Raw genomic sequence first — 63,346 nt, forward strand, 5'->3', positions numbered from 1 at the left:
TCACAGGTGAACATGCTCACAGGTGAACGTGCCTAGGGAAATGCTTTCGTGGTGTTCAGCCACCTGGGCACCGGGAGGAAGAGTGAAATGCCACATGAACAGTCAAGATGGCCTTACTTAAGGTGAACGTCGATTGGTTAAACAAATACAATCCTCAGGCACTGGAACTAGAGCTTTCTTCTGGATGTCGCTGACGTTAGCCAGTGCTCTCGTTTTAGCCCCAAACACAACTGGTTCTACTTACCTGGGGTATACATTATGTGAGTCTCAGGTGGCTGTTAAGCAACAGGAGAAATTAAGATATCTCATCACAGAGATGCCTGGCTTAGGCACGTTTCTTTAAAACTAACATATCAAAGTAAAATGATAGGTTAGAAGGACTCACCAATGGCTAACCAGCTCTGCGCACCTTCTACCCAAGGAGAAGCCAGCCCCACTTGGCTCCCCGAGCAGGAATAAACACAGGGAGGGACGCGGGGACAGAGGAGGAGGGAGGGCCGGTGGAGGGAGCAGCCCTGCCGCGTCCCGGGGGTGCAGGGACAGGATAGTTGGAGGCCCAGGGAGAGGGGCAGGGAGGCCCCATGTGCCACCACATCTGCTCCTCAGCTGAGGACCTGCCGTCCTGGACTCACGGCCTTGTCTGGGGTGGCCTGGCGAGCCCCTCCACAGGGCCAGTGTCCCCCGCTCCATCCCAGGGTGCCAGGCTGCTCAGGACACACTGACCCTGGGCTCTGTGACCACAGCGCAGGGGTGCTGGCTGCAGGAAGGACTGAGAATTCCTTGTCATCAGTGGCTGAGCCTCTCCTGTACCTTCACACTGTTAGCTATTCTTTGTGGGTGCCACAGAGGCAAAGAGCATGTGAGGCCCAAGCTGGCTCTTCTGGCTGCTGGAGGAGCAACAGCAGAGGGAGGGCGCAGGGCGCCTGCTGGCACATCTGCCTCATGAGCACAGGCACACTTGCTCCTGGCCTTCCAGGGGCACACCCGCCTTGCGGACACAGGCGCTCTTGCTTCTGGCCTTCCAGGGGGACGCTCCGCCTCATGAGCACAGGCACTCTCGCTCCCGGGTGCCCATGGGCATGTCCGCCTCACAAACACAGGTGGGCGCTTTCACTCCTGGTCTTCCAGGTGCACAGGCACATTGTTGGTTCCCAAACAAGCAAGGAGCAGAGCGAATGTCTGTTTAGGGAACTGAGTGCAGCATGCCATCTGCCAACGATTACACAGCAGAGATGCCACCTAATTTCCTAATTTCAGTTTTCAGGCGCGACGGGAAACTCCAGAAGACCGGGTTGTGCACTTCACATCGCAGCTTAGTGGCTCTGGGCAGCTTGCAGCAAACAGTTTAGCCATGAGGGGTCTGTGTCCCCTCTCTCAATCAGTGGAACTAGGATCACACATCTTTGCAGAGTAGCTGTGGATTCAACACAGAGTCGCTGTGCATCCCAGGTGATGCCGGGCTCCCATCTCCTCCACCCCTGCCTAGGGAGAGCTGAGCGGGCCACATGTGCCAGAGACCCAGGCCACACGGAGGAGCAGGAGCATGCTGTGAATGCCCACAACCACAGAACTGACAACAGCGCCATACCAATGACCTTTAACTTCTGAAAAACTCAAAAAGAAACAACAAACAAACTTAAGTGAGAGCAATTGCTAACCTAAACCCAAGTGGTTGAAAGAGGCTTTTTTATTTTAATGCCTCAGGAAGACAAATAAATACATTAGGAACAACTTAAGCTTCCTTATGATAACCTAATAACTTAGTTTGTTACCTTGAGCAATTTCACCTTGTACGGCATTTCACAAGTCTATTGAGTACACGATATTAGCAGAAATATTTATAGTGATATTTTTCCCAAATGACTGCAAAGAAAATAAAGGGAAAAAAATCTGTGCCTCATACTAACAACAGAGAGCATACTGGTCACGACACGTGAATCCATAGCTATATTTCTCAAACTTCTATTTCATGCTTTTTCTTTCTCCAGGAAAACACTATTGAGTTAGGAAAAGAAAACCATTAAAAGTAAAACACGGTGTGCAAAGTAGAGAACTCTGGGAACACAGGGTATTCATAAAAGAAAACCCAAGGCAAAGAGAAAGAAAGGTTTCCAGTCATAAATGATAATACAAGTGATAGAGAAAGAAGATACCAAGTCATAAATGATAAGTCATGTGATAGAGAAGCAGGTTGTAGTCATAAATGGACAGTAAAGTATCAATTCATAAATGTTAACTCATGTGATGGAGAAAGTTTTCCAGTCATAAAGGATAACTCAGATTATAGGGAAAGAAGATTTCCAATCACAAATGGTGACTCACATGGCAGAAAAAAGTAAGTTTCCAGTCAAAAACAATAACTCAGGTGTTAAAAACATAAGGTTTCCAATCTTAATGATAATTCTCGTGATTAAAGAACAAGGGTCCTAGTCCAAGTGACAATTTAGGTGAGAGAAAAAGAAAGGTTTCCAGTCACTAATGATAACTCAGCAGATAAGCAGAGAATGTCTCCAGTATTAACGATAACTCAGGTGATTGAGAAAGACAGTTCCCAGTAACAAAAGACAACACTAGTGTTAGAAAAAGAAGGTTATTTGGTCATAAACGATGGCTCAGATGAGAGAGAACCAAGGTTTCCAGTCATAAATGATCACTCAGCTGACAGAGAAAACAAGTCTCCAGTCATAAATAATTCATTTATGGAGGAAAAAAAGATTTCCAGGCATAAATGGTAACTCAGGAGATAGAGGAAAAAGGGTTCACACTGATAGACGATAATTCAGGTGATAGGGAAAGAAAGGTTGCCCTTGAGAAATGGAAACTGAAGTGATATAGAAAAAAGGTTTCCAGACAGAAATTAAAGGTCATAAATTCTCAAGTGTTCAAGAAAGAAGGTTTCAATCATAAATTATAACTCAGGTGGTGGAGAATGAAGGCCCCCAGCCAAAAATAAAAACTCATCAAATACAGAAAGAAGGTTTTCAGTTAAAATTCTAACAAAGCTGATAAAGAGAGTATCCAGTCATAAATGATAACGAAGACGACAGAGAATGAAAGCTTTCCAATCATAAGTGGTAACTTAGGATACAGAGAGCAAAGGTTTCCAGTCATAAGTGATAAATCACATGTTAGAGAAAAATGGTTTCCAGTCACAAAAAATAACTCAGTAGATAGAAAGATTCTTGTCACATGATAATCCAGGTAAAACCAAAAGGTTTCCAGTAATAAATGATAAATTGGGTGACACAAAAAGAAGCTGTTCAGTTAAATTATGTCAAGTGATAGAGGTTTCAGGTCATAAATAACAACTCAAGCTGTAAAAAAGGGAGGTTCTAGTCATAATTGATAAGTGAGGTGATAGAGAAGTTTTCCAACCATAAATAATAACTGAGATGATCAAGAAAGAAATACTTCCAGTCATAAATGTTAACTCAGGTGATAGAAATAGAAGATTTCTAGGCATAAATTAAAAATGTGATAGAGACCAAAAGTTTTCCAATGATAAATAACCCAGGAGCTAGATAAGAAAAGCTTTCAGTTGTAAGTGATAACCAAAGTGCCAGAGAAAGATTTCCTGTCATAAATGATAACTCAGGCAACAGATAAGGAAGGTTTCCTGTCATAAATCATGTAGGTAGGTGATAGAGAAGGTCAGTTCCAGTCATAAATGATAACTAAAGTTGTGCAATAAAATGGTTTCTAGTCATAAGTGGTATCTCAGGTTTTAAAGAAAGCTTCCAGCCATAAATGAAACCTCAGGTGATAGAGAAAAAAAACATTTCATGTCACTACAGATAACAGATAAGGAAAGAATGTTTCTAGTCATAATTGATAAGTCAGATGATAGAGAAAGACAGTTTCCAATCATAATTGATAACACAGGTGATAGAACAAGATAGTTTCCAGTCAGAAATCATAAACCAGGAGAAGAAAGATTTCCAGTCAGAAATAATAACTCTGGTGATGGTGAAGGAAGGTTTCCAGTCATAAGTGACAACACAGGTGATAGAGAAAGAAAGGTTTCCGGACACAAATGATAAGACAGGTGTAGAGAAAGGTTTCCAGTCATAAATAACTCAAGTGATAGAGAATAAAGGTGTTCAGTCAAAAGCAAGAACTGAGCAGACCAGGAAGTAGGGTTTGCAGTCATAAATTACAACTAAGGTGACAGTCAGAAATGATGACTCTGATGATAAATAAAAAAGATTTCCAGTCATAAATGTAATAGAGACCAAAAGCTTCCCAGTGATAAATAACAACTCAGATGGGAGACAAGAAAAGTTTCCAGTCAGAAACGATAACCCAAGTGCTAGGGAAAAAAGGTTTCTAGTCATAAATGATAACTAAATTGATAAAGAAAAAAAGTTTTCAGACACTAATGATAACTCTGTAGATAAGGAAAGAATGTTTCCAGTCATAAATAACTCAGATGATAGAGAAAGACAGTTTACAACCATAATTAATAACACTGGTGAAAGAAAAAGACTTTCCAGTCATAAGTGATAAGTCAGGAGGCAGAAAAAGGTTTCCAGTTGGAAACGATAACTCAGGTCATAAAAAAAGATTTCCAGTCAGAAATGGTAACTCACATAATAGAGAATGAAGATCTCCTGTAATAAATGATAACTCAGGTAACAGAGACTGAAGATTTACAGTCATAAATTATACCTCAGTGGGTAGAATAAAAAGGCTTTGTGTCATAAGTGAAAACTCAGGTGATGGAGAAAGGAGGTTTCCATCATAAATGATCACTCAGGTGGTATGGATAGAGCGTTTCCAGTGACAAATGTAACCCAGGTTACAGAGAATAAATGTTTGCAGTCAAAAATGAGAACTCAGTAGACAGAGAAATGTTTGCAGTCATAAATTATAACTAAGGCGATAGAGAAAGAAGGTCTCTAGTCATAAATAATTCAGGTATTAGAGAAAACTGGTTTCCAGTCATAGGTGATAATTAAGTTCACAGAGAGAGGCTTCCAGTCATGAATGGTAACTGAGGGATAGAGAAAGAAAGTTCCAGTCAGAAATGGTAACTCAGGTGATAGAGAAAGAAGGTTTCCAGTTAAATAAAAAGTGTGAGAGGAAGAAGGTTTCAGGTCATAATTGATACCTCAGGTGATAAAAAAGGAAGGTTGCTGGTCATAAACGATAACTTAGGTGATGGAGGAAGAAAGGTCATTAATGATACCACAGATGATAGAGAAAAAAGATTTCCAGTCATAAAGCATAACTCAGGTGATAGAAAAAGAAGGTTTCTGGTCACAATGGATAAGTAAGGTGATAGAGACTTCCTGTTACAAAAGATAACTCAGCTGATAGAATGAAAAGTCTCCAGTCACAAATGATAACTCAGTTGACAGAGAAAGAAGCTTGCTAATCATAAATGACAACTCAGTAGATAGAGAAAGATTTCCAATCATCAACGTTAACTCGGGTGAGAGATTGAAGACATTTCCAGGCATAAGTGATGTGATTATGATGAAGTAACATGATAGAGACAGAAAGGCTCAGGTTGTAGATAAGAAAAATTTCCAGCCACAAATGATAATGCAAATGCTACAGAAAGGTTTCTGTGTTTTTTAAATTAATTAACGGATTTATTTATTTATTTTGCTGAGGAAGACTGTCCCTGAGCTAACATCTGTGCCTGCCTTCCTCTACTTTATATGCAGGACATCGCCACAGATGGCCTGATGAGAAGTATGTAGGTCCACACCCGGGAACTGAACTTGTGAACCATGGTCCGCAGAAGTGGAGCATGTGAACTTAACCACTATGCCACTGGGCTGGCCCCTAAAGGTTTCTCTTTTAAATGATAACACAGGAAATAGAGAACAAATGATAACCAAACATAAATGATAATGCAGGTCACTGAAAAAGAAGCTTCCCACTCACAAATAATAACTCAAGTGATAAAGACAAGTTTCCAGCCATGAATGATAACTCATGTGATAAAGGTTTCCAGTCACAAAGGATATATCAGGTGACAAACAAGACTTCCTGCGTAATTGGTAACTTCGGTACAAAAAATGGTTTCTGATCATCCGTAACCGAGGTGATACAGACAGAAGGTAACCAGTCAAAGATGAAAACTTAGGGGATAGACAAAAAACGGTTCCAGTCGTAAAGGTAACTCAGGTGACAGAGATAGAAGGTTTCTAGTCATAAATGATAATTCAGGTGATGCAGAAGGAATATTTACTTTCATATATATGTCAGGTGATGGAGGAAGGTTTCCCGACATATATGAAAACTTAGGTGACAAAAAAGAGAACATTCCTAGTCATAAACGATAATTTAAGTGAGAGAGAAAGAAAGGCTTCTAGACACTAATGATAACTCAGTATATAAGGAAAGAATACTTTCAGTTATAAATAACTCAGGTGATAGAGAAGGAGGACTTACCATTATAAATGATAACAAAAGTGATAGAGAAAGGCTGTTTCCGGTCATAAATTAGGACACAGATGACAGAAAAAGAAAGTTTCCAGTTATAAATGATAACTCTGGTGATACAGAAAGGTTTCCCACTGATAAGTGGTAAATCAGTTGATAGAGAAAGAAGATTTCCAGTCATTAATGATAGTTCAGGTGATAGAGAAAGGAGGTTTCCAGTCACTAATGACAATTCAGGTGATAGAGAAAGGAGGTTTCCAGTTAAAAATGATAATTCAAGTGATAGAAAAAGACAGTTTCCATTCACAAATGATAACACACATGATAGAAGATTATTCCAGTCATAAATATTAACTCAGGTACTAGAGAGAGATTTCTGTTATGCATGATAGAAAAAGAAGATTTCCAGTCTTAAATGGTAACTCAGGTGATAGAGAAAGAAGATATCTGATCAAAAGTGATAATTCAGTTTTGACAGTGAAAGATGTCTTTAGTCATTAACTCAGGTGATACAGACAGAAGGTTTCCAGTTACACATAACCCAGGTGATAGAGCTAGAAGATTCCAAGCCATAAATGACAGGTAATAGAGAAAGGATTTCTGGTTATAAATATTAACTTAACTGATAGAGAAAGGAGGTTTCTAGTCATAAATGAAATCAGATGATAAGGAAAAAAGATTTCCACCATAAATGATAACTCAGGCAATTGAGAAAGAAGATGGTCAATCAGAAACAACAACTCAGCTGAGGGGGAATGAAAGGTTTCCAGTCATAAATGATAATTCACAAGATAGGAAAGGGTGATTTCCAGTCATGAATTATAACTCAGGTGAAGTAGAAGATTCTCGGTCACAAATGATAATCAGGTAGTAGAGAAAGGTTTTTGGTTATAAATAACCCAGATGGTGGAGAATAAAAGGTTTCAAATCACAAATGATAAATCAAGGCATAGAGAACAAAAGGTTTCCAATAACAAACGATAAGTAAGGTGACCAAGAAAGCTTCCCCGTCACAAGTGACAGTCGGGTGATAGAGAAAGGTTTCCAGCCAAGAACGATAACTGAAGTAACAAAGACAGGTACTCAGTCAGGAATGCTAACTCAGCTGACAGAAAAGCTATCCGTCAGAAACTGAAAGTCAGGTAGTCAAAACAGATGGTTACCAGTCATCAATCATGACTCAGGTGATGGAGAAAGAAAGGCTTTCAACCATTAGTGATAACTAAGGATTAAGGAAGGAAGGTTTCCAGTCACAAATGATAACTCAGGTGAGAGAAAGATGATTTCTAGGCACAAATACAAACTCAGGCCATGGAGAAAGGTTTCCAGCCATAAACGGTAATTCAGGTGATAAAGGTTTCCAGTTACCAGCAGTAACTCACATGGTAGACAAAGAAGCTTTCCGGTTATAAATGATAACTCAGGTGACTGACAAAGACCGCTTACAGTCATAAATAACACAGGCGATAGGAAATGTTTCCAGTGATCAATAGCTCATGTGATAAAAAGAGAGGATTTCCAGCCATAAATGATAACTCAGGTGATAGAGAATGGAGGTTTCCTATAATAAATGACTCAGACGGTAAACAAAAGTTTTCCAGCCATAAATGATAACTCTGGTAATAGAGAAAGAAGGTTTCCAGTCATAAGTGACAAGTCAGGTGCTGGAGAACGGTTTCCAGTCACAAATAAGGACCAGTTATAGAGAAGGAAGTTTTCGAGTTATTAATAACGCATGTGATAAAGAGGACTGTCAGTCAATAGCAACTCCCACAGAGCGGTGCCACCCTCAAGTGGCCCACGGGCAGATGCCTCAGGCGCACCCACAGCCTCTGCAGCCCTCTCGGGGAAACAGGCCTCCGTCTGGCGGCCCCTCCCCTCAAATCGCTCATCCTCTCTGCCCACGGGGCTGGGCTCCAAGGCCCCGCCCCCACCTGTCCCCTGTCCCTCTTTGGGCTTCTCTTCCCCTGCTTGTCTCCCTCACCTTGTCTGTCTCTCCACACCTCTGCGCCCGCCCCAGCCCCTAGCTTTCTCCCTCTCTTCTCCCCAGGCCCCTTCCTTCTATCTGGGTACCTGGGCACTAGGCATTTCAGAAGCAAACTTGAGAAAAGTCGTTTCAGGGTCCTCGCCCACTGCAGGCCCCAATCCTGGAGCGTGGAACGCTCCCTTCACCTTCCCCTGACCCAGCACCCACAGACACCACTTTCGCCTCCCCATGCAAGTCCTGAGGAAGCCACAGAGAAAGGCTCTGGTCTCTAAGGCAGTTGTTGCCCCAGGTTCTAGATCTGGCTGGAGCCAGGGATGGAAGACTGCGCAGGAATGAAGCTGCATGTGCCACAGCCTCTGTGGCCCTGCTCCCAGACGGCCTGAGGACATGTCCCCACAGTTTGTGCAGCTCCCATGAAACGGGCACAGCCTCTCTGGACGATGCAGCTATGCCTCAGAGCACAAAACAGGCTAAAAGTCAAGCAATCGTGTGAGCCATTTTTTTAACAAAATTCACAGCGTTTGGGAGTGACAAGAGAATCAAAATGAGAAAATTCTGGAAAAACAATTTTAATACTTAAGTTCTATAACAAATAATATTGTCTTTAAGAAATGTGTACAAAACACTAATGTGAAATTTACCTTAGCATGAGATAAATGCAAAACATAATATTCTATGTAATACACCGATTAGTGGCCAATTTATTTTACTTTTGTTAACGTGAATCTTCATTTGAGAATCTTCATTGTTCAATGAACAACATTACTGAACAAAAAAATGGGCAGAAGCATCCAGGCAATGCTCGCCTGCGCTAGGCACACGTTCATATCAAACGCCAAGGGCTGCGCCTCCCTACAGATGGGCCACGTCTGATTTTGTGAACAACACTTTAGCCAGAATTTTTTCCCCAATTTCTATGACACAGGAATGGGTTTTCTTATTCATTAAATAGTCTCTGAGATGTTTGCAGTAAATAAAACAAGCTCACGGTGGAAAGCAAATGCCACCTTCTACCTTGAGTGACATGTTCACTTTTCAATGCTATGATTACATTCTTATTTAAGGCAATATAGTTTCTCTTTCGTCTTTATAAAAACTATATTAATCATCTTTTTTAGACAAAGCTTGTCAGCACTTTGTGTCCAATCGACTGGAGGCCGGATGGAACAAACACTGTCAGACTTCTCTACAGAGACAAGAGAACTCGAATCATCATCATTTAAACAGTGAACACAGCAGGTCATCTGTCTTCTAATGTGCATTTAAAAATACGTAAAGACAACACGCTTCTTTTCACAGCGCTTGGGTCCCGGGTCTCTGGCCTGCAGGCCTGAGTCTCATTGCATGGAGATTTCCGGGGCCACCGCAGTTGTTCAGGAGGTGACGTCACTCACTGGTTTCGGGTTCACAATCAGAAAACTGCAGGCGGGGAAGCCCAGATCAGACGCAGGTCGAAAGCTTTTTTCTCTCCTCAAACTGCTTGTCCACCGCCAGAGACAGGGCCTGGAGGAATCCCTCTATGGTGACAGTGGGGGCCTGGGAGAACACACGAGCACTGTGGGGTGGTCCTCGCCCTTGGTGGGGTCATGCGGCAGGACCTGCCCTGCCCACGGTGCAGACGGCATAGGGGTACAGCCCCAGCTCAGGGCTAGTGCGCTGTGACCCCAGGCTGCTGTTCTGGGAGCTGAGCCCAGCCCTGAGGGGCACGAGTGCCTGAGGGGGCCAGGGAGGCCGGGATGTGAGTTCCCGACGCACCACGAAGGTGTCCGTCTCTTCTCAGAGGACTCGAGGGGCCCTGCCCCTACGGCATCAGAGGGAACTCCTCCCAGTGCCCAGGAGCCCGTCGCTTTAGAAGCTGGGATAAAATAGGGCAGGTACCATGTATGGAGTGCAACTCCAGCAAGGCCGCGCCCTGCTGGATGGGGTGGGTGGTGGTGAGGACCGAGCACTTGGGTGAGGACTCGGGAGACTCACCTGGATGTACAGTGCATGAGCCAGGAAAGGCAGCTTCCTCAGGACACGGCCGCTGAGGCCCTCGCTCTTCCTGTGAACGTAACCGCATCAGAGGACGTCAGCTCCCACAGACAGTGGCAGTCCCAGGACAGAGTCCCTCGTCCCTGAAGATGCCTCCCCCACAGCCTCGGCTGGTCTCTGGTCCTCAGCTACTGCTCTAGGTGGGACAGGGCCCTCGCTGCCCTGATACACGGCTCACGGCCACTGCTGCGCCAGGGACCACGCCTGCCGGGAGTGCCTCACCCGGAGTGGGACACGGTGGCGAGTGGCCACCATGGCACAGATTCCCCAAGTAACCAGCTGGTTCACAACTTCATCAATTTTTTGTTGGTTTTTTTTTGGTGAGGAAGATTCGCCCTGAGCTAACTCCTGTGACAATCTTCCCTCTTTTGTATGTGAGCTGCCACAACAGCATGGTCACCAACCAGTGGTGTAGGTCTGCGCCCAGAAACCGAATCCGGGCCACTGAAGCGGAGAGTGCTGAACTTAACCACTAGGCCCAGGGCTGGCCCCCATTAATTTTTGCACACATCTCTGGACTGCTCTCTTCTGTCCTGTCTCAATCAGTTTAAATCTCTTCAACAGAAAATGCAAACAAATAATCCAAACACACGTGCTCTTCACGCTGTCCTTTCGTTCAAAACCTTCCACGTCTCGTAGCTTCAGAATAAAGTTCAAACTCTCTGGTCAGAACTCTGAGGCCCCTACTGGGCCCTTGGCCCTGCCAGTGCCTCTGCCGGGTCCCTGCAGCGCGACCCGCCCGAGGTCCTCAGCACACAGGCCCGCAGCCTCCCCCTCTCTCTGTCCTTTGAGGCTCCGCTCCACTTTCCCACCCACCCCACCCCCTGGTCAGCAAAGCCCCCTGAGAACTTGAAAACACACCAGCCGCAGCCCAGCATGCAAGCCAGCGATTCTCCCTGCACACGCGTTACGTGCTTCCTTCTTGGCGCCAGGGCAGCTGGACCATACACTTTATTTCCCAAAGCACCAAGCACAGGACCCTGAAATTATTTACTCTACTCATTGAAGTGAAGGCTTCCATTTTATTTTCTTCTTGCCAATTTGCAGAAATTTAACAAATATTGTGTAAGGAATGACTTATGCATCAAGAAAGCCTTAATGTAAATGTCTATCTTTTCCAACACAAGTGCAGCACTTTCCCATTGTCTGCTGGCACCCCTGTGAGGGCAGCTGAGCCCCATCTTGCAGTAGAGAAACTGAGGCCCAGAGAGGTCAGGGGCTCTCGAGCTCTCCCAGCACACATGCAATGCCTTGGGATTCCACTCCCAGGCCTCTAACCCCCAAACTGCTACCTCAGCTGCCACAGTCAACTACAACTCTCCCTCGTTACTACGGCAAAAGGACTTTTCTCGGGTACAAAAACGAGGTCAATTCACACCTTGAAATTTCACTCAAAAGGAGGCTCAGCTTTGACACGTTGTTCTCAATGAAGCCAATCATCTCCAGCTCGCGGAGCGTCAGCAGCTGCTGGCGAGGATATATGATCTGACACTGGGGAGACAGAGGCAGTGGTTACGGTGAGGCCCACAGGGGACAAAGGGCACAAGAGGTCAGCAAGAGGTGCAGCACTTAGAGAGTGAAGGTAAACCATGTCCCCTCTCGCAGAAGCACAAATAGTGACCATTTAACATGCACAGCCACACCAGAAGCAGGCCGGTGCCCCTCTCACTCTCTCTCTCTCTCTTTCTCACACACACACACACACACACACACACACACAGTCCTGCTTCTTCAAACGAAGATAAGTACACAAATAGTGAAACGCCTCAGAAGTCAGCAGGGAGCCAGCCTCTCCCGTGCTTTTGGCGAAAACGTGTCCTCGCCATGGTCAGGGCCGGGAGGGACTGGGAGGCGTTGAGTCCAGTCTGCTGTTGGGTTTCAACAACGTGTCACGACCCACAGATGGGCAGAGCCGGGCCCTGGAGCCAGAACTTCGCCCGCCGTTCAAGGAGGGTCTCCACTTGTTGTTTTTAAGACTGACACAGCCAGGTTCCGACTGACCACAGATCTGGGCTGCAAAGCTCGCCTCGTGGACCACGTGTCTGCACATCAGACACCAAGTAGCTTCACTAAATGGTCGGGCTGGCACACGGAGCACTGCTGAAGGACTTCCAGCATGAAGTGGTTCCACCTGGGAGCCAGGCGAGAGGAGGAGGGAGAGGCTTTCTCTGCATGTTTGGGAGGTCTGGAAAGGGCCGTGGGTGAAACTAAGACATGGCGTTTCTGTCCGGTGAGCTCTGAACTTTTCGGCTCTCTCAGTGCCCTACAGCCTCCCCAGACTGCCCCCCCGCCCTCACGTGACCCACACCGTCCCACAGACGAGTGCAGAATGGTGAGCCACAGGCTCCTGACAGAGTGGGCCAGTCACACACCTGCAGCCTTCAGAACCAGCCACATCAGAACATCTTAATTTCCTATAAACTGTTTGACTGAGAAACTACCCTGCCCCGTGTGCTCAGCTCCCAGAACAAGTCCGCACGCTTGGCTAACCCTGGGAACATCCCCTGGATTCACAGCACGAGCACGCGTGACACAGCGCTGAAGGTGCTCGGCGACCTCCAGCGGGATCCGCCACCACACTGGCTCCTCGGCAGCAGTGCCACACCAGAACGTTTCCACCCGTCTCTCAGCATTGCAAGTTGAAGCTCCACAGGACCTCCCTCCCTTCCCCCCACGCCACAGAAAAGCAGGATGGGACACATGCGCCAGGACCGTGCTGCCCTGGAGTCGAGACGAGCTCTCCCGTGCCCATCACAGGAGCTGCGCCATCCTCGTCAGGGACGTGGGGGCCCCAGCTCCACGGAGCCAGGCAGCAGCTGCAGGGTGGGGGTCGATCCCACCCCACCAGCCAGTTACAATAACGCCATCGTGACTATCATGGTGCAAATCCCCATTCGTTGGCTGGTTTGGTTACTGCCCACGCCCCAAGTGCCCAGAGCTCCTGGCGCCCAGGCAAGTGCAGGTCCCGTGAGACTGACTCACAAGAGACCGCCTGCGAACATCATCATGCTCACTGCTGCCGTGCTCCCAGCCATCCCAGAACACGGGACCCAAGGGACACAAACACTGTAGCCAGTGACAGTCTGTGAACTGTGACCTCCAATTAGATGACCTGCCTGTGAACTACGATCTCCAGGCAGGATGACCTCCCTGTGAACTACGACCTCCAGGCAGGATGACCTCCCTGTGAACTGTGACCTCCAGGCAGGATGACCTCCCTCTGAACCAGGACCTCTACTGCTCCCCCTCTTTCAGGGCAGCAAATAGAAGCCCAGAGAGGAGTCAGGTTCAAAGGCCATGGGAACCTAGACTCGCCAGGCAGCGGACTACAGCCACACTCCCGCTCCCACACTGCCTGCAAATGGGTGGACCAAACAACAGGATGAGCGTTTTGCACCAAAAATGTTGAGTCAGTGGCCATAATTTTGACTATTAACTCAATAAACCGTCATATGCAACAAACTACACTTTTCAACCTAAGGTGGTTAAAGCCCTACAGGGGAATTAAGAAAATACAAGAAACCTACTGATTAAAAGAGAGCGGGAAAAAGCCAAGTACCTTCATCAGCTCCTCCAGGCAGGAGAGGTAGATCTTGAAGATGGCTGCCACCGAGGGCGGCCCGATGTACTGCCTGATGTCGGCCCTGTCCACGAAGGCCACATCGATCCTCTCCGTGATGTTGGAGGTGGTCAGGATCACCACGTTGGAGTGCCTGGAGGCAGAGGAGTGAGAACCAGTCACTCCGCCCGACCCTGGCAGTGCCAGGAGAGGTGCCGCGAGGGCCCTGGGCTCCAGCCAGCATTGCTCAGCCACTGTGCACCAGCCAGCATCGCTCAGCCACTGTGCACCGTCCAACACTGCCTGCGAGGCCCTCTGAGGACCTGCATCTGTGAGCTCCTGCCTAAGCCCCCTCCTGCCAGGCTCTCCGGCTGCAACACCAGGTGCCGGGCCAAGCAGACCCTGCCTGGGGCCTCGTTCTCGTTGCTCCTCTGTCTTCCGGAAAGCTCTCCTAGATCCCAGTTTGACAGCTCCCTCGCCTCCTGCAGCCACAGAAAAGCTCTCTTCTCTGTGCAGCATCCCCATCGCCCATCCCTGACCCCTAGCATCCACACTCCTGCCTGCCTGGGCACTGCCACAGGACCGCTTGTCACACAGCTGTCACCCCGCCACACCATGGAGCCGAGTTATTTATCCTGTTTACACTGCTTTCCCCTCTAGCTTCCAAACTCCACAAGAGACCCGTCCTTGTCCGCTCCACTCACTGGCACAGACCAGCACAGAGCGGGCAGGGGGTCCCCGGGGAGCACATCTCCTGGCCTGGTGGGCTTGGGAGCTGGACTGCGGCAGCACTGCACTCCAGGGTGCAGCAGCCAGCAGAGACAGGCCACAGGCAGCTGTGTGGCCAGGGTATCACCAGGGGGTCAGCTCCACATGTGTCTGGCAGTAGGCACACAGTTCTCTGAAGGGTGAGCAGGTGAGCCGAGCAAGGGTAGGGGTGGGGCATATGGGTCCCAGGAGCCCAGGCAGAGCCTGTGGAGGCCGGGCAAGCACAGGCTGCTTGGTCCAGCACCCAGAGCGTGAGGCTGTGGGGTGCAGAGGGAGAATGGGGCTGGGAACCGCATCCAGGGGTGGGATTTGTCACAAAGGGTCAGATCTACACACGGGCAGGGGTGGAAGGGCCACCCAGAGAGGGGCCTAAACTAGGAGCACAAAATGACACGAGGCAAGGAAGGCAAGAGAAATCACAGCCCACACACCCTCTCATGGAGGGGGAGTCGGGAGACCCCATCTTCTGGCTTGAGCAGTGGGTGTGTGGTACAGCCATCAGTGTAACGGGAACCCTGGAAGTTGGGGTTTCAGGCTGAGTGAGCAGCCAGTATCGTGTCTGATGTCTGGTCACAAGTGAAGGTGCAGGTCTGCCATGGGGACTTGCCCACCAGAGCTTGAGCGACCCTAGAGAGGGCTGGAGACAGGCTGTGCAGGGCCCCTGAAGAGGAGGCGGGAGGTGCCTGCAGCAGACACTGAGCTGGTCGGGAGAGTGGAGACGGGGGTCACCAGGGGGTCGAATGCTGCAGAAAGTTCCAGGAAGAGAACACTAGTGCTCAGGTGCATGAGGGGTGGCGGCAGGAGCAGAAATCAGCCTGAGGAGCCATGGGGAAGGAAGGAGTGGAGGCCAGGAAACGCCACATTTGGCACAAGGCCTGCCCGCAAGAGGGCGAGCAGCTGACAGACAGACAACTGCAGCTCCAGAAAGCGAGACGTTCTCTCCTGCAAACAACGCTGAAGGCCTGGAGAAAACAACCCTCAACAGTCTGGTTCGCTGTTACTCCCCACTCAACCAGCCAGACCCTGTCGACGCTTCAGAGCCCTGGCGCCTGAAAGCAGAAAGGGCACTCGAGAGAGCAAACGTGAGAATTTCGAGGACGGAGGGCATGCCAAACTGCTGCAAAGGGCAGATGGGGGTTCTGGTTTGGACATCACTTCTTCGCGAGTCTGGTTAGTAGGAGTTGCTCCCTAAAGCCGGATCCACTTTGGGGACACTACCACAGGCCCTGGACCTGCAAACTGGACTGTGGAGACACGAAATCCGGCCCCAGGAAATGCTCTGCCTGCCCAGTGTCAGCCTTCAACCACGAGACACCAGTCGTGTTGGCACTAACACTGGGATGCTAGTGTGTAAATGTTCACCATGCCCCAGTTCTACTTTACATTTTAATACTTTAATAAAGAAGGAAGTACTTAATTTCTAAAAAATGCACTTAGTATATGCTGCTGCACACACAGAGAAAGACAGGGACCACCCCATGCCAGATGCGTTTTCAGTCAGAAGAGCTGGGAGTGAGGTCTAGAGCTGCCTGTTCCTCTCACAGCCTCTCTACAACCTCTCAGGTAAGTGACCTCACGTACAGTCCCGTGTGTCAGAGCCTTACCTTTTAATCTGATCGATCTGGGTCAGGACGGCGTTGACCACGCGGATGGCATCTGAAGGCTCAGCGCCTGCCCTGCAGGCATTGCGGGCAGCTGTGAGGCTCTCTACCTGTGGGGATGGAGCAATGGGTCAACAAGGACGGTGCCAGCCCCAGGGGCAGCCCTAGCACACAGCAGCTGAGCGAGGGAATCAACAGAGGAATGCGAGCGCGCGTGCCCGCCTGTGCCGGGAGCCTGGTGTGTGGGGAGCCAAGGAGGACAGCACTGCGTGGCACCATGTGTGGGATGGATGCTGGATCAAGTGAGGCTTGGCTGTGCCCGGGCCACACTGAGAGGGAACTCAGTCCTGAATTCCCTCAGGCCCAGGGTCAACGTATGAATATGCCTACCTCGTCAATCAGCACAAACACCAGAGCATCTTTATCGTCAATCAGATCCTGAATCTTCTGGAACATCTTAGTTACCAGCTTGCCACTCTGGAACCAAAACACTGTTTTAGTGTCGACATACACTTGTCTTGCTACCAGGTGCACACGTGCGCCCACCATCCCCATCAGGCTTCGCTCTGACCCCAGGTTGCCCCACAAGCCCACTGTCTCGACAGCCCCTCAGAGAACTCTGTGAACCAGAGAAGCCAGGTCCATACAGGAGGTCAACCCAAATGCCCTCCCTCCCTGCTTCATGTGCCAAATGCTGAGATCTGAGCCCACCTCTGCTCCTGTCCAGAGCTACGCAGCACGGGACAGGAGCGACTCGCACCTCAGCTTACCTGCCTGTCTTTCTCTCACTCTCTCTTTCCTAGCCGTTCTACTGGCCAGGAACGAGATGGATCACGGAGGCCAGCATGCAAACCGGCCGGGCACTCCCGGTCCCCACTCACCATCTACAGAGGGACCTAATGACACAGGTGTCTGGGGCAGAGCCCTTCGAGGTGAGGGGCACCTGTGACATGACCTCGTCTGAGCCCCTCAATTCACAGATGGTGGAACAAGGCTCAGCTGAGGCCATGCTCAGCCAAGGGTGCAGTCCACGTTAGAACGTGGGACCCCTTCCATCCTAAGAGAATGCTGAACATCCTGCCCCACCTGGCCAAAGGTCGAGATGTGACCAACAGAGATCCTCTCAGGCCTCGGACTATTTCCAAGTTACTGCTTAGCTCTGGAACCTTCCTCTGACCAGAGTCAGACCCACGGTTCACTCACCCATTTCACCTACTTCTCTCCTGCAGCTGTCTGCCTAACATATGGGACTTCTTTTCAACTACATGCTGACAATCCAGAGGATTAGAATTAATACTTACTTCTGAAAACCACTTAGAAAAGAGGCTGTGGCTGTTTATTTCAATTAATTGGCCATACTGGTACCTAAGATGATGAAACACAGAGTTCAGACAATTATTTCACAAATCAGACCTACAGCACCCTCAGTGGCAGCCACTTTCGCTTCCTTCTTACAGCATCTTTCAACTGCCCAGCATGTTGAGAATTACTAACTTGTTAAATCGTCACAACTACTAACAAAGGATCCAGGGACCTAGCACCCCGCATACTAAAGAACTACGACAAATGGAACAAGATGCAATCAATAGTTCTAATCGAAAAGTTCTTCAAGTTAAATATCTTTATTTGAATTAAAGCAAGAGTAAAATCCCTCTCCTTTTTAATCTACCTATAGTTTTACTTCTGTGTTTACAAAGTATGACCAGTACAATATGTCAAGCAAAACAAAACACAAGCATGAAAAGTTTTCTGGCCAGAGCTGAACATTTTCACCCTTCCACAAAACCCTGAAGAATTGACAACTTGTTTTCCAGCACAAAATCACTTCCTGGAAACCCCTGAGGCCCAGAAGGCGCAGGCGGCCCCGTGAACCATTACCTGTAGGGACCCCGAGACCAGCACTGCGCCCGCACTCAGGAGGTGCCCAGACGTGCAGGCCCTGAGTTCCGACTAAGATCAGACAGGAGGCAAGACGGAGGCAGAAGAGACGCAACCCCAGGTCTCTTCAGAGCTCCTTTCACGTCAGAAGCCCCCAGAAGAGAAACAACCACTTTCAAAGAGTATCACTGGCTTTCCGTTTAAAAAGGAGAAAAAGACCATTGACTAATTCTGTTTACAAAAGCAGGGGGAGACAGACAACCTAAGGAAATAGAGATTGGGTTGAATATTAAACGAAATTAAGCATAAAGCAGTTTGACTATCAAGTAAAGTGAACTAGAAAGGCTTGCTAAGTCTTCTTTTGCCATTTCTAAGCCACAAAATAAACACATATTTCCAGATCTTTGTATGGGAAAAGTCACATTTCTTGTACTAACATCTTTACTCTCTGGCGTTTTAAGAAACCACCTCTAGAGATCTTTAAAACCCAGATGTAGGTCCATCTGTCAAGACAAAGGCCACGTTGCTAAGCATGAAATAAAGGGTTGAAATTAAGCAATTTCCCAATGTAAAAATACTCACAGGACATTTTGAAAAGACAACAGGTATTTAAAAGTCAGTTTCACAGAATTTCCTCTTCTAAATTCCCACTGGAGTGACAGATACCAGACGTGCCCTCTGCCTCAAATCGACCAGAAAACCAGACAAAACCAGGGACAACATCTGTGAGCGGCACTGGGCGACCAGCGCCAGAGGAGCGCGAGCTGGAGAGAAGGAAGAGGTGAGCCCTGTGAGTGCGCTGGCCTTCTGCCTGGATCACCTTCGAACGTGGCCCTGGAGGGGACCAGGAAGAGCACAGCCATTGCGCTGAGGGAGGAGCCAGAGGTCAGAGTTCAGGGAGCCTGAGGCGGCCGGGAGGCTGCAGAGCAGAGATCCAGAGGGAGGGAGTTGGCTGGGAATAAAGCTCCAGAAATCGGCCTGGGGTCCCTGAGTCTGCCGCGCACTCGGGTGGGTGAGCAGGAAAATCCCACGAGGCTGGAGACGACTGAGCTGAGTGGTTCCGGGCACTCGCACAGGCTGGGAGCACTCCAGCTCCCAGGGGCCCAGGTGGACAGAGCTCGTTACTCATGCGAGGAGCTCAGCTGAGACCACAGAAGGGCCCCACCTGAGTATCAAGTAACACTAGACTAAGGCCCTCTCTAACAATGCTTGGAAACAAACCCCCAAAGGATCACAGCAAATCGAGAGTAACTGAAACGCCCACCAGAACAAAACTCGACAGCCTTCAAAGGAAGACGAGAGAATCCAGACACTGAGACCACAATGTCCAGTCAGTCAAAAGCTACTCCACATGCCAAGCAGTAGACGCACATGACCCGTAACCAGGAGAAAATCCAGTCAATAGAAAAACTCAGGAATGACGATGATGATGGAATGAGTAGACAAGAACATTAAAACAGCTCTTACACACTTGCTCAAGGATTTTAATAAGAACCTAATGAGGAGAGAAATGAGAAGTATAAATGGAACCTCCAGAGAAGACAAATACATGATAAGAAATGAAAATTTCACTGAATGAAATTAAAAGCAGATTAGATACTGCAGAAAACTGTCCAAAATGAAACAAGGAAGATTTTAAAAACCCGAAAAAATGAAAATGGACGTCAGTGTGCAGGACAACATCCGGCAGTCTGACCTGCAAATAAATGCACTCCCGGAAAAAGGAGGGGCACTGAAATTAAAAAAATTACGGCTAAATATTTTCCAAATGTGGTGAAACAATAAACCCAAAACTGACAGAACCCAAGGAGAAATAGACAAACCCACGATTCGAGCCTCGGACACGCCCCCTCAGTACGTGAGAGAACAGCAGACAATCAGCATGGGACCAAGCACCCTGAGACAACGTCCACGACCCACGCCACCCAACGGGAGCAGATCACGCTCTTCTGAAGCGCACGTGGAACAGTCACCAGGACAGAGCACACGCGCTCATAGAGCGAGTCTCCATAAATTGAAAAAGACTGAATTGTAACTCAAGACCAGCCTGGGTAGAGAGGAATTCGTTAACTTACGTTGAAAGAGAAGGACCTACCATTCGTGTAAAACGATTAAAAAAGAAGAACAGCTTCCAGCGTCAACAACAGAAGGCGAGCAAGCCCACTCCTGCTGCCCTCTTCTCCCAAGTGACCAAGTTACCTGCTGGAAAGTCTAATGGTCAATTTCTGGGCTAACGCTTTACACAGGGATGTCTTTCCAGTTCCTGGAGGACCTGTAACAAAATCCAAGCAAACACGTCTCTAAGTCAGTGCAGTAACAAATTGTTAAAACAATAGGAGTTGCGTTATCCACGGAATACAAAAGAAGCAGCAGAAAGTTCAATGCCATGAAGTTAGTACCACAAGCACTTGCTAACTTACAAAAAGTCTGCTAGCAGGGTAAATGCTCAAAATATTACCAGTGTGCTTTAAGTCTTTCCCTCTTTCTTCCTAGTTTGAATGCAACTCGTATTTCTGGTCTTAGCTTCCACCACCCATGACACACACTGCTTCCTGGCCCCAGGGGCCACTCAGCATCCTGAGCGAGCACTACATTTCCTGGTCTGTCTTCACTGACACTCGCCTCGTCCCCACACGTCCTTATGAAACCCACTCTTTAAGGCACCTTTCAAAATGTCAAACACACGTTTCTTGATAATCAGGACTCCTGAGGCACTGAAGGGGCTACTTCTGCAGCCCACAGCACCCCTGCCTTTCACTAGAGCTATTTCCACGTGGGCCTGCACCCCAGACTAAACCAGAAGGTGGCCAAGGCGAGGGCCCTGCTTGGAGCTGCCCAGCCTGTGTGTCACCTAGCACACCTCCCTGCAGAAGCTCGGAGGTGACCAATGTGGAAGAACAAAGGCGCCTAACAGAAAATGCTGACACGTTGAACTCTGACTTTCCGTGAGCATTTTCAATAATTGAACAGGAAATACATAACCAATTCTAAGTGGAAAATCATTCATTTCACTAGTTAAAATACCTGCTGATTGTCTACTCTGTTCCTGGAATTAGGGCAATGTGCTGGGGATATCTGCATTTAAAAGACACTAACTGATTGTTTAAGATTGTATACAAGCAGACAACCTTAATTGGTATAAACAGGCTAATTACTCTGAGATCCTACCTCACTACAATTTGAGTATTCTCTCGATTCCTCCCTATCCAGTGACATTAAGAAAAAAGAAGAATATTTTCATCTGAGAAGAACCGGACAGAAGTTCTGTAAAGTATGTTTTTTGCAGTTTACTACTCACCAAGTGAAGCTCTAAGAATACTACAGAGAAATATGAGGCAACTTCTACCCCCAGGAATGCATGAGAATTGGGGAAATAAGGCAGGTGCCTGAAAAGTTTAATAACAACATAAAAAGCCACAAGGCAGTGATCAGCGGCTGCCAAGTCCAGGGCCAAGTAGCAAACGCCCAGAGAGACGTGAGCTGGACCGGCATCTCAGAGAAGGAACGCTCTCGGACAGCTCTGGCTCCCTCAGAAAAGAAAGAGCTGGAACACCTGGCAGAAGGACAAAGGTACGAGTAAAGTCCGGTCCACACAGCTCATCTCGTCAAACAAGCCGCATGCTTTACCGTGAAGCAGCACCACTCGGTTCCAGGTGATGAGATTGCTGTCGACATTCTTGTCTGAAAACAGTAAAGTCGTCATCACGTAATCGAGGAGCTGAGCAAAGAGAGGAGAAACACGATGGAGGTGCCACGCGGCAAAGCTTCCACCAAACGTGCTCCTAGATGAGCAGAGGGGACAGGAGCAAGGCCACGCTCAGAGGCCGCCTCCAAGGGCTCGTGGATGCTTCGCAGGCCTTCATTTTAGAGGTAACTTAAAACCTAAGAGGAGAAGCGCCGGCCACTACTACTATAAGAAGGGGTAAACACAAAGGTCATTTCTATTTGAAGTGCCACGTCACGCATGCTGACTAAGGGACTCAGCAAGCGATGAGTGAGCTGCTTCCTCCAAGACGACGCAGCCGGCGAGCACACGGCACATTCACTAAAGGCAAGACAGCCAGGACTCTGCCGTTGCGCTGTGGCTCCCAGAGCAGCCTGGGGTGATGGGGGCCGGAGGCCAAATTCTAGCACCCCGCCACAGCGTGCAGAACCCGACTCCTCCAAGGGGGCTCGGATGCGCGAGGAGTTGCTCACACCTGCCCACCCGCTCTGTCTGCCCCTCAGCACTGCCCCCTCGGCCCGTGGGCTCCTGCGAGTATAACCCAAGGAAAGTGGTCTTCACATTCTGCTCCTCCTCGTTTCTCCCTCAGGGGCTCCCCAGAGAACAGCTCCACTCGGGAGCAACCCCAGAGGACAGATACCCAGGACGTGGGCTGGCGGGCAGTGCTTCCCAAAAGCCCATTTGAGTCAAGGGGCTCCAAGGTGCTGGAGAGCAACACCATAATGATTCTACTTCAAATCACGGGGCCTTTGGGAAAAAGGTGTAACTTACGTGAGATTTGACTTCCACGTCATATACCAGGCTGTCCCAAAGCCCATGGAATTCAGCTGGAGAGAAGAAAACAAAACCCTCATTTTAGGAAAGCAAGCATTTACACCCACCATGTGGGTCTGCCCTGAGCCAGCAATGCGCCCCACTGCTCCACACACGGCGAGCTGAGATTCTGATCACAGGGAAGTAAGTTTTTAAAAATTTTTCTTAAAATTAAAGACGCAAAACAAATGCCAGTCACGCTTGACTTTTGGCAGATAATTAACTGGGGTCAAGGGGTTACTTTTGTGGTTGTGTCAGCACGCACGATGTCTCTTGTGGACCTGTGCTTGGACACAGTGCAGACGCTGCACCTGACACCCTCGCCACTGCCAACACTCAGGCAGTAGCAGTCTAGTCTAGCCCTTAGGACAGCAGCACAAACCCGACGACTGAATTAACCCAGGACTCCACCTGCTGGAATCACCGGCAAAGTCCACAGAGAGGCAGCGAGGAGGCAGGAGGAAGGGGTGTTCCTTCCGGATAGGAAAGAAGAGCACCACCTTGGAGGGCCTAAGGAATAACAGTCTTACACTAGAATCTCTACCTTCCTCTGCTGTGATATACTTTCCATTGCACAGGAGACAAAACACCCTAAAATCCTACAAAACAAACAGACAAACAAACTCTCCCTGGTTAAGTGACCTAGCAAGTCCGGGGCGAGTGCCACCCTCTGACCTCACCACCTCCACGTGCTCCACCTACTGTGACCGTCACAAGTACCTGCGGGCAGAACCCAGTGATTTGCTGCAATTATATTTTCTGTTTCTTCCTCCAGATTTTCACTGCTGGGGCCATCTTCATTCAGCTGAAAGATGTGAAGTGCAATAGCGCATGTGCTCAAATCAATGGGCTGTGACGAGAAGGAAAAATCAAATGAATCTATGCAAACTGAAAAGAACTCATTTCAATTCTAGCTATAAAAATTAGATGTCAAAGTCCAATGATAAAGACTAAACGTGCAGTATGTTAAAAACTAGCTCTTAGGTTAGATGAAAAGGCTATCATTTTATTTCAGATTTAGGATTAGCCCTTTTAAAAACGTTTATCAGTCTCTCCCTTTTTGGGGTCCTACATATATTAAAAAAACCTTTTTTTTAATAATTACAAAACTAACACACACTTCTTGAAAAAATGCAAATATAGAATGCAGAATGGCAAAGCCCCCTACATCCAGCTTCACAGATGTCATAGTCAACAACACATCCACACACAGTGGACCAAAACGTGATTCTACCAGAGTTTTCTAACTGTGCCTTTCCCACTTACTCGAGTTTGGGGCCATTTTGCATCAGTAGACAGAAATCTACCTCCTGCTTTTTCATGGTTATATTTGGTGTGGATGGGTCGGATTTGTTTAACCCCGTCTCTCATCGATGGATAGTTAAAACACTTCAAATTGTTAGCTATTAACAATATGTAAAAAACGCTTGTTCCTACATCTCCACAAAATCACACAGTTATCCGTTAGGACAAACTTCTCTAGGTGACTCTGCAGAGCTGAAAGTGAACACAGGAAAACGCTCAGTGGCAGCACCCATGCCCCCCGGTTAGGCTGCGTCCTCCCGTGACCGCGGGAAGGCTCTTCTGCTCCCCTAGGCCGGCTACAATCAAGGATGATGGCCTCAGATCTCAGCGTGGAGAGAACTCTGACAACGCCACAAACATCAGTCCTAAGGTGAGAATGCGGAGTCCGCCTCATCAGCATAATTTCAGTGCCAAACAATTCCTCCAAGTCGACTCTTTCTGAGACGGGAACTGCACGGGTGTGACAGCGCGTCCTCCTGAGGCAGATGCTTGGGTTGCTTTTCCAGCGCTGAAATGACCGCTCAACGCATCCTCCCACGCAGAGTTCCCCTTGACCCGCACACACAAACCCCGTAAGACGCTCGGTGAGGTCTGGACGCTGGAGCTGCTAGAAGGCCAGACCGTCTCGCTCGCAGCCCCCACAACTCGCAGGCCCTGACACCCTGAGCACTCCACACACGCCTGCCAACTGGAGGAACAGGAGGGAAGGCACGCAGGGCTCAGCGGCGCAGCCCAGGACCCGACAGCACCACGCTCCCGTCCCCAGTCTCCACCGTCTCCCCTCCTGCACCAGGAGCGTCCTGACCCCAGGGCACCTCTTCTCCCGGTACTTGTCTGAGCAGCAGACCAACGGACAGACGAACCGGTTTCTGACCACACTATCAAAGCAGCTGACAGCATTCCCCGTGCTGGCCTCGTAGCCAGCTGAGGGCTCACTGTCCCAGCGCCGGCTGTCAGGAGTTACCTGTGGGTCTTTAACCTTCAATTCCGTGTCCACGATAGACACAGACTGCACGTTTCTGTTCAGAAAGGGTTCGTCAAACTCAGTCCACGTGTAGTCGCCAAACACAATATTGTGTCTGTTGAGCAGCTTCCTGACACTCAGCTTTACGTCCTCCTTTTTTGCGGTGCTGGGAAACAAAGCACACAGATGAGGCCAAAGTTTGCACACAAGACTTTAACAGTGCCATTCCCTTTCTCCTCTAACCGAGACCACACGCGAGAAGCACAGCAGTTCAGAGCACAGGCAGGAGGGCCCGCCTGGGACCCTGGCGCAGTCCGTCCGCTGGCCCGCGGCCTGGGCAGCGGCCCTTGCCACCCGGAACGTTAGTCGACACATTCAGTGTTCAGGACGAGGCATGGCACTCGCTGGGCACTCAACACACGCTGGGCATCACCGCTGTCAAGGAAAGCGACGCTCCCACAGCTCTGGGTCCAGCGTCGGCACGCAGCCAGCGCCCAAGGCCTGCCTCCCAGAAAATCCAACGCTCTCATCTTGGCCTTCGAGGCTTCACGCGGCCCACCTCGCCACTGCCCTCCTGACACTTCACGCTCCAGCAACACCGACTGGCTCTGCCCTCACAGCTTGGTGCCCCACACACTGTTCCAGCCCCTGGGGCTGGTCCCCCACAGTGCCCCTTCACCCCGAGCCCTGCACACCGGCCCCTGGGAGGCAGGCAGAGCTAGAGCCTGAAAGCTCGGAGTCCCCTGCCGCGCTCTGTCCCCAGGCGGCCCCTGGACACAAGCTGACCCCACCCATCCTGAGGCGGGAAGGAAGTGGATGGGCCTGGAGTCACTCGGAAGGGCTGAGGGACGCAGGCTCCGAGGGGAACGCCCCCCACTCCCCAGAACCTGGAGCTTTGTCCCCGGCCCCTTCGCAGCATGGGCTGGGGCTCAGGTCAGGCCGGGTGTGTACGTGCGGATGGGCAGGGCTCTGGCCGGGACTCAGTTGAGGGCTGGGCTGGATGGGTCAGGATCTCCTCCTATGGGTGGGCTACACTCCAGTCCACCTGGGTGGGGTCTGTCTGGTGGGACAGGGCCAAGTCCACAGGGGTCAGGGACAGGGGAGGGTCAGGCTGAGTCCTGTCAGGTTGGGTTCGGGTCTGCTCGGGTCAGGGTCAGATTTGGTACCGTGAGTCCAGGTCAGATTCCATTCAGGGCCGAGTCAGAGCGGGTCGGGGTCAAGTTGGGGTCAGGCTCAAGTTGGGGTGAGTCTGCTAGGGTTGGTTTCTGGTCGGGTCAGATCTGCTCAGGTCGGGGTCAGGTTCGGGTCGGGCCAGGTCGAGAACCGGTCAGGGCCGGGTTCGGGTCGGGGCTGGGGCCGGGGTCTGGGTTGGTCAGGCGAGTCCTCTGGGTCCGGCTGGGTTCGAGTGGGCGCCGGGCTCGGGTCGGGCGGAGCGGGTCCAGAACGGGTTGGAGACGCGTTCCGGTCGGGGCCGGGGTCGGGTCAGGGCGGGTCCGCTGGGTCGGGGCCGGGGTCGAGTCGGGCGGGTTCGCTGGGTCGGGGCAGGGTTTGGGTCGGGCGGGTCCGCTGGGTCTGGGACGGGGTCGAGTCAGTGCGGGTCCGCTGGGTTGGGGCCGGAGCCGGGGTCGAGTCGGGCGGGTCCGCTGGGTCGGGGCAGGGTTTGGGTCGGGCGGGTCCGCTGGGTCGGGGACGGGGTCGAGTCAGCGCGGGTCCGCTGGGTCGGGGCCGGGGTCGGGTCAGGGCGGGTCCGCTGGGTCGGGGCCGGCGTCGAGTCGGGCGGGTTCGCTGGGTCCGGGCAGGGTTTGGGTCGGGCGGGTTCGCTGGGTCGGGGCAGGGTTTGGGTCGGGCGGGTCCGCTGGGTCGGGGACGGGGTCGAGTCAGTGCGGGTCCGCTGGGTTGGGGCCGGGGTCGGGTCAGGGCGGGTCCGCTGGGTCGGGGCCGGGGTCGGGTGTGGGGGGTTCGGGCGGGGTCCACGCGGCCGGCCGGCTCACCTGCCGCTCCGCTGGTGCACCTCCACATGGACGGTGGGCGCCTCGGCCACGCAGGGCAGCGCCTGCTTCAGGTCGCCCACGGCCTCGTCCATGGCGCCCCCGCCACCGCCGCCGGGAGCAGCAGCGGAATACCGGCCGGAGAGTGGCCGCCGCCGCCTCCCACCCTGCGCCGCCGTCACCGCCGCCACAGCCTCCGCCTCGGCCCCGCCGGCCGCGCCCGCGCTTCGAATCTGCCGCGCTCCGCGCGCCGCCCCCAACCCGGAAGCGCTCGCTGCCGTCCGGTGGCGCCACTTCCGGCCGCGGGGCCCGCTTCCGGCGCGGCCGGGCGACCTCCGCGGGCGAGGTGGGCAGTGAGCTAGGGCGGCTGGGGCGGCGGCCGTGCTCGGGGTTTCGCGCTGCTGCCTCGGGCCCCGGGCCCACCCCACCGCCGCCGCCGCCGCCGCCGCCGCCGCCGCCGCCGCCATGGGCAAGAAGCACAAGAAGCACAAGACCGAGTGGCGCTCGTCGTACGAAGGCGAGTGGCGGGCGCGCTGTGTGACCCCGGGTGGGCGGGGATCCCGGGGACCCGGGCGGGGGTCTGGGGTCCCGGGGTCGTAGGCGGGGTCCCGGGGCTGAGGACGGAAATCTTGAGGTCTCAGGCGGGGGTCCCGGGCTCGTAGGCCGGGATCTGGGCTCGCGGGCGGGGCTCTGGGGCCCCGAGGACGTGGGCGGGGGTCCAGCTCGCTGCCGGGGGTCGCTGCTGCTGGGCGTTTGGCTCGCCTCTCTCCTGTATCTTCCGGAAGGGAGCGGAGCATCTCTGGGTCGTTCCCGCCCTGTCCCCTTCCGCCCGGTCCCTGGCTGTCCCCTGGCCTGCCGTGGTCCTGCACGGTGAGTGCCCCTGTCAGCGGACGGGGCTGCTGCAGGACAGGAAGGGGGCGCCCCCGGACAGGAGTTTGGGGATGGGGTGGGGCTTTCGCGTCCCACATGGAGGTCCTGTTCTTTGCCCGTGACAGTAACACGGCCCCCCTGAGGTGAGGTAGTGTGAAGGGGCAGGAAGTGGAGAGGACGGGGAAGTAACAGCCAGGCCACCTGGGTCTTGCCCCACCGTCCTTCCCCGGTGGCTTTGATGTTCCCCTGCTGTCCCTCCACCTCCTTGGGCCCCGGTGTGCTCCCTGTAACACCGGCGCACGGGCCAGCCTTCCCACCCAGCTGGTAGTGGTAGTGGTAGTGGGTAGTGGGGTTTGCCTGCACGCAGCCTGGGCACACGTGGTGAAGGGCACCGCCCATGTATCTGCAGATTACACGGACAAGCCCCTGGAGAAGCCGCTGAAGCTGGTCCTCAAGGTCGGAGGAAGCGAAGTGACTGAACTCTCGGGGTCTGGCCACGACTCCAGTTACTACGACGACAGGTCAGACCACGAGCGAGAGAGGCACAAAGAGAAGAAGAAGAAAAAGAAGAAGAAGTCGGAGAAGGAGAAGCATCTTGATGACGAAGAAAGGAGGAAGCGGAAGGTACAGCAGGGCGGCCTCTGGCATGGTGGCCCTGGGGCCTGGGCGACAGCAAGCCTGCACGGTGCAGGAGGGGGCGTTCTGTTGGCAGTGAACGCAGACCACGCGGCCGGTTGCTTCGGTTCTGGCTATCTGCCTGGGTCCGAGCCCAAGCCCGAGGAGGGTCTGTGTGATGGGGTCTGGAGTAGGAGGGCTTTCCGTCTGCGTCACGTGTCCCCTGAGAGACAGGAGCTCTGTTTAAACCGCTCGCACTGCTCTTGTTGCCCTGTTGCTCGCAGGAGGAGAAGAAGCGCAAGCGGGAGAAGGAGCACTGCGACACGGAGGGGGAAGCCGACGACTTCGACCCCGGGAAGAAGGTAGAGGTGGAGCCGCCCCCCGACCGACCGGTGCGAGCCTGCCGGACGCAGCCAGGCAAGTGCGGCCCTTGCAGAGGTGCCTGGAGCGTCGGAGCTGGCCCTGTGAGGTCGCAGTTGACACCGCTCCTGCAAGCGCTGGCAGGGGGACGGTGCTTTGCTTGCAGGGCCTCACACAGTGCGAGGTTGGTCGCAGGTGCTTGCTGCCGTCTCTGAACTTGGAGAGCGAGGCGTGGCCGCTGATTGCTTGAGGCGTTGTTTTTGAGCCGGTGAGCTAAGAAGCCCGTTGTAGATGGGAGGATGCTGGTGCTGGCAGCAGTCATTCAGGCCATCAGAAACCTTGCGAGCTGTGCTGGCTCCACCAAAGGAAAGCTGCTTCCCAAGGAGGTGCTCGGGACCCTCTGGTCTGTGTGTGGTCACTTCCCTCGAAGGCTTTTGCTGGTCAGGAGGTGCGGGGTTGGAGGCTGGTCTGCTCCTCAGCTGCTTCTCCTTTTGACTTTGAGTTTGACCGCCTGGGATTTACTGGGGGCAGTGCGAGGTATTGTATGGTATTGTGTGGCAGTCGCGGTCGGTGGGGGAGGGTGTGCTGTTTTCTGGCAACACCCCTCTCGTCTGCCAGCCGTTGCCATGGGGAGCGGGTGGGACTCAGGCTGCTGTGCATGTTGGGAAGTGGAGAAAGTCGGGTACAAAACCCCAGTTCGCTAGATGAGCGTGTCTGCAAGGTTAGCACAGTTGCAGGTCGTCGTTGGCTTTGTCTGATTACCTGTTTGAGCTCATAGGCCTGGGTCTTCCCCTCCAGCATACTTGGAGAGCTGATGGTCAGATGTTGCTGTCTTGGACCTACGCTGGTCACTCTCAGAGTGTTACTGTTGGGGACCCGCTGGTTTGCAGTCCTGTTGCGCATCGGCCCTGGGATCGGCCGTTTTTCCAAGGAACCCTGCTTCCTTCGGAAGTCGAGATCTGGGCACTGGGTATGGCCCTCAAGAGACAGAGCTAGGAAGGATGATATACCTCCATTCAGCTTGTAGAAGGAAACACCTGCAGACAGCTGTGTTCACGTTCCCTGAAAACCGTGTTTTCACACCTAAGGCCCAGAGACGTAGTTAACAGCTGCAGTCCTCACAAGAGCCCGCGCACTGTGTGTTTTTATCCCCATTTTGCAGATGAGCAACAGGTGTGACCAGAAATCTAGGACTCTCCAGTAAAACGATGGTCAGTGAATCCAGGATGAACTTCTGTGTGCAAAGCCTTTGTTCTCTTGTTCAGACCTGCTCCGGGATGTGCCGGGCCCAGTAGTGATGGGGCTGGAAACACATTGATGAGTGATGGCTTGTGTTGATGTTTGAAGGCATATCGGCAGTCTTGGGGTTTGGGGCTCTTACCCTGTGGGTGCCCTTTCCCGCCCAGCTGAGCCGTGTGGAGGCCAAGGTTGGGTCTGGTTTGTCCTTGTCCCCAGTTCTTGCTGGAACCTAAACCCCTGAGACACAAAGCTAGGTACGTGCTGTGAAACTGGAGCTCTCCAGTGAAGCGATACCAAGGTCTTTTATTGAACTTGATTTTTTTGCTGTTTAAATTGTCAGCTGAAAACGAGAGCACGCCTATTCAGCAACTGCTAGAGCATTTCCTCCGCCAGCTGCAGAGGTAAAGAGTGTTTCTGAAGAGCTTGTGCGTGGGGACCTTTGGGCGGTCTTGGCGGGGTGGCCAAGCACCGTGTGGAAGCCCAGCAGGCGGGGCCCTCGAGTCCCCGCTTTGCGTCAGTGTCGGGTGTCAGAGACTCCGGGATGTGGACGTCACGGCTGGAGCCAGGATGCTAGTTTTGGAGTTTTTAGTGTATGCTAAATACCCTCCACACTTAAAAAGAGCATAAGTTTTATTTTTATTTTTGAGAAACAAAACTTGGTCAGTTGTATCAGATTTTTTATTGTGAGGGATTTTGTATCATTTGCAAATCTAGATTTTAGGGGTCTTCCAGTTTAAATAAAGATGTTTTTGTTTCAGAAAAGATCCTCATGGATTTTTTGCTTTTCCTGTCACGGATGCAATTGCTCCTGGATACTCGATGATAATAAAACATCCGATGGATTTTGGGACAATGAAAGACAAAATTGTAGCTAATGAATACAAGTCAGTCACGGAATTTAAGGTAAATTAGTTTCAGTTCCTGAAATAATTGTCATGAAGTGTGTGTGTTTGTGTCCAGTAAACGCTACATCCCTCTTAGGTCGTTTCCAGTCGTAAGTTTTCACGTGTTTCTGTGTTTGGGCTGGTGTTTCACAAACATAGCCTCAGAGGAATGGGTTGGTTGTGATTTTCTCCGTCTTTTGGTCTAGAGGCTGAAGCGTGCGTTGGTGCTGTTAGAAGTGTGTTGGGTGAAGCAAGGATGTGTCTGCTTTGGCCTGGCTCCAGAGTGGGTATTTTTAGAGACAAAATTTTCCTGATTCTTAGTTTTGTCATGTAACTGACATTACCATTTTTAGAATGGTAAATGCTTACATCTCCTGAGTACTTTGCTCTTTACTCTGTCTCTTTCTTGGCACTGGCTGTGAGAAAGAGAAATTGCTTATCAGCTTTGAAACTGGTGGGGGTGGGGGGGCAAGCAAATGAATGCTTGACAAAGTTGGCAATAATGTCATTTAGAAAAAGGCTTCAGATGTCTTTCTTAGTTTCTGTTAACTTTGGAAAAGCTTGGCTTTTCTGTGTTTCCTGGAGACGTTGCTGGAAGGGTTTGCTGACTAAAGGGGCCTGGGAGAGAGAGGAAGTTTTCACAGGAGGATCCGGTGTCGCCCCAGAGGGCCGGTGGCTAATGGTAATCCCTGCCCTGAAGGCCTGGCTGCCGGCCCCCAGTTCGGGCTCTCACCCAGGGACGAAGCCAAGACGTGAGCAGCGTCCACCCAGCCCGTGTCCTCAGGAGAGTGTCCTGAGCCTGTCATACTTGGGGCCTCTGGTGGACAGGGGCTTGCTCTGGGGACACTGGCCCAGTGACTTGTAACGGCCCCGGATGGCACGCGCTACATTGCCGCAGCTGGCCTCAGCGGTCATTGTCCATCCTGATGTCTAACTCACCTCTGACATGTGTTGTGCTGAGTCACTTGGTTAGGATGGTAAAATACTGATGTTCCAGATAGTTTGCTTTTAATATAAGTTGTTGTTGGATAAGACTCTCCTTATTTTAGGGAAAGTCTTTTTCTAGTAGTACTGGAGTAACTATCTGTAGGCAAAATCTTAAATTCTATGGAAAATCCCCACTGCTAGAAGACGTGACTGTGCCCGCCTCTCAGTTCATCCCTCGACTTTTGTTTAAAAGACCGGGTTGTTGGCTCTTGTTCCTGTTCTGTCTGAGTCCCTCCCAGAGAGGGAGGAGGGCTGGAGATGGGAAGGGAGTGGAGGGAGCCGGCATTTTCCTCTTACAAAATATACATATTATGCTCAGAAAGCAGTTACAGACTTTAATAAGCTTCTCACTGGAAAATGCTTCATGCAAGACGGATGAACAATTATGAAAGTTTCTCTGAAAGAGTTTTTTTTTTGGGAGGAAGATTAGCCCTGAGCTAACATCTCCCAATCCTCCTCTTTTTTCTGAGGAAGATTGGCCCTGAGCTAACATCAGTATCCACCTGTGGGACGCCTACCACAGCATGGCTTGCCATGCAGTGCCATGTCCGCACCTGGGATCCGAACCGGCGAACCCCAGGCCACCGAAGCAGAACGTACAAACTGAACCGCTGTGCCACCGGGCCGGCCCGTCTGAAAGAGTTCTTAAAAGTTATTTTTTAAATTAAAGAGCCAAATTTTAATTGTTTCCCACTTAATTTCAGCCTCTTCTTTTTGGCCTGTTTTGACAGGAATCTAAACTCTTTGCTGTAGCCTCTCCCGTGTTTTAAACTTGATGAATTTTTTGTTTTTCTCTTTCCAGGCAGATTTCAAACTGATGTGCGATAATGCGATGACGTACAACAGACCAGACACTGTGTACTACAAGTTAGCGAAGAAGCTCCTTCACGCAGGCTTTAAGATGATGAGCAAAGTAAGGGCCCTCCCAGTGTGAGCCGCGCAAGCGGGAGCTGCCCTCCTCTGCGCTCTGCTTGCCTAGACAGATGCACAGCCAACGCCAGCCATTCTCCATCCGTCTGTCACTGGCCACGGTGTGGCCCTCCGCTCCGTGGCAGATACCCCAGACGCCCTCTGCAGGTCCCTCTCCTCCAAGCACTCTTCTCTTTCTCCCCCTGCTCCTGCCCCAGCGGTCACATCTCCTTTAGGGTTGGTAGAAAGTTCTGGATATGTTGATCTCGAGCCTGGGTGTCTGCCTCCCTGGATCGCAGCCAGCCTTATGGGTTTATTTTGTGTGGCTGCCTCGCTGAATCCAGATGGGCCACTCTGTCCACCCTGAGCGGCTTCCCAGTGCTGCCCCGTGAGCCAGGTCGCATGCGTCACTCGCCAAGGACCAGTGCCTTGTGCCTGATCGGCCTCGGGGGCGGTGCACAGGGCCTTTTCGCCTCTGCCGGCTCTGAGCTCTCGCCAGCCAGTCGGCCACACCTTTTGGTGCCGACCCCCACGACCACCCGCCGTGCACCACCACGGAAGGGTCGCCCTTAGGCAGGTGAGGCTGTGGCCATCCCGCCCCATCCATCGTCGTGGTGCCTTGGCTCTGAGGGAGAGGTAAAGCCGCGCTCCCTGTGCTTTGGTTCCAGGAGCGGCTGCTGGCTTTGAAGCGCAGCGTGTCGTTCATGCAGCACGTGGATTTCTCTCAGCAGGCAGCTCTCTTGGGCAGTGAGGACGCCGCTGCTGAGGAGCCTGCTCCCGAGGTTGTGCCTGTGCAAGTAGAGACTGCCAAGAAATCCAAAAGGCCGAGCAGAGAAGTCATCAGGTAGAGGGACGCCGTCTGCCCGTTGGGGCAACGCCCAGCTTGGGAGAGCCGGTGTTCTGCAGGAGGGGCGAGGGAGGGCAGCCTGTGTCCGTGCTGACGTCTGTGCAGGGGCCGACAGACGCGCTGCTTGTGCAGCCGGCAGGGGAGTGCGGGTCCTCAGGTGCTCAGGGCCTGTTACGAGGCAGCCAGGACGTAACCTGGGCCCAGCGTTCAGAGGAAAGTGACACTCCTCCCCTGCCCACCTGGAGAGTGAGGAGTGTGGGTGACGAATGTCACCGTGAGCGCTGGGGGTGTCAGGAGACCCTGGGACCCCAGGTCAGTTCTGAGGGAGTGGTGGTTTGTGACCCACGCTTTCCACATGTCGCACCACCATGCTGCAGCCATCATGGTAACTTGTCCTGGAGAAGAGTTACATGCTGGCGACCAGGGCTCGCCCATCCCGGGCTCGGGGGACATGGGGGTGCCTCATGGGGCAGGCAGCACGCCTCAGGCTTCTTTCTCACTACACTCCCTGAGCTCCCTGCACCTGTAGCTGTAAACCCTGGGCGGGAGGAGGGGCCTTCCTGTAGTTTTGGGATCCCCAGGCAGGGCTTGCTCCCGCTGCTCCTCTGGGGGCTCCACCCACTTGCTTCTAGAACCTTCCAGAGGAGAGGCTAACTCCCTTGGGTGCTGCACCCAGTGCCTCGCTCACATGTGAGTCAAGAAAGGCGGCTTGGTGTGGAACCTCAGGTCAGCCTGCTGGAGTCTCAGGGTGACCCTGGGGTGTTGCAGCAGGGGGTGCTCTCCAGCCCCGCCCGCAGCCTCGCACCCCATCCCAGGCCCAGAGCCTCGACCCTCCACAGGATTTCTGTCACTTCTGCTGCTGCCTTGAGTGACACTGTAACCAGTGAGGCTCCTGTCTTGTGTCCTCTGTTGTTTTTGAGGTGGCTGAAGTGTGTGGCTGAGACATGAGAAGTACGGAACGTGTACTTGGCTTAGCCTCACTCTTCATCTTCCTGAAAGCATCCTGTTTGGCTGTGGTTAGAACGAAAGGGAAGGGAGAGACAGTGAGCTTTGTGTGGCTCCTCAGGGTTCTCTTCGTGGCCTCGGGGCATTAGAGACTGACCATGGGGGCAAGGTGGGAGTGGTGTGCACCGTGGGCCTCCTGGTGATGTGTGCGGGGTTCCTGCATTGTAGCTGCATGTTTGAGCCAGAAGGGAATGCTTGCAGCCTGACCGACAGCACGGCGGAAGAGCACGTGCTGGCCCTGGTGGAGCATGCAGCTGACGAGGCTCGGGACAGGATCAGCCGACTCCTCCCAGGCAGCAAGGTAGCCCTTCCTGATGGGGCGGGTGTGTCTTCTGCCAGGACGGTGGCACAGCCGTCCAAATCAAGAGGTTAATACCAGGACGTCTAGTTGCAGTCTCGCCAGTGTCGCAGTGGTGCCTTTGTCCCCAGAGGGTCCAGCTCGGGAGCACGTGCTGCAGTCCTCACTGGCCGCTGGTACCTGCTGGCCCTGTCTCCTGGGAGGGAGGGACGGGCTCCGGGCACCTCTCGGGCAGGCCCCTCGCTCACAGGAGTGGTGTGTAGTGTTTGGACGCCTGCGGTCGGGTCCCCTCGCCCGGGTGTTGACCTTCGTCACTGGATGGAGGCGGAGCCCACCAGGCTTCTCCACTGTAGGTTCATCTGTTCCCCGGTGCTCATGTCTCTGTGTGCATGCCGTCGCTCGTGGGTCTCACCCGGTGCGGCCGCTGGGAGCCCGTCCAGTGTGCTGCTGTGCTCAGGGGGAGGTGCCGCCAGCCCCTGCGCACCGGCTCCTCCTCTCTGACACGGGGAGTTCTAGACCCGGGCGTCCAGTAGAGAGAGCATGGGAGTCACGCGTGGAGCTTTGAACTTGCATGTGGGCTTGTTAAGGACACAGGTGAAATTAATCCTGATGTTTTCCTTGACCTGACATATCCTAAATCTCATTTCAATGTGTAGCACATATAGAGACTTAACGTCTTTTACCTCATTGAGTCTGGGGAACGCACATTGGATTGTACGTAAAGACTTTTGAAATAACACTTTGGATATATCACGTTACATAAGGTAGATTAAGATTATTTTTGCCTGTTTCTTTTCACTTACTTTTAACATGCTTGCCAGGAAGGTTGAGGTTTTCTGTGGGGTTATGTTGTGTCCGTTCGACCCGCTGGTCTGCAGTCCTGTTGCTCTGTAGCCCTGGGGTCGGCCGTTCTCCATGGAGCCCTGGTTCCTGAGTGGAGAACGGCATTCGGAAACCAAGACCCTGGTGCTGGGTGTGGCCCATTATGGACAGAACCAGGAAAGGCCATGCACATACCTACAGCTTATAGAAGGAATCCCACACTGACATCTGTGTCAACATTCGACTGAAAACCGTGTTTTCAGACTGGAACCTTGGATTCCATCCTCACCACCTGGTCTGCTCCACATTCTCTCTTTCGTTTTGTAACTCCACCGTGAAAAACCTGACTTGCTGTGCCCTTAACCCACATACCTGCTCAACAGTAACAGTTTCCCACCTCTACGCCCTACACACCCTGCTTGGGCCCCGGTTCTGCTCCCGTCACTGCTCTCTGGATGTCTGGCCCCTGCCTCGGGCTCCAGCACCCATGCCAGGCTGCCGTCACTTCTCGCCCCCTCCCTGCATATGCCAACAGCAGCATGAGCGCCGCCTCTTCCGGGTCCCCTGTGGCCTGCAGTGGAGGAAGCAGTCTTGTTTGGTGGTGGTTTTAATGGAAATGAGTCTCAGGTGCTTCAGAGATGGCGCCTGTGGGCTGCCCATCAGTACCATGACCTTGCTGGCCAGTGTCTCGTTCCACCTCTTTTTGTTCAGGCTTCTGGCCTACTGTCAGCAGTTCCCAGGTAGTTTTCTGTTTCGGAAGCTCCTTTTGGAAGGGTCATGAGAGCCTGTCTGAGGAGTCCTCTGCTACATACGTGTGCATGTTGTCGTTTGCAGGCAGGTCTTAAACGAGACCCCAGGGAAGGGGCCTCTGCTCTCTGTTGGGGAGTGAGTGACCATTGTGGCCTGTGGGGCTCATCCCGGTTGGGCCACGTCCGTAGGTCTCTGTCTTGTTGAAGCTTCGGTAGGAATCTCTGCGGTGGTGGAAGTCACGGGCCGTCCCTCGGCGGATGGGCTCAGGCGCACTTCCTTGCAGATGGGCTACCTAAAGAAGAACGGAGACGGCAGCCTGCTCTACAGCGTGGTCAACGTGGCCGAGCCGGATGCTGACGGTGGGTGGCCCCTTGCGCGGCTTGGCCTTCTGTGGGCTGCACCGCATGCTTTTAAGCTCTGTTCACGCACAATGATTTTAAACCCGTGCAACCTACTCAGGGTGCCCGTTTCCCGTGGAGTGCGTGACGCCGGCTGTGGGGTGCAGATGGGCAGCCCTGCCTGGCTTCCTGCCCCTGCACAGCCCCCGTGACATGGCACCACACCACCACACGTGTGGTCGGTCGGTGGACTGCGGGGCAGAGGTGCTGCTTTCCCAGGCTCCCTAGGATAGCCTACAGGACTGGGCCGCACTCCCGCAAAGCTGCGGAGAAGTCCTTGCTGATACCATCACAAAGCGGTTCCCTACAAGTTCAGTAAGGGCTCCTTCTTCAGAAGCCAGAGTGCCGAACTCAGCCCCCCTCAAAGCTCGAAAGAGGTAAACGTGGGTCCAAACGTGAATTCTAGAGGAAAATCCCCAGTTGATAATTAGATCAGGGAGATCTTGGAGGAGGCGTAAATTACTGGGTCCATCCAACCTATATGTCACTTTTATGGTCTTTAAGAGGTATTTTTATGCTTTTCTCTCTCTTTGAAAATGTTTCAGAGGCCTTTCCTTTAAAGGAAAGCAGAGCTCGCTCAGATTTGGGATATGCTCATACGCACACGAGGGAGCGGAAGCACCTTCCCTTGGACTTGCCCATGTGGGCGCGATGATGTGCCTGGTGGCATCCTTTTGCTCAGCCCTAGATGGGCAGATTTATCTAATTTTTTGGATGCATGCAGAGTATAAACTGACCAGCGTCTTTAGTCTTTAGCGAAAATGAATCATGGCGTTCTCTGTAGGAGGATAGGCAAGTTGATTAACACTAGCTTAGAAAGAGGACATCGAGGTTGAGGTCCCGGTCAGGGCTGAAGAGGCCTGCTCAGGTCACGTGAGCAGAGTGTGCTCGACGGGAGCAACACAGGAAACCTGTGGTCAGAGGAGTGTTCGGGCCAAGGCTGCACTGTGGCGGGAGGTTTCCCAGAGGTGTGAGCAGTCCACCGCTGGTGTTGTGGTCACAACGCTGCAGATTTTCGTTCTGCCTTCTTTGGGGTGGTCGTGAAGTGACCCTGGAGTGCAGTTATGGTTTGGGAGTGGCAGCTGGCTGTGGTAAATTAGATTTTGGATGGTCTCTCGAGAACCCCTGGGGCCTTCCTCCCACACGCCCCCACAGTGAGGCCGAGAGAGTGCTGCGGGCTGCGTGCGGCGGGGGCTTCGCAGCCGGCTGCTCACAGCTCTGGTCCCCTGCAGAGGAGGAGACCCACCCGGTGGACCTTAGCTCGCTCTCCAGCAAGCTGCTCCCCGGCTTCACCACACTGGGCTTCAAAGACGAGAGAAGGAGCAGAGGTGAGTGTGTCGGGAGTATGTGGGGCACGGGTCCGCTCGTCACGGCCAGGGGGTGAGCCCCCGATCCCTGCTCCAGGGTCTTCCTGGCTCACTTCTCTTTACTACTGTGTGCACATTCTGATTTTGAAAGTAATCAAAAAATTAAGGTCACCTGAAATGTTGGAAATAAGAATTAGGTTGGGCAGGCCCCTCCTTTGCTGTCTGCTCTTTCTTGGTGGGTGGGTCTCAGCCGTGGGCTTTGTGCAGTCCTCCAGGTGGCTGCTGCGGTCCTTGGTGGTGCTGGGACTCGGGGCAGGTGGTCGTGGTCCTGCGGTGGGATGCTGATGTCCTCCAGCAGGCTCCCTTTCATCCATTGGAAGGGGCGCGATGCCACCTGCCATGCGCGGAGAGAGCTGTGCGTGGAAGGCTCTAGAGAAAGATGGGTCTGCACGCCAGACGGCGGCTGGGCGGGCACAGTGGGGTTGGGGGTGGAAGGGTGTGAGCGTGTTCTCTGCGTTTGTGTTCTATCTGGTTTGCGTTTGTGGCAGGCTTTCCAGTTTGTTTTGGAGTGTCTGCAGCCGTTTTGTTCACAGGGGACAGTCGGCATTGTCTGGAGATGTTTTGATTGTCACCCCGGGGTGCTACTGGCATCTAGTGGGAGAGGCCAGTTCTGTATCAGGTCACAGCCCTCCTGGCCTGACGTCCTTCCCACGGTGCCAGCACGTGCCTCCCTCAGGGTGGCGGCCCCTGCCTCTCTCTGTCCCCTCAGCAGGAGCTGGGCTCTGTGGGCTCCGTCCCCAGTGATATCTGGGACAGCCATGAGCTCTGCAGCCTGTCGGGCTCACTCCCTTATGGATCGCTACGCCTTGTTTGCCGCCCTTGGCTCAGAGGCAAACGAGGGCTGGGGCAGCGACTCTGGTAGTCATGCCTGAAAAGCCGCTCTGCTGTGCTTGTACCCGGGAGCGGAAATCTCGCAGAGAAGGCCAGGCGCTCAGGGCTGCCTGTGCATGGGGCGAGCCGCTGCAAGGACAGTGCAGCGCGTCCTGTGCGGGCTGGGGTCTGCGTGTGAGGCTGATGTCCTCAGCGGTTCCCTTTCTCTTTTACTCCCAGTCACGTTTCTCTCAAGTGCCAGCACCGCGCTGTCAATGCACAATAACTCAGTGTTTGGTGACTTGAAGTCGGATGAAACAGAGCTGCTCTACTCTGCCTACGGAGATGAGACGGGAGTGCAGTGCGCGCTGAGGTGAGCGTCGGGCGGCGTGGCATGTGCAGAACGCGGGCTGGTTTCTTGCCTGGTGTGGGGTCGGAGCCTTTTTCCTGGTGAATTCAGGGCCTGCTTGCAGGTGTGTAGCAGAGACGGCCACTGGCAGCAAGTCTAACTTCCTAGTCCGTGTCAGTGAACCACTCTGGTCTGCTGCAGGCTGTCTTGAAGGCCACAGTTTTAAGAAGGCGATGACGTGGGCTGTCGCTCAAAGAAGAACATAGGTGTGTAACCCACTGCGTGTGCTTCCTAAGAACCTGTTTCACAGTTGTATCGAAAGGTGGTTCCTGGTGGCTGTCTTAGCTCCAGCTGCCAAAACAAAGGAGGCAAACGGGGCAGCTCAAACAGTCCACGTTCATTGTCTCCCAGCTCTGGAGACTGCCGTGCAGATCCAGGTGTGGGCAGGGCTGCTTGCCTGAGGCTCCTCTCCTGGGGTGTAGACGGCTGTGTCCTCCCTGTGTCCTCACAGGGTCGTCCCTCTGTGTGTGTCTGTGTCCAGATCTCCTCTTGTAAAGACACCGGTCATCTTGGATCAGGGCCCACCTTGAAGATCTCATTTTAGCTCAGTCACCTTTTCAGGGCCCTATCTTCAAATACGGCCGCATCCTGAGGTGCTGGGGGTTCAGCCGTTGACGTCCACATTTGATGACAAAGTTCAGCCCCTGACAGTGACTAGGGTGTAATATTAGAGTTGGAGATGTCCTACTGCGTTTCTATAGGACTGTTTGTGTGTTCATTTTTTGTTTTCTGTGGCAAAGTAGAAGTGGGCCATTTTTGCAAAATTTTAGTAATTTTCTATGGGGAGAGGAACTTAATTTTGCTAGCCTCTTAAGAAATGGAATATTTCCATATTAGATCTTTGTTTTATTTCAGAGAGATTACAGAATGTATTTGGAGAATAAACAAGGAATAGGTTAGCTCCTGATAGAGTAAATGAATCCCTAACCCAGATTTTTCTGAGAAAAAGAAAGAAGTGGAAAACCGAGGAGAGATTTCTTTCGGGAGAGGATGGTGTCACAAGAGGGTGACCCTGCCCTTTCCCCCGTCACCCTGTCACCCCGTCACCCTGTCAGGTTGCTCACAGCTCTTCAGGGCAAGTCACCTCCTGTTCAGGTGGTGTCGTGTGGCCAGACTGAGTTTGCCTCCCCCCAAGTGCCTGCTCCTGAGATGCACACGGAGCCCATGTGCCATCTAGCGAGACCCGCTGTGTGAGCAGCACACTCGAGGAAACAGGGCCTGGCCCCTTCCTCCTGGGCCTCCCGCGCCGCCCTCCCCAGACTGCTCGCCGTGAGCATTCCATCCGGTCCCTGCTCCCTTCTCAGTGGTCACTGCTGTGGTTTACCGTGAGGTGCTCCTGGTGGAGCCTGCCGTGTTGTCGTGGCTTCGCGCCACGCCAGCAGGCCTCCTCGCTCCGTGTGAAGGTCTTTGAAGTCTCGGCAGCCCTTCCGAGCCTTTGCCTGGCTTCTGATGCTAGACTGTGGGTGTTTGTTTTCTGCCTCCTCTTAAAGGTTTTTGGTTAGGTTTCTTTGTTCTCTTTAAGCATTTGTATGGTCCAGAATCAAGATGACACTAAGAGGTGTACGTGGAGAGTCTTGCTCTCACCCTTGGCCCCTCCCCTTCCCAGTAGGTAGCCACCACACTGTGCATCGCTCCTCAATCTGGATATGCCTGTGCGGCTTTTACTGGAGTTAGGGTGCGGTATCTTTCATGTGTGTGTGCACACACTGTTCTTCATCTTGCCTTTTTTAAAATTAATTTTATCTCAAGATCTTGTTAATCTTTTTGGGTCACGGACCACTTTGAAGATCTGATGAAGGCTGTTAGTCCCCTCCCCACAACTACCACATCCGGGGGGTCCGTGGCTCTCCATAGACCCTCTCTTGTGGAGGAGCATCCGAGGAGGGTGCTGACACGGCAGGTGTCTGCAGTCAGGACTGCGGCCTTGGGGACAGAGTTTGGAGCCTAGCGCACGTGGCGTTCCTTTCAGCCTGTTCTCTCACGGCCCTCCCAGCCTGCAGGAGTTCGTGAAGGATGCTGGGAGCTACAGCAAGAAGATGGTGGATGACCTCCTGGACCAGATCACAGGCGGGGACCACTCACGGATGCTCTTCCAGCTGAGGCAGGTGGGCTGCGCGTGGTGCCACTCCTGTGGGAAGAGCCCGTCCGAGCGAGCAGGCTTTTAGGGCAGAGTGTGCTGTTTTTAGGCAGTCACTAAGCTGCCCTTCCCTCAGTAGTTTTTTATTTTTTATTTTTATTTTAAACAGTTGATTTCTTTAAAAGAGCCTTAAAAGTAAAGTCTTCTCTGTTGACCACACAGTCATCATTTCTGCACTCTTCGTTACTTTCTGTACACACAGATTTTTTCATCCTCTGTCGTTTTCTTTGTCCTGAGGCATTTTCTTCAGTATTTCTGATAGTACAGATTTGGTCACAGTCTGAGGAAGTCTTTATTTTGCCTTCACTTTTGAAATTCACCTCCCTTGGTGTGGAGTCATAGTAGACTGGTTTCCCTCTCTAAAATACGTCTGACTTACCTTGTTTCCGAAGAAGTGTCTGCAGTCATTTTTATCTTTTTTTTCCATTTGCAGTGTGTCTTTTTTGGTCAAGATCAAGGACTGGCAAACATGGCCCACGAGCTAAGAGCGTTTTTTGTATTTTTTAAAGGTTGTAAGAGAAGAAGAATTTGCTACAGACAGCCGTGGCCTGAACAGCCCCAATCACTTGCCCCCTGGCCCTTCAGGGAGAAAGTCACCAACTGCCGCTCTAGCTGCCCTCAGATTTTAACCTTTACAACTCATTTTCACCAGTGCATTTTTCGTGTGTCTCAGTGTGTTTTTCTTTGTGCTTATTCTGCTTAATGTTTGCTGAGCTTCTTGGACCTATTGGTTTATAGTTTTCATTAAGCTTGGAAGATTTTCAGCCATTAGTTCCTCAAGTGTCATTTCTGCCCATACCCTTCTTTCATCTTTTCTCTGGGACTTTGACACATGTGTTGGATGTTTTGATATGTTCCACACATCACTAGTGCTGTCCTAATTTTTTCAGTCTTTTTTTCCCTCTTTCAGTTTGAATCGTTTCTGTTGCCGTGGCTTCACATTGAGTGATCTTTCTTATGCTGTGTCTGAATCTATTGTTAATCCCAGCCAGTGAATTTTTCATTTGAGATACTGTGTTTTTCACCTCTAGAATTCCGTTTGGACTTTTTTGCTTATAACGTTCTCACGTTATGTTCATGTTTTCCTTTAAATCTTGGGCACATTCATAATATTTATTATAGCTGCTTTCAAAGTCCTTCTCCGCTAATTCTATGATGTCTGGCGTTTCTCGATCTGTCTCTATTGGCAGATTTTCCTTTGGTTAGACGCCATGATTTGCTGCTTCATTGTTTGGATTCTAGATATTATGCTGTTGAGTCTAGACTGCACCAATATAGCAACCACTAGCCACATGTGGCTACTGGGAAATTTGGATGTTACTAGTCTGGATTTAGATATGGTGAAAGTATGAACTACAAACTAGAACTTGAAAGACTACTCATGGCGTCGCCCCGTGGCCGAGTGATTAAGTCCGCGCACTCCGCTTCGGTGGCCCAGGGTCTCGCTGGTTCCACTCCTGGACGCGAGCATGGCACCGCTCTTCAAGCCATGCTGAGGCGGCGTCCAGGGGCTCAACCAGAAGGACCTACAACTAGAATATACAACTATGCCCTGGGGGTTTTGGGGAGAAGAAAAAGAAGAAGATTGGCAACAGGAGTCAGCCCAGGGCCAATCTTTGGGAAAAAGAAAAGAAAGGCTCGAGGAAGAGGAGGAGCTTGAGCCTCTCTTCAGCAGGAGCCCTTTAGAGACGTGCGCGAAGGGGCTGTAAGGCGCCTCAGTGATGTTATGTGGACTACATGTTTGAATAAAAATGCTTTCACTGTATTAGATTAAGTGAAATACGTTAAGATCAATTGTACGTTAAGATTAATTTTAGTGTGGATACTAGAAAACTTAAAATTAGGTGTGTGGTTACATTATATATTTGTTGGACAAGGCGGGTCTGGATGTTATAGTCTTCTTTTAGAGAACGTTGATGTTCGTTTTGGCAGAGTGGTTACTTCTGAGTCACCTGATCCTCCTGGCGCTTGTTTTAAGCTGTGTAGGGTGGGTCTGGGCAGCCTTCAGTCTAAGTTTCAATGAGGCCCCTGCTCTGGCCTGGTGGAGTTGGGGCCTATCTCGCCCGGCGTCTCTGGCTCTGTAGCATTTCATCTGTACCTGCACAGGTTGGCATCAGCCAGGCTCGAGGTCCCTCCAGGATGTCCAGAGCCCCTGCTCTCCAGACTGTCCCGCCAGCTGTGATCTCCCACTCTTCCGCTCGGCATGGCCGCCATGCTCTGGGTGCTGTTCTCTGCCCTGCTGTCTGCAGGTTTCCTCCGGCGCTGCCTCTGGGCACAGCACCTGAAGCAGGCACCTCCACACCGTGTGGCAGACACAGCGGGAGGCCCTAACATGTGCTGGCAGCTCAGTTTCCCCTCTAGATTGCTTTCTAGATTTTCTGCAAGGGAACTTGTGCTGCAGAGTTTCATAATTTTAGATGTGCCACAGCACTAAATAACATATGATACTAAAGTGTATACGTTAGCGGAAGCTTGTATGAGGTAACAGACATGAATGATGGCAGTATTTCTTTTTCTGCTTACAAGTTTGTGAAAATCATAACACAGGTGAATCTCAGAAACATTATTTTGAACAAAAGGTCACAGGTAAAAAGTGTGCAAGCTGAATAGCTGTTTTTTTTAGGTATGTACACAGGACTAGGGTATTTTTAAGGTAATGCTCCTACCAGATTGCAAGACAGTGGCTCAGTACAGCATTCAGGCTGTGATCTCTGCACGAGGTGGTCACATGTGCCTGGGTCCCGCTCAGGCTGTGCTCACACACGTGGTGGTGAAGACTAAGTCCTCTTCCAGACACTCTGTAGGCCAAGAAGGACACATGGCCCCATAACCCTGCCCATCTCGGGGGCGGGGGCACCGTGAGGGTCTTGCCCCATCAGGATTTGAACTGGTCCCGGTGCCTCTCATCTTCAGGCTAAACCACCAGACCCAGTGTTTTTCCTGAGCTGCCCTTGAGACTCGGGGTACAATGTCTGACATTTTTGTTTTTAGCCATGCGAGGTTCAGGAACAAGGTTGGGTGTCATCTCGCTCCTCCTCCTCCTCCATCTTGTCTTAGGGTGCTCTCAGGCACTCAGCCCCAGGGTCTCGGGGGGCCTACGTGATTCCGGCCCTCGTGGGTCCCATTAGCTCTCTCTCTCACACTGTGCCAGCTGTCGAGAAGCCCGCAGGGCCCGGCCCGGTCTTTCCAGTGTAGTTATGAGCATGAAGACAGCCCCAGTAGTAGTGCCTGTGCTGGTTTTACTTCACGTGGGTACGTGATGTGAGGAAATCTTCCTTCTATATGAAATCGTTTTGGAAAAGCTGGTTTCTTTCTTGTTTTCTTTGCAGAGGAGAAATGTTCCAGTGAAGCCTCCAGATGAAGTAAAGGTGAGTTTCATGGATATGTAAGTAAAAACCTCGTTATTGGGGTTCCCGTAGGGAAGGTTGTGTTCAGCCTTTGAAATGGAGTGGTTGAGTCGAACTGTGTGTACTGGTATTTAGAAACTGGTTAAGTTCCTGATGAATGAGATTAAGTGGCAGTCTCCCCCTCCCTCAGCTTTTAATGACTTGGGGTGAGGGACGTAAAGCCAACATACGTTCCTCCAAATCTAGACACAGGAATCCTAAGGTGCCCGGGCTGGGACAGGCAAGGTGGGCCTGCTCGGGTCCTGCGGGGCAAGTAGCACGCTTTGTCTCTGGTCCCGTGGGTTCTTCGGCCTTCCCCAAAGATGGGCACGCCAGCAGGCACATGCTGTGTGTTGCCAGTCAGGTGTATGTGCGCTGCACACTCGTGAGTGAGACGAGCCCAGCAGTTCTAGGTCCTTGGGGCCTGCCGGCACCCGGAGTAGACAGTCTGTGTTTGAGGAAACTGTTGTGGCCCAGCCTCGGTTTCCCCCTTTTTCCTGCCCTTTGGGAATAACTTGGAGTGTGCATGTTGACAACCAGCTTTGAATACAATTCCCATTTTGGAGCAGAGGTGCCAGCATGTTGGGCAGGGCATGGGGGCCTGGGCCACAGGTGTTACCTGGCCTCAGTGGACAGAGGGCCCACCTGGAGCAGGAGCATCAGGTGCCTGTCAAGTGGGGGCTCTTCAAGTGATAGAACCAGAGAAGGGGACACGGGTGTCTCTCCTGAGGGTGTGCTCCTGGTGTTGCTAGGTCCTTGAGGCAGCCAGGATTCTGCTCAGCATCTCTGTCTGGGTTATGCAGACACCGTGGTATAGAGTGCAAACCCCACACGGTGTCTGAAGAGCTGGGACATACTGTAGGCCACTCTAAGCTGGGAGCCTGGCACATTCCCTCTGCCCTGCCAGCAGGGCCTCTGTGGGGCAACCCTCAAGCAGCGGCAGGGAGCTTTCAGAAGGGGCTCCTATGCCTGTGCTGTCCCTCGCACCAGGGGCACAGAGCACCTGCTGGTGGCAGCTGGCTCCATTCGGTGCCTTCCCACCTGCATGCGGCGTGCACATGGTGTTGACACGTGAGGGGCACTCGCCTCTCTCTGTCATTGCATTCACTCGTGCACCTCACGGCCTGTATGTCAATATGCTTCTGTCATCAATCAGGGCTCCCAAACGTTTCTGCAAATAAGTGTTCCTGTTTTTCTTTCGATTTAACTTAGCGTGTCCAAAGACACCAACTTTAATGATGTGATTTTCAGCATTGCCTTAGAATGTAGGTCTCCACACCTAACACGTGGGCAGAGCTAGCCAATGGAAGGACGAATTCCTGAGCAATCTCCCATAGGTGAGCCCTAGAGAGGCTACCTTGGGAATGCACACACACTCAGTTGCTCTCTTGTGGTCTCTAGGGAAATCTGTGCTTCTCAGTGCTTTTTTACTGTTGGAATAAAATGTGAGCAAACCGATTTTTTTTTTTTCAAGTTGTCTTTATGAGCTCCAAACTGCCTCATCCTTTAGGATCACCAGGTAATCCTGTAACATCCTTGAATGCCATGAGCTGTGGGGAGATTCTCCATGTGTCTGAGATGCAAGGGCTTTGGTGTTAAGCCCTGGGCAGGGGAACTCACAGCTCTAAGACTCAATCTTCAGTTATGGAGCAGATTGGTAGTGGTGGGCTTGTTGTAGGACTTTGTGGTGACCTCGGCTCTGGGCCTGGCCAACACCGGGCTCTGTGAATGTGAATTCAGCCTGGCTTGCTGATGGCCTAAGTCATCACTAACAGTTCCTTTAGGGAGAAATTTTTATCAGAGCACAGACAGAAGTAGGTTTTCTGAAAGCCAAGCGAGGAGGGCAAATTCACAGATCACCAAGGTTAAGACAGCCCAACCAGAGAGGCTCACACCCAGGCCATGACAGCCCAACGGTAGAGGGTTCACACACAGTCCATGACAGCCCAACGGGAGAGGGTTCACACCCAGGCAGTTATAGCCCGACGGCAGAGGGTTCACACCCAGGCCACAACAGCTCAACAGGAGAGGGTTCACACCCAGGCCACGACAGCTCAACAGGAGAGGGTTCACACCCAGGCCACGACAGCTCAACAGGAGAGGGTTCACACCCAGGCCACGACAGCTCAACAGGAGAGGGTTCACACCCAGGCGATTACAGCCCAAGGGAAGAACGTTCACGCCCAGGTGATTACAGCCTGATGGAAGAACGTTTATGCCCAGGCAGTTACAGCCCGATGGAAGAGGGTTCACGCCCAGGTGATTACACCCCGATGGAAGAGGGTTCACACCCAGGCGATTACACCCTGATGGAAGAGGGTTCACGCCCAGGCGATTACACCCCAATGGAAGAGGGTTCACACCCAGGCGATTACACCCCAATGGAAGAGGGTTCACACCCAGGCGATTACACCCCAATGGAAGAGGGTTCACACCCAGGCAATTACACCCCCATGGAAGAGGGTTCACGCCCAGGCGATTACAGCCCGATGGAAGAGCGTTCACAGGCCTGGTGCCCCCTTGTCAGTAGCAGGAGCCTCAGCTACCTCCTGTTGCTGCGTCCCTGTGAGTCGCTGAATGGTGCTCGATGCCCGTCCCTGCTGTGCAAGCTGGTGGCTGCCCTGTGTGAACCCTGAATCCCAGAAGGCTGAGGGTGGGGTGCGGGGCATTGAAAGGTGCCGCACAAGCCAGGCCCGCAGACTCTCAGTGTCAGCTCTGACGTGGGGCTTTTGTTCTCAGCTCTCACGAAGAAACGGTGTCCCTCCCGAGGGTCAGCTGGGGAGTGTGCTCCCATTTGACAGCAGCTTATCCAGTGATGACTTGGGATTCAGCACCAATGTCAGAGGGTGTAGTTGGGCAGAATTTCAAAGACCTTACAGTCTGAGGTGGTGTCCATCCCTTATAGTACTGGAGACAGTCTGCCAGGTGTTTATTTAAAACGTGGCTGTGTGTTAACTCTGAAACCCTAGTAGTCTGAGAGCAGCCAATGGGGATGGAAGGAGGTTTGTCAGGGGGGTTTTGGAGAAGGGGAGCTGTTTCTGTAATGATGTGGAGTGGGGCTGACCCAGGAGAAGACGCTCAAAGGAGGAGGGCCCAGCACCGGGAGAGCAAAGGGAGCTCGCATGGAGGAGGGAAGGGGCTGGAGCGTGCTGGTTTGGGATCCACCACATGGTGTGTTCAGTGACGTCCCTGCAGAGCAGCCACGGGTCTGCCTGTGGCGGCTCCAAGTCCCCCAGCACCCTTAGGTCCCCCGTGGGCCCACAGCATCTGTCTGTCTGGCAACATCGGCCGGGGCAATGGCCACCACTCACAAGCTCACCCCCAGTGATCCCTGGGCCACGGCATGGACTGGGCACTGCTTGGCCCTGCCCACTCCTTGGGGTGGACACGGCAGAGCAGGCCTGTCCTGCTGTGGGTCGCGGGGCATGGATGTAAGGTCACTGGCGTGACATCACCAGTGTGTGAACTGGTGTGCACTGCTGTTCAGTGACGTCTTCCTTTGTGCTTCATGGTTACCTGTCTTCTGCAGGCTGGGGACTCGCTGGGAGATGGCGGCTCTGTTCTGGATTTCATGTCCATGAAGTCGTACTCTGACGTCTCTCTGGACATCTCCATGCTCAGCTCTCTGGGTAGGTCGTGCTGGCCACGCTCCCCTTTGACCCCTTGGTCGGATTGTCAGGCTCGGCTAGAAGGAAGTGGCCCCTGTGCCTCTGATCCCTGGTGCCCGGTTCCCACACAGCCCGAGGGGTGGTGATCCTGAGGGGCATGGGCTGGGGCACCGCTGCCTCTCCTTGCTCTGGGGAATGTGACCCAGCCTGCGAGCTGACTGTAGAGTGAGGGCCCACTGTCCTCAGGGTCACCCTCCCAAATGGCTGCAAACAGGACTTTGCCTGGGCCTCCTTTATGACTTCAGGCTCCATCTGCAGGATCGCGGGGTTCTTTGATCCTGTTGGTTGGTGCGCATGCGTGTGCCCACTGGGACATGGCCTCTCGAACGGCTGGCACCCACTCTGTGAAGTGCTGTCTGCTTCCGCACAGCATCTGATGCTCAGAAGTCTCCTGTGCCACCCCAGCCCCTGCTGACGGGTGGTTTCATGAGCGTCTTCTCCCCTTTGCAGTCTGGACACACCTGCGTTTTCCCTCAGTGGTCCTCCCCGGGGCAGCCCCCGCTCGGGGACGTGTGGCAATGTGTTGGTTGTCACACCTGGGTGTGGTGTTTCTGGGATCACGTGGGTAGAGGCCAGAGATGCTGCTGAACATGCTACAGCGCACACGACAGCCCCAGAAGGAACAACCTGTCCCGAGTCAACGGTGCTAAGGTTGAGAAACGTGCCTTGTTAGAAGTGGGTTTTGTCTAACTTTAAAGAGCATGAAGTCGAGTCCCACTTCGTCATCCAGGACGACAGCCTCTGCCTTGGTGGGAGTGACCGTGGACTGTGTGTGTTTCATGCAGTTACTGCTTTGCTTGGGCTTAAGCCTGCTGTCTTGCTGTTCTGTCTTCCCAACAGTTCAGGGGTCCCCGGGACCACCCCTAGGTTTGGTGATGCACTAGGACTACCAGGACTCCGTGTATGGTTGTCTTCAGGGTTTGTTATAGCAAAGAATACAGGCCAGAACCCACGAAGGGGAAAGGCACATGGGTGAGTCCGGGGACACCAGGCATGCACTTCCGGAGCCCTTTCCTGGAGAGCCCCCAAGGATGCGCCTGGTCCCCAGCAACGAGCTGTGGCGGGGGTTGGGAGGGTCACCCTCCACCTGGCATGTCCCCAAACGCTAGTCCTCAGGAGGGGGCAAGTGTCTAGGTACAGTGAGTCCCCCTGCACTTCAGCAGCGGGGACCCTCCCAGAGTCTAGGTCAGCCAGCAGGAGCCGGCTGTGCCTCGGAAGACTGGAGGCCTCGGGCTGCCGTGGGAGCACCTTTCTGCGCACCAGCAGTTCTTCTTCTCCAGCTGCCTTGGAGACTCTCCTTTTCCCCGGTTCTCGGTGGTCTGGTCGTGCTGTGCCGCGGTTTGCTTCTCTTCAGATCCTCCCTTCTTGGGTTGTGTCAGCTCGTTGGACCTGGGTTTATAGCTTTATCAAATGTGGGAGTTTGGCTGTCATTTCTGCAGTGGTCACCTGGGCCCCGATTCTGCCCGTTTGTGGTTAAGTCTCTGCTTCGTTTGGGGCCATCCCGCGCTGTCCTGGGAGTCCCTGGCCATCCGTCCTGCAGCGGCTGCCCCATTGTCCTCCCAGGGTTTCCCCACACACGGCTGCTCTTTTCCTCTCCGGAAGCCACATTCGGCTGTCCCCGCCTTCCTCTGCCTGCGTGGATGCTTGGCGTGTGCTCGCTGGCGCCGTTTGCACGCAGCTGCTCCTCTCACATCTTGTGGACGATGTGCCACTGGCGGGATGGTGTTTCCCTGCGTCTTCGCCTGCGGGGCCGTGCTTTCTCGGAGGCCAGACCCTGCCGTCATGCGCTGGGTGCTAGGTTGGGTCACATACCCTTGAACCGTGGTGGTCCTTGCTCTGACAGGCTCTTAGCCCCCTCTCCTTCAGGCTCTGTCGGGTTTTGCTTTGAAGTGTTGCTAGGGCAGACACAGTCCCCACTAGGCCACACCTGCCTTCAGGCTTGGGACGTGTAATATCACAGACAAGCGTGAGCTCTGGACCTGCCCCAGTGGGGGCGTCCCTCTCGCACAGGTGCAGGGCGGTGCTTGGCTGAGACCTGGGAGCTCTCCAGGCAGCTGTCTTCTCCAGCTCTCAGCCCACCCGCTGGCCAGACCCCGCGGGTCCCCTCCCTGGCCATGGCCTGTGCGCTCTCATGGCCATGTCTGCAGCTCTCTTGCACACGGCATCCTGCTCTCCAGTTGGTTACAGCAGGACGGCAGCACTTGCGTGCGTCCAGTTGCTTGGGTGTGGTGTGGCGCCTGGTTTCTTGTCCAGTGCTGGTGCCCTCTGTCGAGGCCTCCACCCCCGTTTGCTCTGACTGAGTCGCCCTCACCTCCGAGCTGACTGTGCTCATCCAGCTTCACTTCCGAGTGGTGCTTGTGCGCGTGTGTGGTGACGCGTGAGAGGCTGGAGTTACAGACCGGAGGTGCCAGTGCACAGTGCTGGGCCGGCTGCAGTGGGCTGATGTCCGACTGTGTCTGCACAGGGAAGGTGAAGAAGGAGCTGGACCACGACGACAACCACCTGAACTTGGACGAGACGACGAAGCTCCTTCAGGACCTGCACGAGGCGCAGGCGGAGCGCGGGGGCTCCCGGCCGTCCTCCAACCTCAGCTCCCTGTCCAACGCCTCCGACAGGGACCACCCCCACCTGGGTAAGGCGGCCCCGGCCTTGCGCTCCGCCCTGACCCTCCAGCAGCCATCCTGGAGCATGAGTGGTGGTCACGTCCGGGAAGAGGGCAGGAGCGCCGACTTCCAAGAAAGGCCGGAGACCCCGGGGCTCAGAGCTCCGTCCCCGCTGCCCTCCTGGGCTGCCCCTGCCCCTGGGGCTTGGAGGACGTGCCTCCCTCCTCAGGCGGCTGCACTGAAGTGAAATGTTTAATGGAATTTAGTTAGTGCTGTGAATTGGCCGGAGGGTGCTGGCAGCCCCTGTGTCAGGAGAGCCCAGCCGGCCACGCCCGAGGCCCTTGGTCGCAGGCAGAATGAGGCTGAGGCTGTGGACCCTGACAGCCACGCAGAGTTAGACCTTGGGAACAGTTGTTTCTGCCTGCTGTTCCCCGCTTTTAGTCCTAAAACAGCATGTGGACTGGTGTGCTCCCCAGGACCCTGGTTTGGGGTGAGCACGTAACCTTGCTTGGCCAGGGGTCTCCATGTTTGACTAGTGACACCCTGAGTGGGTGTCTCGGGACCCCTCCAGGATGCCACATCCCCCTGTGCCCCGTGGCTCCATGAACTTGCTCGATTACATCCACATGCTGCTGTTGGAGTTCCCGGGTACAACTGAATTATTCTTTCAGCAGAGTAAACCTTGATGTTTTTGTGGGAATAAAAAAGGGTAATCAGTTACAGAGGTTTGGCTGAAGTTGTCTGAATAAGGACCGTGTCTTCGGTCTGGTTAACCTTGTAGTAAACAGTATATGATGGAGGCTCCAGGTGGCCCTGGCTCGGCTCCAGATCTGAGGACCCCAGCATCCTGGTGGACTCTCAGGGTGACACGGGAGCTGCTCAGGGGCTGGGGTTTGTCTTTAGGACCCCTGGCGAGGAGCCTCCGTTGTTTGCAGAATCAGCAGCCCTGCCGTGTGGAGGGCCAGCACCGACATCCCACTTCATGGTGTCCATACCACGTCTGCGAGGAGTTGCCCTCTACCTGCTCCCCAGGAGAGATGATGGCATGGCCCGTACCCCAGGGGAGATGAGGGGGTGGGCCGTACCCCGGGGGAGATGAGTGAGTGGCCAGTGCCCCAGGGGAGATGAATGGGTGGCCAGTGCCCCAGGGGAGATGAGGGGGTGGCCCATACCCCAGGCGTGCTGGCAGGTGGTCTGTAGCCCGGGGTCCTTGGCACTGGCTGAGTCCTGGGCTTTGCTGACCACAGTCTCACAGACTGGTTTTTGCACAGGGGCCTCCTGAGCTCCGAGCAGGTCAGACCATTGTGTTGAAATGTCTTTTCCTCAATTGCAGGAAGCCCTTCTCGCCTCAGTGTCGGGGAACAGCCAGACGTGACCCATGACCCATATGAATTTCTTCAGTCTCCAGAACCTGCAACCTCTACGAAAGGCTAGCCCTGTCGACAGTCTCAGATTGTTTGTTATTGTTGTCTTTATTTGCATGTACAGTTTTGTCGTGAGACAGAGACTTTCCTTTGGTCCCCTTTGGCGTGCTGGGAGCAGCCCCGGGAGGTGGGGAGTCGTCTCTGATACCATGTCGGCCACACGCAGATGTGTGTTTCTGTAGATCACCCCTGGAGTCCTGAATAGTGGAAATCACGCACGAAAGGTGTGTGACCAGATCGTGCGAAGCTGGAGTGGGCTGTCGCTGAGCTTCTTGGTGCCGGTCGAGCCCTGCTCTGCAGCAGTGTGGACGCACCTGTCTGCCCACATCCTCCACGCAGGGCCCAGGGAAGCAGACGTGTTTCTGTTTGCCTTCTATTGGGGGTCCTGCATGTTCTTTGCCTGCCTGCCTCCCACATCCACGTTGCTGAGGCAGGTCACGGTAGGGGCTGTTCACACAGGAGGAGCGTGTTGGGAGCAAGTGCACGCCCTCTGGCCGGGACAGGCCGAGTGAGGCCACTCCCCATTCCTGCTCTCAATCCCGTGCCTGAGCGGGTCGCTCTGCTGGAGGACTGCCACTTCCCTGCTGGTTACGATGGAGTGTTACGTGTCCATAAAACACCTTTTATTCTGGATGTGTTTACAGGACACCTGTTCATATTTGCAGAATGTAAATACAGATCTTAGTAAAAAGATACACAAAGAGTGTACTTGCTGTGATTATTTACAGCACTGCTGGACATCCACTTTAAGTGACTTTTCAGCAAAACCCTTTCTCATGCAGGGTTGGTGGTGTCCGTTCTTCCTAGTCATCATCTGCCGTCTCCTCACATCTCGGCCAGTTCTCAGTTCCCGTAGCTGTGCACCTTTCCCTGCACAACTCCTGCTCTGTTCTGTTATCGTGGAAACGTGTAGTTGGAGACTGCTGTCTCTCAGGGGAGGATCAGACCTGGGGGAGAGTGTGTGACCGAGGGGCAGTGGCAGTGCGACATGCCCGGGCACCACAGGACAGGGCCAGCCCCACTGGCTACTGACTGCCTGGGCCAGCAGGGCTTGCTGAGGTACTATGTGGATCAGACAAGGGCCTCCCCGCCAACATTGGTAAAAGGGGAGCAAAAATATCTCAGAGGGGCCAGCCTGGTGTGTAGTGATGAAGTTCACGTGCTCCGCTTCGGCAGCCCAGGGTTTGCAGGTTCGGATTCTGGGTGTGGACCAAGCACCACTAGTCAAGCCACACTGTGGTGGCATCCCACATAAAGTAGAGGAAGATGGGCATGGATGTTAGCTCAGGGCCAATCTTCCTCACACATGCACACACACAAATATCTCAGAGATGAGGCACCAGGAAGCCGCTGTGGCTGCTGTCAGCAGAGGAGGAATTTATCAACAGGACGCGGGCTAATGAGCAAACACCCTGGGAGCACGAACCCAACAACAGGCCACAGAGCTGGCCCTGACCCTGTGCCTGGCCCTCTGCTGGCCTCACTGCTGCCCCCAGTCCCTGGCCCTGGGCCAGGGCCCCAGTGCAGAAGGCCAGGCGGGGTGGGATCTGGATTTCCAGCCTCGAGGTGGGGGCGAGTGCTGCCTCTACCAGGACTCAGAAGGTCGGGTGCCCTGAACATGGGACGGAACTCAGATTCTGGGTGGTGTCCCCAGGGCGCAGCCCCTTGGGAGTGGGTGGTGGAGTAACCTTCCCAGATGCTTTGCTTCTCCCTGAACTGCAGCCTGAGCCGCATGTCAACGCCAGCATGACATCAAGTATAGCGCACAGTGGCATACCTGTTGAGACACAATGTGAGGCCCCAGCGCCCCAGACTCCCCCGAAGGGAGCAGTCTCCACCTCGAGGTCACATCACAGTGCAAACGGTGAGAGGTACAAGCACGCCCCTTTGCTGAATGTAGAAGATGCTGCTGCCTGCTGAGCCCAGATCCTGTGGGGCAGACAGGCAGGCCACGTGGACAGCCCAGGGACTGCCATTCATGGGCGTGGCCCCAGAGAACACAAGTGTAGGAGCCACTTGCTGCTCAGGAAGTGCACACACATCAAGAAGGAGGACCAAGGAAGCATCTCCAGACAGGAGGACCCCTGACCCAAGACCTTCATGCTTTTTAAAATCTTTGTATTTTGGTAGAATTCACATGACATAAAATCAACCATTAATCACTTTAAAGTGTGCAACTGACTTCTTAGGTGCCCTTTCTTCCGTTGGGAAGAAAGGCCCCAGGCCATGGTCCTCACATTTTAGCTCAGAATAAACTCACCCAAATTTTCATTTATAGATAGGTTATGGATTATTTTTGTCGACATTTCTTCGCATAGTCATGGCAGGATTTTAGAGAAACCCACTGGAGACCACCTGGCATCTACACTGAACCAGCATTCGGTACCAATAGGGGCCCATTGAGCCCCACAGATCACTGCATTCTTCAGGTGACCCCGAGAGCTCCCAGAACTGAAGGATCTTAGACTATAACCTGGAGAATTTATTTATTGAAAGAGACATCAGATAAAAGACTCTCTACAGCCCAGTTGAAAAGGACCCTACCAGGAGGGGAAGATGACAGCATCTGTCATAGACAGCTGTCCCAAGACTCCGGACCAGTGCTGTAAAAATAGCATACAAGAGGAGTGACGTCAGCAACATGGTGGAGTGAGCAGTTTTCTTTGTCTCTCCCCCTTTAAACTACAAGTAATTGGACATTCATCAGCCAACAAAGGATATCCACACAGCATCTCAGGATGCCTCAGAGACCTGTGCTGCTATGCATTGGAAGGTGGATGGACTTGCCCCCAGGAGGAGGTGGAGATAGGTGAAAACTCACTGACACCCAGACAGCCTAGTACCTGCAATTGACTTTCTACTGGCTGTCACGCTCATAGCATTGCCACAGCACCAAGGGCGGGTGTGCACATGCATCAGCAGTGTGACGGTGGAATCAGGTGACTACAGCCCTACCTAAGCCCCCCACGATTGCTGCTTAGCCCAGTGGGAAAATCCACGGGCCCACAGCAGCCACAGGGAAAGCCTCTACTCAGCATTAGCGGAGAGGCTCCGCCCAGCATTCAGAACAGTGAGAGACCCTGGGACAAAAGCAGCCTGGCTGGTGCAGCAACCCACCAGCTGCGGCTAACACACAAAGTCCTGCTGTGGCCCAGAGGGGCAAGGGAGACCCAAAGAGACTGTGTGAGTGGGCGGTGGCAAGTTGGAGCCCCAGTGAGTCTGCTCCATGGACCAGGAAGAATATCCATGGTCCCACAGCTGCTGCAGTGAAAGCCTCTGCTCAGCATTAGTGGAGAGGCTCCGCCCAACAATCACAAGGCTGGAAGGCCCTGAGGCAGAAGTAGCACAGCTGGGTGAGCTAACCATAGACTGCAGTAGATACCCATAGCTGTGCAGTGGTCCATAGTGGACAAGTGAGATCTTATGGGCCCTGACGGTGGCAGAGCTGCAAGTCTAAATGAACCTGCTCCTGGCCACTGTGAAAGGCCATAACACTGCTGCAGACCCTAAGGAGGGAGCGTGTCTAGGTGGTCTGTGACAGTAGGCACCAGCAACGGGAGGCCCCCTTGCGATTGTCCCCACAGCTGACCAGAGACCCCACAGTGCCACTGTGAGTACCTGGGGACCAGGTCCCCTGTCAGCAACAGCTGACAGGGATCCTGGTCAGTACACGTTACACAGCTGCCACCCCCCCTCCCCCACCCCAGTAGAAGCAAGTGGAAGCAGTAACTAAACTCTATCTCTATGCAGAGGCACAAATACACACCATCAAGCAGTATGAAAAAATATATTAAATCTCCAGAACAGAAGGAAAATGACGAGTACCCAGAAAACAATCCTGAAGAGGCTGAAATCTATAACCTAAATGACAATGAATTCAAAATAGTCATCATTAAAAAACTCAAAGAGTTAAAAGAGAATATAGATAGACAACGAGTTCAGGAGCTATGTCACAAAAGAGCTTGATACTATAAAGAAGAACCAATCAGAAATGTTGGAGATGAAGAACACAATGGAGGAGATTAAGAAAAATCTGGACTCTGTGAAGAGTAGGGTCTATAATATGGAAGACAGAATTAGCAGTTTGGAGAATAGGAATATAGAAATGCTGCAGATAGAGGAGGAGAGAGAACTAAGACTAAAAAGAAATCAAGAAACTCTCTGAGAAATATCCGACTCAATTAGGAAATGCAACATAAGGATTATAGGTATCCCAGAGGGAGAAGAGAAGGAGATGGGGACAGAAAGCCTGTTCAAAGAAATAATGGCTGAGAACTTCCCAAACCTTGGGAGAGAAACGGAACTCCATGTGACAGAAGCTAATAGATCTCCAAACTTTATCAATGTAAAAAGACCAACCCCAAGACATATAGTAGTGAAGCTTGCAAAAGTCAACGACAAAGAGAAAATACTAAGGGCAGCAAGGCAGAAGAAAATAACCTACAAAGGAACCCCCGTAAGGCTGTCAGCAGATTTCTCAGCAGATACCTTACAGGCTAGAAGACAGTGGAATGATATGTTCAAAACTCTGGAGGACAAAAGCTTGCAGCCAAGAATACTCTATCCAGCGAAAATATCCTTCAAATATGATGGAGAAATAAAAACTTTCCCAGATAAACAAAAGTTAAGGGGGTTCATCGCCACAAGACCTCCCCTATAAGAAATGCTCAGGAAGACCCTCATACCTGAAAAAACAAAAAAAGGAAAGGGGTTAGAAAACCCAGAGTAAAGGAGATAAGTAGAAAGACAAAATCAGAAAGTTGCAGCTCTCCATCAGAACAGGTTAGCAAAGTCTAAGTATAACATTAAAGATAAAAGGAAGGGAAACACGAAGAATAAATATAATCTTGTCATTTTAACCACAAACTCACAACACAAGAAGGAAGAGAAGAAAAAATCTGACAATAACAACCTAGAAGGAGAAGAGGAAAGGGATGGAGTGGCTTAATCTAAGGAAATAAGAGGCTATCAGAAAATGGACTATCTCATCGATGAGATCTTTTATACAAACCACATGGTAACCACTAAACAAATAGCAAGAATAAAGACACAAATTACAAATAAGAAGAAAGCCAATATAGACAACTACCTACCTGAATTGGTAGTCCAAAGATCATGGGACGAGAAACAAAGGAAATGCAAGGGAACCAGAAGACAAGTGATTAAATGGCAGCGTTAGCCCCCCACATTTCAATAATCACTCTAAATGTAAATGGATTGAACTCTCCAATCAAAAGGCCCAGAGTGGCAGGATGGATTAAAGGACAAGACCCAACAATATGCTGCCTCCAGGAAACACACCTCAGCCCCAAAGACAAACACAGACTCAGAGTGAAGGGATGGGAGACGATACTCCAAGCTAATGATGAACATAAGCAAGCAGGTGTCGGTGCCGGCCCCCTGGCTGAGTGGTTAAGTTTGCGTGCTCTGCTGCAGTGGCCCAGGGTTTCGCCAGTTCAGATCCTGGGCGCAGCCATGGCACTGCTTGTCAGGCCACGTTGAGGCGGCGTCCCACATGCCACAACTAGAAGGACCTGCAACTAAGATATACAACTATGTACCAGGGGTATTTGAGGAGATATAGCAGAAAAAAAAAAAAAAGATTGGCAACAGTTGTTGGCTCAGGTGCCAATATTTACAAAAAAGCAGGTGTTGCCATACTTAGATCAGACAAAGTAGACTTCAAAGCAAAACAGATAAAGAGAGACAGAGAGGCAGTTTATAATGACAAAAGGAACACTCCACGAAGAAAACATAACACTTATAAATATATACGCACCCAACACAGGAGCACCAAAGTATGTAAAGCAACTATTAACAAAACTAAAAGGAGATATCAACAACAATACAATAATAGTAGGGACCTCAACACCACACTAACACCAATGGATAGATCATCCAGACAGGAAGTCAACAAGCAAATTATAGAATTAAATGAAAAACTTGACCAGATGGACTTAATAGATACATATTGAACAGTCCATCCAAAAACAGCAGGTCACACATTCTTCTCAAGTACACATGGAACGTTCTCAAGGATAGACCATATCTTGGGAAACAAATCAAGCCTCAACAAATTCAAGAGGGTTGAAATAATATCAAGCATCTTTTCCGACCGTAATGCTATGAAACTAGAAATCAACTACAAGAATAAAGCTGGGAAAGGAGCAAAAATGTGGACACTAAACAATATGCTACTGAACAAACAATGAATCATTGAAGAAACTAAAGAAGAAATCAAATATTATCTGGAGACAAATGAAAATGAAAACACGCATACTACCTCATTTGGAATGCAGCAAAAGTGGTCCCAAGAGGGAAATTCATTGCAACACAGGCTCACCTCAATAAACAAGAAAAATCTCAGATAAGCAATCTCAAGCAACACCTAACAGAATTCGAAAAAGAAACAAAGCCCTAAGTCAGTAGAAGGAAGGAAATAAGAAAAATTAGAGCAGAAATAAATGAAAGTGAAACAAAAAAGATAATAGAAAGGATCCATGAAACAAAGAGTTGGTTCTTTGAAAAGGTAAACAAAATTGACAAACCCTTAGCCAGCTCAGTAAGAAAAAAGAGAGAAGACTCAAATAAAATTAGAAATGAGAGAGGAGAAATCACAACGGATACCACAGAAATACAAAAGATCATAAGAGAATACTATGAAAAACTATATACCAACAAATTGGACAACCTAGAAGAAATGGATAAATTCTTAGACTCTTACAACTTCCCAAAACTGAAGCAGGAAGAAATAGAGAACCTGAATAGACCGATCACGAGTAAAGAAATTGAAACAGTAATCAAAAACCTCCCCAAAAATAAAAGTCCAGGACCAGATGGCTTCTTTGGAGAATTCTAGCAAACATTCAAAGAAGATTTAATACCTATCCTTCTCAAACTATTCCAGAAAACTGAGGAAGATGGAGCACTCCCTAACACATTCTATGAAGTCAACATCACCCTGATCCCAAAACCAGACAAGGACAACACAAAGAAGGACAACTACAGGCCAATATCACTGATGAACATAGATGCAAAAATCCTCAACAAAATTTTGCCAAACCGAATACAGCAATACGTTAAAAAGATTATACACCATGATCAAGTGGGATTTATACCAAGGACGCAGGGATGGTTCAACATCCACAAGTCAATCAACGCAATACACTTCATTAACAAAATGAGAAACAGAAACCACATGATCATCTCAATAGATGCAGAGAAAGAATTCAACAAGATCCAACATCCATTTACGATAAAAACTCTCAATAAAATGGGTATAGAAGGAAAGTACCTCAACATAAGAAAGACCATATATGACAAACCTACAGCCAACATCATACTCAATGGGCAAAAACTGAAAGCCATCCCTCTGAGAACAGGAACAAGACAAGGGTGTCCACTCTCACCACTCTTATTCAACATAGCACTGGAGGTTTTGGCCAGAGCAATTCCACAGGGAAAAGAAATAAAAGGAACCCAAAGAGGCAGTGAAGAAGTGAAACTCTCACTGTTTGCAGATGACATGATCTTATATATAGAAAACCCCAAAGAATCCATTGGAAAACTATCAGAAATAATCAACAGCTACAGCAAAGTTGCAGGGTATAAAATCAACATGCATAAATCAGTAGCATTTGTATACTCTAACAACAAACTAACAGAAAAAGAACTCAAGAACACAATCCCATTCACAATCGCACCAAAAGAATAAAATAGCTTGGGGTAAATTTAACCAAGGAAGTGAAAGACCTATATGACGAAAACTAGAAGACTTTCCTGAAAGAAATTGATGACGACATAAAGAGATGGAAAGACATTCCATGTACATGGATTGGAAGAGTAAACATAGTTAAAATGTCCATACTACCTAAAGCAATCTACAGATTCAACACAATCCCAAAGAATTCCAATGACATTCTTTACAGAAATAGAACAAAGAATCCTAAAATTCATATGGGGCAACAAAAGACCCCGAATTGCTAAAGCAATCCTGAGAAAGAAGAACAAAGCCAGAGGCATCACAATCCCTGACTTCAAAGCATACTGCAAAGCTACAGTAGTCAAAACAGCATGGTACTGGTACAAAAACAGGTGCACAGATCAATGAAACAGAACTGAAAGCCCAGAAATAAAACCATGCATCTATGGACAGCTAATCTTCGACAAAGGAGCGGAGGGCCTACAACGGAGAAAAGAAAGTCTCCTCAACAAATGTTGCTGGGAAAACCAGATAGCCACATGTAAAAGAATGAAAATTGACCATTCTTTTTCACCATTCACAAAAATAAACTGAAAATGGATCAAAGACCTAAAGATTAGACCTGAAACCATAAGGCTTCTAGAAGAAAATGTAGGCAGTACACTCTTTGACATCAGTATCAAGAGGATCTTTTCCAACACCATGTCTTCTCAGACAAGGGAAACAATAGAAAGAATAAACACATGGCACCTCATCAAACTAAAGAGCTTCTTCAAGGCAAGGCAAAACAGGATTGAAACAAAAAGACAACCCACTAATTGGGAAAAAGTATTTACAAGTCATATATCTGACAAAGGGTTAATCTCCATAGCATATAAAGAACTCACACAGCTGAACAACAAAAAATCAAACAACCGGATCAAAAAATGGGCAGGGGACATGAACAGACATTTCTCCAAAGAAGGTATATGGATGGCCAATAGACACATGAAAGGATGCTCAACATCAGTAATCATCAGGGAAGTGCAAATCAAAACTACACAAAGATATCACCTTACAACTGTTAGAATGGCAAAAAATAACCAAAACAAAAAGTGAGAAATGTTGGAGAGGATGTGGAGAAAAAGGAACCCTGATACGCTGCTGGTGGGAATGCAAACTGGTGCAGCCACTATGGAAAACAGTATGGCGATTTCTCAAAAGATTAAAAATAGGACTACCATACGACCCAGCTATTCCACTACTGGGTGTCTATCCAAAGAGCTTGAAGTCAGCAATTCCAGAAGTCCCATGCACCCCTATGTTCATTGCAGCATTATTTACAATAGCCAAGACGTGGAAGCAACCGAAGTGCCCATCAACAGATGATTGGATAAAGAAGATGTGGTATATATATACAATGGAATACTACTCAGCCATAAAAAAGTATAACATCGTCCCATTCACAAGAACATGGCTGGACCTTGAAGGTATTATGTTAAGTGAAATAAGCCAGACAGAGAAAGACAAACTTCCATAGGTGGAAGTTAAACATGTAGACAAAAGAGAACTGATTGCTGGTTACCAGGGGAAAGGGGGGTGGGGAATGGGTGCAAACGGGGAAGTGGTGCACCTACAATATGACTGACAATAATGTACAACTGAAATTTCACAAGGTTGTAAACTCTCATAATCTTAATAAAAAGTAAAAAAAAAAAAAAATAGCATATAAAGTGTGCAACTGAGTGCATTTGGCACATTCACAATCTGTGCAACCACCACCTCTTTATCGAACTCCAGAGCATTCCCATCACCCCAAAGGGAAACCCGGTCCCCATCAGCAGCCACCCCCAGTACCTCCCCCAGCGCCTGGCAACCACTCTGTTTTTGGTCGTGCAGAATTCCCTCTTGTGGACACTTCGCAGAAGTGGAACCACGCACTACGTGGCCCTTTGTCCTGGCTTCTTTCACTCAGCACAAGGTTTTTGAGGTCCATCCACGTTGTCGTGTGTGTCAGTGTGGGCCTCGGGCCACAGACCCCACCAGGGCTCAGGCCACCCCTGGGGGTGCTGCAGCCGTGAGCCCAGGGCTTGGGCCGCCTCGCTGGGCCCTCTGCCCAAGGAAGCTGGCAAGATCCTGGCCAAGATCCACAGACACCTCTGGTGGCCAGAATAGCTGACCCAGGGGCCAGGTGAGGGGGGCGACCCTCAGGGCCAGCCAGCAGGTGCCTCACACCACCGTGACAGTCGATTTGCTCGGGAGAGGGGACCAAAGGTTGTCCCAAGAGAGGCTGTCTGGACAGACAGTGCTGGATGACCAGAATCCCCCTCGCAGCTCTTTCTCCTGGAAGCGACACACGACCAAGACCAGTGAGGGTGTGTGCACGCACGTGAGCACGTGTGCACTTGTGGACATGCTCGTGAGCATGCGAGGGTGTGTATGCATGCCTGTGAGCCCGAGTGTGAGAGCCCGCCTGCCCAACCTGCCCTGTGCTCCACCTATGCTCTCCTGTGTGGCCACCCCCGCCCCCCACCCGCCCTGACCTCCCTCGCCCACAGTGCAGACCCTTCCCGGGATGCGGCACCTTTCAGGACCTCGAATGTGTGCAAGAGAACTGCAAGGAGGCTAATTGTGACGGAAAGTCCTGGGCGCCCTAGAATTCAGGCACGTTGACCAGCCGCGTACGACGGAGTGCTATGCACTCCGTGAAGCCCCGTGGTGGGTCTACGTGAGGGCGGAGCAACGCCGCTGCAGTTAAGGGAACCGGTGGGCATAACGTGGGCCCGAGAGGCCGCCGGTGGTGCTTAAATCCCTGTGCGCACGTTCATGCAGAGAGCAGGTCCTGCTCGCCCCGCTGGGG

The 63,346-nt window shown here is 51.6% G+C and overlaps 2 protein-coding genes across 10 annotated transcripts; one reads left to right on the forward strand and one right to left on the reverse strand.

Annotated features, from left to right (window-relative positions):
- Positions 1 to 8,936: 8,936 nt before the first annotated feature.
- TRIP13 (thyroid hormone receptor interactor 13) lies at positions 8,937 to 27,479 on the reverse strand. 4 transcript variants are annotated; one of them, XM_023625898.2, is made up of 13 exons: positions 27,021 to 27,479; positions 25,030 to 25,195; positions 23,481 to 23,610; positions 22,719 to 22,774; positions 21,851 to 21,941; positions 20,423 to 20,495; positions 17,647 to 17,710; positions 16,736 to 16,822; positions 16,349 to 16,455; positions 13,977 to 14,130; positions 11,796 to 11,908; positions 10,358 to 10,427; positions 8,937 to 9,919 (listed from the first exon to the last, which is right to left on the reverse strand). In XM_023625898.2, exons 1-13 carry the CDS (start codon positions 27,110 to 27,112, stop codon positions 9,824 to 9,826), a joined length of 1,299 nt encoding a protein of 432 aa, XP_023481666.1. In that variant the 5' UTR covers positions 27,113 to 27,479; the 3' UTR covers positions 8,937 to 9,823. The 4 variants fall into 4 exon arrangements, with proteins under 4 accessions (XP_023481666.1, XP_070102257.1, XP_070102258.1 ...); XM_070246156.1 differs by having other exon boundaries at positions 8,937 to 9,802; positions 27,021 to 27,281; XM_070246157.1 differs by lacking the exon at positions 27,021 to 27,479 and adding an exon at positions 26,196 to 27,013.
- Positions 27,307 to 53,506, forward strand: BRD9 (bromodomain containing 9). Of its 6 annotated transcripts, none has more exons than XM_001491044.7 (16): positions 27,307 to 27,534; positions 28,297 to 28,511; positions 28,787 to 28,919; positions 30,442 to 30,502; positions 30,860 to 31,004; positions 32,775 to 32,885; positions 33,610 to 33,725; positions 34,902 to 35,034; positions 36,887 to 36,962; positions 38,234 to 38,329; positions 39,419 to 39,551; positions 41,581 to 41,692; positions 45,054 to 45,092; positions 48,640 to 48,739; positions 51,243 to 51,410; positions 52,715 to 53,506. In XM_001491044.7, exons 1-16 carry the CDS (start codon positions 27,483 to 27,485, stop codon positions 52,813 to 52,815), a joined length of 1,791 nt encoding a protein of 596 aa, XP_001491094.3. In that variant the 5' UTR covers positions 27,307 to 27,482; the 3' UTR covers positions 52,816 to 53,506. The 6 variants fall into 6 exon arrangements, with proteins under 6 accessions (XP_001491094.3, XP_005604424.1, XP_005604425.1 ...); XM_005604367.4 differs by having other exon boundaries at positions 27,310 to 27,534; positions 33,550 to 33,725; XM_005604368.4 differs by having other exon boundaries at positions 27,310 to 27,534; positions 33,613 to 33,725.
- The last annotated feature ends 9,840 nt before the right edge of the window (positions 53,507 to 63,346 follow it).

The sequence above is a fragment of the Equus caballus genome, chromosome 21, assembly GCF_041296265.1.
Source record: "Equus caballus isolate H_3958 breed thoroughbred chromosome 21, TB-T2T, whole genome shotgun sequence".
Classification (NCBI taxonomy): domain Eukaryota; kingdom Metazoa; phylum Chordata; class Mammalia; order Perissodactyla; family Equidae; genus Equus; species Equus caballus.

What these genes read in the sequence shown, in the direction of transcription:
- TRIP13 (XM_023625898.2), bottom strand. Translation starts at nt 27,112, where the DNA reads ATGGACGAGGCCGTGGGCGACCTGAAGCAGGCGCTGCCCTGCGTGGCC. An exon ending in GCCTGGAGGAGCTGATGAAG is followed by an intron (nt 11,909 to 13,976) that starts GTACTTGGCTTT and finishes CTGTCTCCCCAG; the next exon opens with TGTCAGATCATATATCCTCG. An exon ending in CTCATGCACTGTACATCCAG is followed by an intron (nt 9,920 to 10,357) that starts GTGAGTCTCCCG and finishes GTGTTCTCCCAG; the next exon opens with GCCCCCACTGTCACCATAGA.
- BRD9 (XM_005604367.4), top strand. Translation starts at nt 27,483, where the DNA reads ATGGGCAAGAAGCACAAGAAGCACAAGACCGAGTGGCGCTCGTCGTAC. An exon ending in AAGAAAGGAGGAAGCGGAAG is followed by an intron (nt 28,512 to 28,786) that starts GTACAGCAGGGC and finishes TGTTGCTCGCAG; the next exon opens with GAGGAGAAGAAGCGCAAGCG. An exon ending in CTCCATGCTCAGCTCTCTGG is followed by an intron (nt 48,740 to 51,242) that starts GTAGGTCGTGCT and finishes GTGTCTGCACAG; the next exon opens with GGAAGGTGAAGAAGGAGCTG.